The sequence below is a fragment of the Dioscorea cayenensis genome, chromosome 14, assembly GCF_009730915.1.
Source record: "Dioscorea cayenensis subsp. rotundata cultivar TDr96_F1 chromosome 14, TDr96_F1_v2_PseudoChromosome.rev07_lg8_w22 25.fasta, whole genome shotgun sequence".
Lineage (NCBI taxonomy): Eukaryota > Viridiplantae > Streptophyta > Magnoliopsida > Dioscoreales > Dioscoreaceae > Dioscorea > Dioscorea cayenensis.
The window spans coordinates 11881587-11953675 of NC_052484.1; the positions used below are offsets into that span (position 1 = coordinate 11881587).

The following is a 72089-nucleotide window of genomic DNA, read 5'->3' on the forward strand; positions in this document are numbered from 1 at the left end:
AAAATGAATTTAGTGATCGTACCTTCTCATGTGTTCCACATTGATAAGTGCTAAACTGACCATATTTTCTATATCATTTACACTGCATTTAGCATAAAATTTTACTTGTTTAGCACCTCATTAGTATGAAATTTATTCTTTTTTTCACAATGACTTTTATTTTTGGTTTAGGGGGAAAAAAGAAGTGAATTCAGGGGTGTTTTGAAGCAACATGAACCAAGTTGCTAAATCAAGGCTACACCACGACTCACAATGGGCATTATGGAAACTTACCGCCCCCGTTGTCTATACTTACCACTGCCATGATCAAGCCGTGGCAACATGGAACCACTAGAGGCAACACAAAAGTCACAACGGCCATTGTTAATACCATCACGATTGTTATCAAGACACATAATGCCCAAAGACCGTGCCAGGACGAAACTTGGAGCTCAAGCAACAATTTACTCACCACGGGCATCACAAAACCCGTGGTGAGACCGTGGCAGACCTGATATTATAAATACCCTAGGTTTCTCTAAAATTGGGGAGACTCTTTTGCCGAATAAGGTAAGGCGGCTAGATTTTTGGAGATCTAAGTGGTGGGAGATGGGGTTCCTTCCATATTCCAGCAGATTCTGGTCGATTTCTCAAGAGTACATCAACTAGCATCATCGGAGAAGATTGCACATGACAGGCATTTTCAAGGATCATCATCAGAGGGGCGCCAGTGACACACGTCATCCAGACAATCTTAGGATCCTCTAATCCCCAACCTTCAGAGAACTATTGGAGGGAGTTAGTCTAGGAATACATTGAATGCTTATTTATTCTTTATTTGGTCTTGTGGCTCTCTTATGCTTTGATTCTTTGCTTTTTATGATCCATAAGAACCTAATTCAAGGAGAATTATATGTATAGGCCCCTTGGTTATTATTTATGAATCTTGACTGATTAGTATATATTATTCTAGTTTTTGTAATCATTGCATGTCCTTAATTGATTATTACTATTGATGTGGATGAGGAGGTTATGCCCCCATGTTGATGACGCCCATGCCATGATAGATCTATGCATGTTTTAAGAGATTAGGCATCGATAGGTTTCCGGATTAGGGATTGATTGCCACTTAGGGTTCGATTGGTCTCTTCTCCTGGGATTCCCGCACTTAAGGCAAACATAGGAGGCTGGGGTGGAAGAGATTCCATCTTAAGTTCCTAGTGATTTAGACCTAGTCGCCATGGGTTTTTGGGGCTAGTAGGCCTTTGAATTATCCCTGTTTGATCCTAGAACACGATTGACACTTAACACCTATCATAATTAATAATTAAGATAACTATTGATAGGCTCCGACTTGGTGAATAAGAAGGAGGTCTAGATGATGGCCCGATCTTCACGCCGTAGGATCTAGGTTGAGGAATAACTAGCTGCGAACAGCTGGGGATGGATGCAGGAGTGTACGTTGGGGAGAGCTAAACCGAAGCTTCAAGAACTCCGACCCACTTTTGCATAATTGTAACTTTTCCTTACAAGTCATTCATCTTGGTCGGGGAATCCACACAAAACGCCTGAAAGCGTAGAGCACGAATTAGGAGAAAGCCAAAACTTTCCTCTCGCGAATCCGGGAGAACTCACAAGAACAATGGTAGTAAGACAACTCTTATTTCATGAATAATAATTAAAGTTCTTCCTTTTAAAAGAGAAGGTACAACTATTTATAGCTGACCTAAACTTGGGATACACGAAAACTATCTTATTAAAATTAGCTAGGGAACCAATCTAAAAATAGAAAATAAAAATTTACTAGAAAAAAAAATCTAAAAATAGGAAAATAAAATTGGCTAGAAAATCAATCTAAATATAGGAATAGTATTTCGCCAGGACTGTAGCACGTGAAGATCATAGGCGAATCTCTCCACTCCTAATCTTAGAATACTCGATTTCCTGGTTGATTGGGATTTGATTTTGTTTCATTTCAGAAATTGGGTTGGTTTAGGAAAGAGATATTTTGGCCTGATTTTTCGTAAAAAGAAACCACATCTCCCTTTGTTTCCGTAGGGCCAGCGAAGATAAACACAATTTTCTTCTTGGACATGCATGTGAGTGTGAGACCCATATGTGGTGTGTTGTGTTATTTGTTTATTAAATTTCCTTGTGAACTCCCTTTTGTTTATTTGGACTATCTTCTTTTGTTGATTGCTATTGATGTTTGTATGTTCCAAAACTTAACATGGGGATTGTCGCTATCTGTGAGAGCATTGATGTGCCGTATAGTGTTTCCTGTAATTACAATTGTAGTCAATAGTTCATGTTAACTCCAGAATGATTTCTTCCTGTCTAGAGGATAAGCTTTATTCATCTATCTTGGGCACATATTAGGGAAGGGGTTGAGTCCGCTCCGAGCCTTGAGTGAGGACGCACGCTATCAAACCCTCTATAGGTGGTCACCATAGTCTAAAGAGATGTCCATGTAATCAATAGCACAGTTAATGCATTTATCAAGGGGATTAGTCCGGGACACTATTTTTCCCATTGTTATCTTTGTAACCCTAAACCTTGTCTCTTTCTCTTTTCTTCTTTTCTTCTTCTTCTTCTTCTTCTTCTTCTTCTTCTTCTTCTTCTTCTTCTTCTTCTTCTTCTTCTTCTTCTTCAGTAGTTTTAATTAGTGGAATTCCAATCTTTTGAACCAGCTAGATATTAAGAAATGAATGAGTATTAAGAGCTTTTACCAGTCCCTGTGGATTCGATTACTCAATCCCATTGGGCACACTTTACTACTTGTACGATGAGTGCACTTGCGGTTACGCAAGGGGCGTATCAAGTTTTGGTGCCGTTGTAGGGGACTGGCAACTCTTGAGAAAGTTTTACTTTCTAGTAATTTAGCCATTTATTTTATCTAAGATTATTTTGCATTTTTCTTTTGTTTTTGATTTGTGGTTTACTGAATTGGTCTACAGGTGTTCTTGCATGACTAGAGAAAGGTCCTCTTCTCCACTTGAGAGTTTTGATCTGGAGTTAGAGAGAGCATTGCATAGAAGGTTAAGACAAGTAAATGTCAGAGAAACAAGTTCAGTAGAAATCAGTATTGAGATAGATCAGAATGAACGATTGGTCAAGAATCAACAAAGAAGTATTTCAGATTATGCTAGGCCAAATTTGGAGGGAGCCTGGTCCATCATTATTCACCTTCCTGTGGTGGTGAATAACTTTGAGCTGAAACTTAGTTTCATACAGATAGTACAGCAGATGTCCTAGTTTGATGGATTTTAGGATGATGACTCGTATGAACATTTGAAGAACTTCTTGGAGATTTGTGACACATTTAAGGCAAACAATGTGTCTGAGGATGGAGTTCACCTTCGACTCTTTCCATTCTTAGCATGAGGAAGTGCCAAGCAATGGCTAAGTTCCTTGCCACAGGGGTTGATCACTATGTGGGCATAATTGGCTGAGAATTTTCTTACTCGATATTTCCCTCCGGCAAAGATTACGAAGCTCAGAAATGACATATCTTCTTTCTAACATAAGCAGTCTGAAACTTTGTACTAGGCATGGAAAAGGTATAAGGAATTGTTGAGGAAGTTTCCTCAACATGGGATAGTGGAGTGGATGCAGATTCAAATTTTCTACAATGGTTTGAACTTGGCTACCAAGCAAATGTTGGATACAGCAGCCGAGGGTTCTTTTTGCAGTAAACAACCAACTGAAGCCTATACCCTTTGATGATGTAACATCGAATGACTATCAGTAGAGCTCAGAAAGGAGTAAGAAAGTGAAGGCTTTTAGAATTTATAAGGTTGATGCACTGACTACCCTAGCAACATAGGTGGAAGGCATTGCAAAGAGGTTGGATGCCATGCAAGTTCAACCCCAATGGCCTAATCCTTCTTCTTCATCTTCTTCTTCTTCTTCTTATAGGAATGTTAGCACTGAGCAGGTTGATTGTGTGGGTTAGAACAACAGGTTTTAGAACAATCCCTACAGTGGTACATATAATCCGAGGTGGCGAAACCACCAAATTTCTCTTGGAGCCAAAATGGGCAAGGATCACAAGGGCAGTTTAGACCATCATAACCTCAACCTGCACCTCCTCTATAACTAGTTCAAGAAGGAAAAGGGCCAACTCTTGAAACCTTGTTAGCAAGATATATCCAAGCAAATGATGTCCGTCTCACGGGACACGAAGAATTGCTAAGGAACCAACAAGCATCCTTGTAGAACATGGAACATTAAGTGGTACAAATCACCAAGACTCTTGTTGAACATCCTCTAGGCTCACTCCTAAGCAATACAAAGGTCAACCCCCATGAGTTCCTAAAGGTAGTCACTTTGAGGAGTGGAAGGGAATTGATATCTACAACTGCCCAAGTGTGCGAGAACGCATCTCCTGAACCTAAAGTTGTGATTGTGAAGGATACATCCATTGGTAATCATGTTGAGAAAAATGAGAAGGAAAAAAAAATCAAGGATGAGACGAAGATTCCTAGCTTCCAATCTAAGCTACCTTATCCGACTAAGGTGAAGAAAGATCAACAGGATGAGCAGTTTAAGAAATTCCTTGAAATGTTCAAGACCTTGCACATTAATGTTCCATTTGTTGAGGCCCTCACTCAAATGCCTCGCTATGCAAAGTTCCTCAAGGAATTGTTGACTAACAAGAGGAAGCTAGAAAAGGTAGCCACTGTTACATTGAGTGAAGAATGCTCCACCATTATCTCGAATAAAATCCCTAAGAAGGAGAAATGCCCAGGAGGTTTCATCATCCTATGTACTATTGGGGGATGCTGGATGAAAAACCACTTGCCGATAATGGGACAAGTATCAATTTGATGCCTTATACGGTTTTATAGAAGTTGGGGCTTCGTGAGCTTAAGCCAACAAAGATGACTTTGTAACTTACTGATTGGTCAGTTCGTCACCCCATAGGCATTATTGAAAATGTTCTAGTCAAGGTGGACCGATTCATCTTCCTGTTGGATTTTGTTGTTCTAGATTTAGATGACAAGGCTGAGGTTCCTTTGATACTTGAGCATCCAATTTTATCCACTTCACAAGTGCTGTTTGATGGTAAAGATGGTCGTATGGTGTTACGAGTGGGTGATGAAGAAGTAGTATTCAAGTTGAGGGATGCTATGTGCCACTCTATGGATTTTGATGACACGTCTTATGCTTTAGATATTATTGATGATTGGCTTCAGATTTTTATGCAGGACACATGGGTGAAGGATGTCTTATCTGATTTACTAGATGATGAAGAGCCGCCTGATGAATTAGTGGAGGAGCTCTACCCCTAATGTAACATTGAGGAGTATGAGAGTGAATTAGATTTGGTCAACCATAGGATCTCCCTGACTTACAAGAGGTGGAAGCCATTCACCACAAACAAGAAGAGCATTAGTCCACTAACCTCCCCTAGGGCTTGCATATATTTTGGTTTTCGGTGAGGGGGAAATTTGCTTGATTGAAACATTAACCCTTATTTGATTACTAAGGATGCAAGGAATATTGGGGAATTCGATTTTATGACACCCCCTCCCCCATAAGTGCTACAAGGTACATCAATTTAGTGACGTTAAACAAGTGCTTCTTGGGAGCCAACTCAAGTGTTTTTGTGTGTTTTTCTTATCTTAGTCACATTTTTTGTTTTCTTTATTTTGTTTTTCTTTGTTTGGTTGTTTACTGCTATCGGACTCAGTTATTTTTTAGTTCAAGTCATTTTGGGGGGCTCTTGAGTGTTCATGTTTCCGTTCCAGAGCTTTATTTTCAAGCTAGTGGTTGTTCAGTAGTTTATTTATTATGTTTGTAGTTTCTCTATTTTTGTAGGTCAAGCACAGTCATGCTTGTGGCTGTGCATTTTGCAGGAGTTGTAGACATTTTGTTTTTAAGAGCAAGCACGAGCTTGCTCTTGCCTGTGCTGGTGACCGTGCTTGTATAAGCATGGCTCGGCTGCCCCTTGCAAGGCCGTGCTTGGTTTTATGAGTTTTTTAGAATTTTCCAATAAGAAGCACAATCCTAAGCATGGTCTCTCAAGCATGACCATGCACTTTCAGGGCTTAATTTTCTTTTAAGGGGTTCAACATGGTCTCAAGAACGACTGTGCTATTCGGGTATACTTAGGCACAACCGTTCCCCTTCAGTTTTTCCCTTTTTATTTCCATCCACACCATGGTTGCCATCTCCATTCCTCCTCCTCCCCCCCGGCCCCCACCCCAGAACCTCCGGTTTTGTGTTTTGGTCAGTTTTTGGTCTTCTCACCGAGATTTTGGGCCTTTCTATTGCGGTTTCTCTCTCGCCCTTCTTTCTTTCTTCTTTGAGCAAAAGGTATGCACTCTTTGCCATTTCTAAGCCTTAATCTGTGTTATTTGCTTTGATAAATTCTTACATTTCATTATATTTATGTTTTGTATGTTATGAGATGCTCAAATCATGTGTTAGGCTAGAAACCATTCTGCTATGACCTTTTTGTTGTTCGGGAAAATGACTCAGCACGGGAGTGCTTCTTGTGAAGCACGACTGTGCTCTCTTTTGTGCCCTAGGCTATTTCCAAGCAAACATGATTGTGTTTTGATCACTCAGCACGAGCGTGCTCTTGTGCTTGCATGGGCTTGCTTGTACTTTTCATTACTTATTCTGCAGCACACTAGTGGTCTTTTTTAGTCATCACACCCATGTTGTTTGCGCAGCATGGCCGTGCTGCAGTCTTTTATCTAATGCATTGAATTGTTTGTTAAATTCCTATGTAGGATTATGCCGTGGCTAAAGACACGTACAGCTGGGCTTATGCCCAAGAGAGCAAGGGGCTAGAGCAGTTCTCAGGCTCCCCCTGCGGGATCCACTTTTGGTGTATAGGCACATCAGGTGCGGTATGATTTCTTGAGTGTTAGATATATCAGCGAGTCCCGGGAGATCGATTAGGACATTTTACATGATGTGGGCCTCACCAAGAAGGTCTGAGGATTGTTGCATGTGGGGGCTAGCGTCGGCTGTTCTCTATCACACATACCACCTACAAAGAGCTAACATTAGAGTTCCTAGGGACTTTCGAGCTCCAGTGGGGGATGATCAGTTTCCATAGGGCTAATATAGTTCAGTTCTGGGTGTTCTAGGTTATGTATTATATGAGCTTGATAGAGTTTTCAGTCCATCTGGAACTATATGATAAGGCATTTACTCGAACCCTAGAGTACGATGCCCTTTTAATTAAGTGGCCAGCAGGGTAGTATTTAGAGTCTTGTTGGCATCGTTTGAGCATCACAGTGGCTATGGCCCTCACCGGTTGAAGGCCACCAGCCTCCGTACTCCCGCCCTCAGGTACATTCATCACTTGCTTAGCCATTCCTTGGCAAGGCGGGGAGATAGCACCGGAGTGGTGAGTTGGAGGGACTTTGAATACCTTCTCAGTATGGTCGATGGGTTCTATCTTCATCTAGGATATGAGATCACCCTCGTTATGCAGCATCAAGCTATTGATCCTAGGATTGGGGTCATATTCGATAGCCCCTACATCTCCCGACCTATCTAGGGGATAGGTCTTAGAAGTGGGGTTAGCCATATGAGGATTGAGGCTGCCAACGCCTAGATCACCCTCGATAATCTCCGGGACATGAGGATGATCTAGCCAATTCATATTGCACACAGGACCCGTTTCCATGTTCTAAGAGCTCCTACACCCCTTGTTGTGCCAAATTCTGCTCCTACACACCGAAGTTGGATGGGCAGGAGCACGATGAGTATTACTGCCCATCATGGTGTCCAGTTGTCTCCCTCACCATCTTCTTTGACCCCCGCACTGCATCACGTGGGGGTTAATACTGCAGATTTAGAGGTTGAGGGATCTGAGGCCTTTACCTCTGATGAGGGAGATGATTCTAGGAGCGAGGGATGATCACCGCCCTGATATGAGCCTGCCGCTGTTCCGATGAGTCTAGTTTTGATGACCCTGATGCCACAAAGTCTATGTCCGACTGAGCAGCATTTGACCGACTATCCTTTCAGTTTTTATTTTTAGTATTAAACTTTGTATTTTATTTTTGTATGTGGACTTGTATTTTTTGTACAAATAGCATGGGGAGTCCCCTGCTAAACTGTATATCTTGCTGCTTTCTATTTTTCATTTCAATACTTTATTTTACTTTTTCTTATTTTGTGTTTGAGCTTCACGTTGTACCCTTCTTGCTTTACAGGATGTATGCCGTATTTGGATTTTTGAACTGTTCACGTTGAGAGGCATCATCACTCTTCGTGTCCAGGGAAGCCCTTATAACTCTCCTCAATCTTCATTATTGTCTTATTTCCTTTATTTGTGTGCTTGTATGCTATACTGACACACCCCTTACAAGTGTGTACCACAATTGTACAGGTTGTCGAAGTAATAAAATACCCTGGTGAGTAGGTGATAAGTGCTTGAGTAGACATATTTTTATATATGTTTTACATGCATTGAGCATCATTTTTACTGTGGTTTATGTCTCATATTGTGTATTTGGTGTTCTTTTATGCATATAGGTTGTGAATGCCTTGAAGAGTAAAAAGGAAGCAAAGATAGGCTATAAAGACACAATGTTGGGAGCTCTTGTTCAATTCAAGGATCAAGACACGAGAGCAGTTCATAAACGTGGAGATGTGTGCCAACTTCCAAGAAGATTCAAGTCAATTCACTATTTGGAAGGGCACAAAGGCAGCCACATCTTCATATTCCTTCTCTTTGTGAAGATTGCAAGACCTCTCAAAGATACGTCGATGAAGAAAAGTTTTATAGCCTACCACATGGACGTGTGCCCGGACATGTGGCCTTAAGAGAAGAGTGTTCGGATCGCGTTTTGTGAAAAGTACTGTAGTAATTTCATTGTAGCAAAATTACTGTTCACGCGGCCGCTTGGAAATTCCACGCGCCCGCGTGGAAATTTCTGCAGCCCACGCGGCCGCGTGGAAAATCCACACGGGCGCGTGAGGGCACGTGACAGACGCGATCTAAGGCCTATAAATAGCCGTTTTGCCCTATTCTTTCTCATCTTTTGTGCGTCTCTTGAGGGGTGAGACGGCTAGGGTTTGGAGAGGAGGTCTTTGCGGCTTTGGAGGCGCTTCGTCACCAACTTTGATCAATTCCTCCTCCGTCATAGCATCAAGGAAGCCACCGGTGAACCTAGCTTCGGAATGGGTCCTTCAAGACGTCGAAGCTCTCCATCAAGGCCATCAATTCATATATAAGGGGGTTTATTTCTATGGTTTTAATGTATTTTCATTCATTGATGGTGTGTTTTGTATGTTGCTCCATGGAGAGCTAAAACCCTAGAGGGTATTTGGGCTTGTGAACCCTAGGATTCTCATCTTTTGTGGATTTGCTTAGTGTTTCTATTTAATCCGAGTTTGAATAAGTTTTAATCTTGTATTCTCATTGCTTGCTTGTTTAATTAATCCTTGTGGTTGATTGGATTTGCATGATTTGTTACTTTGATGTGAGAGAGGTCTCCATTTGAGTTAGAACTTTAAGGTTAAAGAGGGTTGAGAGGGTGAGTCATGAGATAGTGGAGTGTCCCCTCTCCCTTCCGATTGAGTGTATTCTATCTCCGTTCCTTAGGCTCTATGCAACCATATTTGGTGTGAGGCGTGAGATTGAGAGATTTCTCCGCCGGGACCTTGTAGGGGGTTAGGATCCTTCGTCGGGAATTAGGGTTGGATCAATCTTTAGAAATCGGATACACCTCTTGGAATCCCTAGAGTGCTTTGCAGTCATATGTGGTGTGGGGTGTTGAGATTGAGCGATTTCTCCACTGGGACCTCGTAGGGGACTAGTATCGGTGATCTAGAGATAGACCCGATTAGGTTTGGATTTCCACGACTTAACTTACTCATCATAGAAACACTTTGCTTATTCGGTACCTAATACCTGAATCCTAGGGGGAGCATTGCCCGAATACCCCACTTTTACTGATTGAGATCTCCATCCATTTAACCCTTGCATATTTGTCTCCGGTATTCATTTCTTCGGACATTAGATCACCACACCTTTCCATTTATCATTAGGTTAGAAAGCAGAGAAGAAGTTAGTACTAGTAGCCCTGTTCCCTGTGGATTCGACTACCCACTCACCGGGGTAATTATTACTTCGACACCCGTGCACTTGCGGTACATACACGCATATTCGGGCATGTCAGTAGGTAATCATATCCACAGGGAATAGTGATCAGAAACACAAGAACTGCTATTTAACTATAATGAAGATGATTCAAAGTGGTGTGAACAATATCAATGCAAATAGAAATAAGAAGAACAAGAAGGAGACGCAATAAAATGATAGGAGAGATAATCGATAGAAAGTGGGGCACCCGGACATTGCTCACCCTAGGACTATTGGTTCAAGTGCAAGACTGATCATTATATCTCCTAAATGATGTTTAATGAGTTATGAAAATCCTTAAACACACGATCCCAAACCTAAGGTCAATTGTGACTAACTCTACACTATGCCCCAGCGGAAATGAATGCTCTCGACGCCTCATACTATGTAGGATTGCAAGAAGCTCTAGGGGGTCCAAGTGATAAACCATATTCTCTAATCTAGATTTAACCTTTTGGTCAAGGTGAAAGACCCCTAGTCACAATTAAGCCCTAACACTAAGGATTACTTCAATGCTTTACTCTGTTGCTTGCGCAACTAAACCCTAGTGGAGTTCCTCACTTAAGCACTTTATTATATTGTGACCACAAAGAACTCTTAGAACAAGGAAGTAGGATAAATCACACTGGAAGAAAAAAGGGACGTTCCGCTACCTCTTGACTCACCCTCTCTACCTTCTCCAACCTTGTTTTGTCTAACCCTCATGGTGTGTCACTCATCCACAAAGATTACCAAGATGGATTCTCAACCTTAGTGTCACTCTAAGGGAAAATCAACTCAACAAGCATTCAATATTGGAGCTCAATTAAAAACATCTATGAAAGAAACAAAATAAAAAGGTCAATAAAACAATATCATCCTAGGGTTTACAAGTCCAAGCATCCACTAGGGGTTTAGCTCTCCATGGAGCAAGATACAATCAATAATGAAATTGAATGTAAAAGCATGCAATCCATAAGCAAAACCCCCTTGTAGTCAGTATCGATGGTCTTGTGGAGTAGCCTCGTCTTCTCCAAAGGTTTTCTCGTCAAGCCTAGGGCACACCTCGCTAAGTTGATGCTGATGAAAGCTCCCCCAATAACTATCTTCCGAAGGAACATGGTGTTGAAGGTCATAAAACCATTCCAAAAACCTTGCCAAAGCCTCTCCAAACCCTAGCCGAGAGTGCCTCCAAAGTTGGGGAAAAGATGGGAAAAAGGTTGGAAAAATATTATTCAAAACGTCTCAAATCGCGACTTAAATAGGGCTAGAATCGGGCATCCACACGGGCTGTGAACAGTAACCACTACAGTGATTTGTGAACAGTAACCACTACAGTGATTTGTTGCAGTACTTTGCTGCTGTAAAACTGCTACATTACTTCACCAAAATGCTCCCGAATCTACACTTTTCATCGAGACCACATGAATGGGCACACATCCATGTAGTAGATCGTGTTGCGTCTTCAATAAAATCACATTTGACAAAGATCTTGCTAGCATTGCACAAGTCAGAACACATGAGTGTGACTGCCTTTGTGTCTCTCCAATTTGCATGTTCACTCGAGCACAACGGAGGTTGGCACACACTAGCATGTCTTTAAGCACAACTTGTGTCTTCACTTTTGTTCACTCTAAGATTTCATCAATAAATTGCATCCACGATCTACTTTTGGTTTCTTTCTTTCATACTTGTCTCCACAACCCTACATGCGCAAAAGAATACAAATACACATGCATAATCGATAAAACTTGAGAAAAACAATGCTCAATGTAAGAATAGAATACTTCGTATTACTATTACACAAGCACTTATCATGTACATTGAGGACAATCTAAAGTTTAAGTATGGGGGAGGATTATCTTTGTATTTATTGTGATGCGCATGATCGAGGATGATCTATCACATTTTGTTAGGGAATCTTAGGACTAAGGGTGACATTAGAGCTGGTGTACTTTGTTGTTTTAATTGTTGATTCACCCGTGCTGCGCAAACCATTTCTAGTTCACTATTTACCCTAGTTGTGGGCATACTTGTCTCGTAGGGAGGATTGTAGCTTGTGGACAAATTCCTTCTTTTGTTTTGAAAAAAAATGTTAAATAACTTGCATTTCTTTTTAGTTGTCAGAAAGTCAGATTCCAATGAATGCTCTACCGATGATGTGTAAATAATTTGTGCAAAAGATGGTAGAAAGAGCTATCTCTTTTTGAAGTGTGAAAGCCCCCTTGATTAGTCGGATCTTGGGTATTACCGATGTTCACTTGATGACCTACTGAGGGAAACACTACCTATAGGGAGTATAAAGTTACTCCCACTTAGTTTTTGTGAAAATAAGGTCTATAGAGCAATATTTCTTCTTTTGAGGAACATGGTGCACATTCCTAGGGTGAACATACGCACACACAAGGGGAGTATGGAGTTTGGGTGAATTTATTTCCTGAGGAATCAACTATTTACATACTAGTCTCTAACGTTCTCTTGTTGTCTTTGAACTCCCTATCTTTTATGAGTTTCGAAGTTATGCACTCATCTTCTTTTCTATGAGCCAAGTGTTGTTGCTTAAGGGCAAGCAAAGGTTTAAGTGTGTGGCCATTTGATGAGTACATTTTATATAGATATTTTATATACCCTATTGTGTGATTCACTTATCATTTTAGCATGTTTTTATTATAAATTGATCCTACTTGAGGTATGTTTGCTAATTGGTGCAAATAACTACATTTTGGACCAAAATGAACTAATTAAGGATGAATTCTGACACAAAGCAGCATTGGAATGCAATTTTCAAAACAAGCATGGTCTAAAGCACACCTGTGCTTGGAATCATGGTCGGAAGGACAGGCGTATTGAGCCCCGTGCATTTACTGGAGTCTACACAAATTTAGGAAGCATAGTTTTGCCTTTTCTAGCACTAGTGTACTGAGGGAGTACGGTTGGTAAGCATGGGCGTGCTTATGCCCATGCGTTTTACTGGAAATCTCTGGGAAACATTAGCACAGTCACAGTGCTCCTTACACTATCGTGCTCAATAAGCACGGGCAATAAGCACCGGCGTGGTGAGCCCCTTTTGGTTATTGGTTTAGCACTGAAATCACTTCCCAACATCTGGAGCCCAGCACAGTCATTAGCATGGCCATCAGCATGGTTGTGCTTGCATCGAGAAAAATTATTTAAGCCTAAATTTAGATTTGAGGGGGATCTTCTTCTTTCTTTCTGGAGGTGAAGGTTAGGGTAGCAGTCAACATCATTTAGGGCCAGATTCAGAATGGAGATAAGCGCAGGATAAGAGAATTGCCGGCAACGATCATCATCAAGCCTTCTCCGATTTGATTGTGAAGCAAGAAGGGAGTCTAATGAGTCATCTTTGTTTCTCTTATTGCTTTTCTATGACTGATTATAGAACCATGAGGGACCAACCGTCTTTCAATGTCCCGGATTATGAACCTTGACATTATGATGTATTGACTTGTGTTATTTGATTATTGAGTTTCCTTGTGAACTTCCTTTGTTTATTTGGATTATCTTCTTTTGTTGACTACCATTGATGTTTGTATGTTGCAAAACTCGATGTGGGGATTACCGCTATCTGCGAGAATATTAATGTGGTGTGCATTATTCCCCGTAGTTGCAATTGCAGTCAAAAGTGAATGTTAACTCCAAAATGATTTCTTGCTGTCTAGAGGATAAGCTTTATTCATCTAGCTAGGGCACACATTTGGTGATTAATGGCTCACTAGGTGGGAGTTCGCAAGGTAATCCCGATGGCATGACACCTTCAAATTCCTTCAAAACATCAAATACTACAGTAGGAATTTCACACAACAAATCTACATTTACTTCCAATAATGCAGCAACAAAAGTAGGGTCACCATGCCTGAACGCTTGTGCTACTTGATGAGCATAGAGCATGACTTCCTTTCCCTTATTCTTTTTTGAGGCACCTGCCACAAAACAAGGGTTCTTACCATCTATGTTCATCAAGATAACTAAGTGAGGAACAATAGTAGCCTTAATGAATTTCAAAAAGTTTCTGAGAATCAATTTAAATTCATCCAATGATATAGCCAACATATCATTTTTCCCACGCCACTCTCTAAGTTGAAAGGCACACCTGAAACCTTGTCCACCACAAGCAGAGCTTGTGACTTGATAGCTTTAACCCGACTAGTAGCATCCCGTTGCTAAGTCCAAGTCGAGAGGCTGTGCTTCATTGATGAAGTTGTGTGTCACATTGGTATCCACCATTCCTTGCATTACCTTACCATTTAAGGTCAATTCCAAATAGACAAGAGAAGTGGTGGCATTACCTTTAATTGCTCTAAGGGCGCCTAACAACTATATGGGATTCACCTTATTAGGGCCTTCGAATCACTTCCTACCTCAGCAACAAGCTGGGCCAACTTCTCACGCCTTAAGCAGTCCCTAGTCTAGTATATCCCATCACATATAAAACACCCCTCTTTAGTGTCCCCTAGCTCATGGCTAATTCGAGCCAAATCCAACGGGCTGCTTCTAACTTGATCCAATGATTGATCCAAAGAGCCAAGCCCATGAGCTGGGCCATGGGTTTTATATTTCAAAATTTGAGCCGCTTGGGCCGGCCAGCCTGCCCCAAACTATTCATGAGGCCTATCAGATCTTGGTTTGGGCTGGACCAAAACTTCAATTTTCTAGGTCAGGTCGGGCCAGCCCAATGATGAGAGTGACGTGTGTGTTAACATAATTAGACAGTTAGAAAATGTTTTTATTTCAAAATATTTAATTCTATTAGTTTGTCCCCCTATTTTAAACAACTTCTTTTTCTCTAATTTTCATATTATTAGTTGTAACTTTTAACCATAATTTTCTCAAATTCACAAAAATTATACCTTCTAATAAAAAATATAGCAACACTTGAACATGGTTGAATATTTCAAATTATTTATTTATTTCATAAGATTATGATTATTTGAAACAACACATAGGGGCCGTTTGGTTCATGGTAATAACATATTACCACATAATAAGATTACTATGGTAATATGAGTGGTAATGTTATATGGTTGGGAATATTGCGGTAATTTAATATAACCATGTTTGGTTGGGAGGAACTCTTGTTACCGGGAATAGTTCATTACCGTGTTTGGTTGTCATGGTAATCAATTTGTTAAAATATAAAAAGTTATAAGATTACCATGGTAATCCAAGATAGACACTAAATTTGGTAGTAATAGGATTACCACTTTCTTGATAATATTTATAAGTTGGTAATGTGATATTACCATCCACATTACCACCGGTGCAATGCTAAATATGGTAATATTTTCATATTACCACTAACACGTGGTAATCTTTCTACATTACCGCGACCCAAATGGCCCCATAATGTTCCTAGGATCTATGATATTACGGGTTTAGCATGTTTGGGATGGGACTGTTATTAGAATTTAGATACAAATTATAAACCAGTTATCTAGTAAAGGTGGTCAATTGAAATTGAGGAAGATTGATGGTAACGTGAATTCTAGAATACGTTCATAAATATGTATGATTGATTATATATATATATATATATATATTACTTCTGTTTGTTGTAATATATTAGCAATTTTTAAGTTACCAATCATCAACAATAACGCAATTCGGCATCTGTGTGTATTTCATTAGGACTAACGACAAAACAAGAATACAATAGTTTTACAAATTCAGGAAAAACCCACATTTCCCTAAGAAATTCGTAATAAGTTTATCCTAGAAGCTTCACCTAAACAAATTTCCCAATAGTCTCAACCACAGTTAATGGGACACGTCTTCCTCAAAATCTCAATAAGATCATCATATATAACAAGATCCGATTTTTAAGATAAAACCTGGATCAAATTCGTGTTGGGATAAAATGAAAATCGGTTATTCGGATCCGATCCGGTTTTTAAAATATTCTTATATATTAAGAATTTAATATTATTTTCCAAAATCCATAGGTTAGCCAATTCTTCCATTATAATTTGGCAACTTATTTATTTGAGTTGTAAAAATATAAATTCAAGTACAAGTTTATAATACAACAATTATAAAAATTGAAATATAGATAATTACTAAAAAAATGAATGAATATGACATATAAGCTATATTAAATTTCTAAGGGTGAGGAATAAATCTTAGAAAGTGAGTATTTAAAAAAAAAAAAAAAACTCTTTGATTAGATGCTATGTTACTAGGTGTTAATTTGAATAATATCGAGTGCCCTTACTTATGTGCTATTAAAAATTATTTTATTTATATCCATCAAACTAGTTAAATTACAAAAAAGAAAAAGTAGATGTATTATATTCCTTTTTCTTTTTCTTTTTTTTTTGAAACAATAACTTTGCTTGAAATAAAATAAATATTTATTGAATATGAAATAAATTACAAAAATAAATATTCCAAGTACCCGATCTTGTTTTGAAAATTGGATCGGATACTCAGTTTTGCTCGGCCCTACTTTGTTGAGCCCAAATCAAACATTGTTGAACCTCCCAATAGAGCAGTCAAAACGGGCTGGTGGGGTGGGCCGGCCCGCCATTTTGGCGGGCGGCAAAAATGGCAACCCAACCCGACCCGCTTTTGGGTTATGGGGTTAGGGCGGGCTGCCCGCTAAAAAAATTAAAAATAATTAATTTATTTTTATTTTTTTATAAATGTTTTTAATATATGAAACATTCATTATAAATTCATAAAAAAAACTAAATTAAAAAAATTAAAAACATACAATAATTAACAAAAATAAAAACATCCATTATAATATTTAAAACCCTAACAAAATCAACAATAATTACAAAAATCTCTAAATAAAAACATCTATTACAAATTTACAATCAACAAAAATTAAAAAAACAACAAAGCACAAGATAAAAACATCTATTATAATTATAACATTCATCCATTACTAATCAACAAAAATTTAGAGAAAATTAATGAAAAGACAAAAATAAAAACATCCATTACAATCACAATATTCAATATTTTATATATTATGTCAATATCAATATATATATATATTATATAAATTATAGGCGGGCGCTGGCCCGCCCAACTCCAGCTGCCCAGCGGGTTGGCTCATTTAGGCCCCGCCTCAGGGCGGGCCTATAAATGACTCAACCCGACCCGCCCAATTTTATTGGCAGGGGCGGGCCAGCCCAGGGGCCAAAACCCGAATCGATGACTCTACCTCCCAACAATCTCATGTGACCAACAATGATCTTCAATTATTCCAAAATAGCTTCTAATTACATTCCCTGTAATCTTCAATAATCAAACATTTGATTTTGGCAATCTTCTAATAAAACAAATTTGGCTCTCAATCAATTAAAAATGGGCTCTAATTAATTTAGCTCCAAATCAATCAATCAATATGACAATCTCTTAATTTCGCCCTAATCAATCAATATGAACAAAGTATATAAAAATGAAAACCGAATTGAATAATTGAGTAACATTGTATGTACATATATATATAAGTTGGGGTAAATTTTTTAGTAGGTCACTAAACTTTGGCTCATTTTCATTTTGATCACCGAACTTAAATTTGTATCAATTTGATCACTCAACTTTAATTTAATTTCAACCGGTAATAAATCAAAGATTTCATTCAACCCCCAATTGATTATATGACTATCTAAAAATCTAAGTCAGTCCTCTCATTAACACATTATTAAGTTTATTAGAGGTGTCCACGTCATCGAAAAAGAGCTACATCATTCATTTGAAGTTTGAAATCTCTTGATTTATTATCAAGTGAAATGAAATTAAAATTAAGTGACTAAATTGATACAAATTGAAGTTTAGTGATTAAAGTGAGAATGAGCCAAAGTTTAGTGACTTACTAAAAAATTTACCTTATAAGTTGAATGTTTGCTTAATTTTTATTATTATTTGAAATTTTAATTATGTTATCATAATTTTAACAACTGCCTTGTCTTAATTTCCATACTATTACTTAAAAGTATTTAACCTTAATTTTATCAAAATTAAAATTAAGAAGAAAAAAAATCCACTTGTCGGACATGAATTCGTTGAATCTTGTTTTTTTATTTAATTTTTCTATTATTTCTTTACTAGTTTATCAAAAATATTTCATTGCAATATCTGGTTTAATATTTAACTTTCCCGCACTATTAATTAATTGAGATTGGTTTATTTACTTGAAATTAGTTTGTTTGCTCTTCTTTTACCTATTAAATCGATCGAATAACTTCAATTAATTTTTTAATGTCCTATAAATCTTTTAAAATATAACATAGTTCTTCAATAAACATTAAATAATGTTTTACATTTTTCTTTTAAAATATATACATCATAAAAAAAGTGCATAATCATGTGCATCGATCTAAAAATATATAATCTTTTTTTTTTCAAACATCATTATTTTGTTTTAACATATTTATGAAAGCTGAATAATATTTCTAAAGGTTAACAAGGAAACCTGTGATCATTTCTTGGAATTATGATAAATCCTGATTAATAAGATAGCTAAGATAATATTGCTGGTGATACAAACATATGAAGAGCATTCCGATCCTTCTAAGAAGTATGCTTTAATTAAATCGCGGCACAAGAGACAATTAGTGTTCTAACTTTTCCTATGCTTTCTTGGACCATCTAAGGGTAGTCAGGGACGTACACGAGAGCGCCGCTCACCAAACCGTGCACTCATCTTGTGCGAAGGGGGATTCGAACCCGGATCTCTCCAAAATGAAAGTCCTACACAAGGAACGGGTGCCAATTAACCTAGCGGCCATTGGCAGCTTTATAGTTTGAACAAAACATTTATGGGGATGAGCACGGCCTCATTGAAAATGCAATTCTAAGTGAAATCACAATATTTTTTTTTTAAATTATTTTTATTAAATAATAAATTACATAATAAAATAAAAAATATAAATCGTAATCAATAATTACATGAGATAAAATATTACACATATAGAAAATGTAGAGATTTTATATCTTCCTTTAATCATTTTTTTTTTATCAATTTACCTGCAATTCATCCAAAAAGTCAATTAAAACTCTTTTTTTTATTTCTGAAATACAATATTATTTATTAAATTTTCATATTTAAGTTGAGATAACAAATATTTTTCAATAGAAATAATTGTCAATCTATTTAATTTTTTTCTGTGTCATAATTGATCCTAAAAATTATTTCATATTAACTTTAATTTCGAGAACTTCTTTCTGTTGAAGTCAAAAGAGTCTATTTTTTTTGTACAAAATTAAGAAATTATAGTGGTGCTTTTTGTGTTTGAAAATTTCTTTTAAAATTTTTAACTCACAAAATAAATTCAAATCATTAAAAGATGTATCTTGTTTTAAAAACTTTCGAGATTAATACAACATATTTTTAGTGGATTATCATATAAAAACTTTAATTTTTTAAAGGGAAAATTATTTAAAAGTCCCTATGAAGTTTCATTTTTCCTCTGCAGTCCCTCTGACATTTGCACTTCCCATGTAGTCCCTCCTTTTTAAACATATTCCTTATAAGTCCCTGGTATTATAGCCGTTAGTCATTATTTTCTGAAATACCAGAAATGCCCTCGTTCCCACCCAATCACATCACCTTTTTGGGTAGGTAATGGCAGGTGCACTTCATCTTCTTCATCTCCATTCTTTGTGTCTTGTTCTTCTTCTTTGCAGTCTTGTTTCATCTGGTCGGTGTTCTTCTTCTCCATGTTTTTGTTCTTCTTCTTTGCGGCATTGTTTCTGAACGGTCGGTGTTCTTCTTCTCCTTGTTCTTATTCTTCTTCTTTGCGGCATTGTTTCTGTCGTTCACGTAAGCAACGTCTTCATTTAGTTTCGCTTACTTCATCCTTCGGGGCTTTTTTTTAAGCTATGGATTTGTCCAATGTTTGCGCAGGTGTTAGTCATCATGGAGACATTTTGTGTTGTGGCTCGTTTCAAAGGCGAAGGATGACTACTCCAATTCACGATCCTCATTGCATGGGAGGTTGTCGTGGCCGAGATATGTGAGCGTTGGTTACTTCAGGCTTCTCAAGTCATTGTGAAGTTTGTGACACTTGACTCATATGGCACGGTTTGCCCAATTGAGTCAGATGCTGATTTCCAACGCATGTGCCACATACACCACACTTACAAGAAGAGTGTGGTGGACATCATCGTTGAAGAAGTCAGTGGGGCACCGGAAGCAATCATTAACAGCTTTTTACCAACATTGTAATTCAGCGACATACACCACACTTATTATATCGTTGTGTATTATCTCTAATTTTTCGTGTAATTGTATATGTTTCTATGTATTAGAGTAGCTTCATGTGTATTATACGCATTTCATGTGTATTATATGCATGTCATGTGTAATATACGTATGTTCTGTGTAATATTTTGATTTCGTGTGTATTTATTTGTGTTTCCTGTGTATTGTTCGTGACTTGTTTCCTACCTTATGCCTGGCATCCGTAGGGAGTCAATCTCAGAAAGCCTGAATGCGGACATGGGGTCGTTTCTGTCCGAACATCCTCATGCAGGTGCGCTCAGTATTGATTCATGTTCATAAACATCTGATATACCGACATTGCAAGTAGGACAACGGTTCAAGAGTGTGGATAAGTTCAAAGATGCCTTGCCCAGCCATGCCATATGGCATAATTTTGATTTCACATTCATTAAAAATGACAGACTTCCCTTGACTGTGAGGTGTGCTTCTCTGGATTGTCAGTGGCGTGTCCACGCATCTAAAGATAGGAACAATAAGACGTTCCGCGTGAAGATAATGCAAGTGACGCACACTTGTGGTGGGGGCATAGGTACGACAGCCCACCCAAAAGCTAGTAAGAAATGGATCGGTGACCGTATTATGCAGAGACTGAAGGAGCGACCATTGTATCAAGCCATGGATATACAGAAAGACAACATTCGAGAACACGGAGTGTGATTACCATACAAGCGTTCATGGATGGGTAGGGAGGTCACTCGGTCCGCTATTCATGGTAGTGAGGTGAACAACTATGATTTGTTGTTGTGGTACACCGATAAGGTAGCGGAGACAGATCCCGAAAGCATTGTGGCAGTTGAGAAGGACCGGAAGTGATTCAAACATGCTTTCTTCTCTTTTCGCGTGTCTTTGGTTGGCTTCAAAAATGCGTGCATACCATTGCTATTTGTTGATAGAACTCATTTGCTCGGTATGTATAGCGAGATTCTATTGGGGGTAACTGGCAAAGACAGGAATTAAGGTATCTTCCATGTGGCATTTGCTATTGTCGACAACGAAACTGACGATAATTGGACCTGGTTTCTCGCCACACTCGGTGAAACAATATATGGTGAAGAAGACTATTGTGAAATTATTACCTTCGTCTCAGATTAGTCAAAGGGCCTTTATAAACTCGGTCGCGAGAGTGTTCCAGTCATCGCTGCATGGTTATTGCCTCCGACATTTGGAGGAAAACTTCATGAAAGAGAATGCTAAACTTGGCAAAGCATTGTGCGAGAAATGTTGGGCTATAATTGTAAGAATTTCATACGCTTACATAGGCAAAGAGTTTGATGACGCCATTACCGAACTTGCAATGACATCGCCAGAGGCACATAATTGGTTACTATACAAGTCGGACGTCGATCACTAGGACAATTATTTATTTAAGGGTATGCATTGGTGTGAGATGTACTCCAACATTGCGGAGTCATTCAACACTTGGATCAATAAGGCGCGACATCTACGAGTGACAAGCCTTGTTGACTCAATAAGGTATGTTTTGTCTGTAAAATCATGGCATTTATGTGTATTAATTTTCAATAACCATGTAATATCATTTTTTACGGTGTATTATTCTTTGTTATTGTGTAATATACTTGATTTGTGTGTAAAACCATGTTATTTATGTGTATTAGTTTTCAATAAACATGTAATATCATTTTTGGTCTGTGTATTATTCTTTCTTTTTGTGTAATATACTTGATTTGTGTGTAACATCATGCAAGAACTGTGCAGTATATGTATTTCTGCACACATGGATTTTACTAAGTGAGAGTGCATGTTTACAGGTTCAAACTTATGAATATGATGGCTGATAGATGCGCACAAGCAAACAGGTGAGATACGCATCTTTGTCCAGAGATACACAAAAAGGTTGAACTGATTATTAAAGATAACAGGTTCTTGAGGATGAGTCGTTCAACAACTGACACTTATGAAATATTTGACAATGACACCAATACTGTCAATCTACGAAATCGGAAGTGTTCTTGTAGAAAATGGGAAGTCCATGGGCTCCCATGCAAACATGCATGTATGACGATCATGTAAACAGATAAGAATGTGCACAATTACGTGGCCGATTACTTCACAGGCGAAGAGTTTGATGATGCCATTACCGAACTTGCAATGACATCGCCGGAGGCACATAATTAGTTACTGTACAAGTCGGACGTCGATCATTGGGATAATTATTTATTTAAGGGTATGCGTTAGTGTGAGATGTACTCCAACGTTGCGAAGTCATTTAACACTTGGATCAATGAGGCACGGCATCTGCCGGTGACAAGCCTGGTTAACTCAATAAGGTATGTTTTGTCTGTAAAATCATGGCATTTATGTGTATTAATTTTCAATAACCATGTAATATCATTTTTTTCGGTGTATTATTCTTTGTTATTCTTCGTATGCTGAACCTATATATCCAATCCCTGACACCGACAAACCAAGCAATGATCACCGTGAACTTCGAATCTGGCCACCGATCACCAAAAAATGACCCGGCCGTCCAAGAAGGAACAGAATCGAGTCACAAGGATTCGAAGTTTTTGAGTTACGTTGTAGTCGGTGCTATGAAACTGGCCATAACCGTCGATCATAGTTTGGTGTTTATTACTCATACGTACGTGTGTAATATATTAGGTTTATGTGTGTTGTTAGTCCTTTTTGTGTATTATATGTCGTTTCTGTGTATTATATGTGTGTATGTGTGTATTATACATTTTTATTTTTTGCTTTTTGTTTCTGTGTAATACATTAGGTAAGAAAGAAGCTAACTTCACATTAGCATTTTCAAAATCCTACAAATATCCGAAAAGTTTGACAGAACACAAATAAATCCAAACAAGTCCAAAATTTGATAGTGCACAAGTAATTCCAATATACTTAAACTTGGACAGGACACACATATCATTGGGGTACGGCAAAATCAGGTGTAACCTCGTCTTTCGATTGCACGGTGTCAACTACATTGCCCGGCTTCTTTGCATCTCCCTCTGCTTAATTCAACCCTTCCATCTCGGTAGCGCCGATCGCTTCCACTTCTACAGGTTTGTAATCCACTTGGGCTTTACATTCCGCAGAATCAATCCATGTTTCGGTTTTCTGGACAGCGTCAATGTTATTTTCACCCCTGGCCTGGGTCATCACCCCCTTGGTCGTTCACTACGGCATCATCTTGGGGTTTCTGTTCAAGAGTAACGTCCTTAGCGGTATCTGCCGTTGCAATGACCTTCTTCCGAATGCCGTCTGCTGGTATCCACGCGACATATTAAAGCCGTAGAAATGGGACTTCCGTTAGCGGAACGTCGAGCATTTCGTTGTCTAGGATTTGCTCTATGAAAAGCATAAGGAAGACAGGGTAGTCTACACTGTCGGGTGCTTGTTGCGGGTAAGACTATACATGCATCATTGGTAGGTTCTTGAACAGGTTTGCATCTGTGTTAACCTCAATGATGAACTCGAATAAATCCCGCTGTAAGTCAAGAAAAACAGACGTTCTTAGCATTAATTTACCAATATTTTATATTAAACAACTAAATTTCAAGCGCCAACGGCAAAGTGACAACTGCATGCCTCTTGTACGTGTTCGGATTCAACAGTAACTCCTCACGCAGCATTAGGACCAGGACGGTGACAATATCGTTGGGCACCTATTCCTTCCCTTCAAGCAGGATGAAGAGATTGTGACGGGTTGTGAACCCATACTCATCCCTCCATATGACAGAACTGCGACATAAACAATAACAATAACGTCAAAATTGATCTCTATACATTACACAAGAAATAAAAACAATTACATAAAAACTACAATTATTACATAGAAACCTAAATAGTTTACACATGACGAACATTTTTATACACATGACGAACATTTTTTTTACACAGAAATATATATATGGAAACAACATATCTAAATTATGTACTTAAGATGGAGGAAGTTACCTATCGACGCGAGTGTTTAAGTAGAGATCAAGCGCCGACTTTTCAAGTTGTTTCAGCCTTGCGAAGCCGGGGTATGTCTTTTTCCTCGGCATTAAATCTTCCCTGGTTGGGATTTGTAATTCAGTGTACGGCAGCATATTGGACTTGGGCTCATACAGTACGATCGCATATTGTTCTTTGTTAGCCTTTCTAACACTCTTCCCTACTGAAAGTGTGTGAAGGAGATTGTCAATGGCGTGCATGGCCGCAGGAAATATGTCATCCGATTCATCAGACGACTGATCCATTGGGGGAGGGGGGGTCGTCAATGACCGCCCTCTCCTTGTGGCCTTTTTTTTATGCATTGGGAGTATATCGTCCGATTCCTTGAACAACTGTGACCAAGGTTGGGCAGGCTTCTGGGCGGCGTCCTCTTCAATGGCTTCTTCACCCTCTAACGCGGCTGCCGGCTCCTGCACCTGGGATTTTGGTGGACCTTATGTTGGCACGGCAGGATCAGGATACTCGGCCTCAGTTGCTGCCGCATGGGTTGACTTGTCGGTGTACTTGTTGGCGCTGTGCTGTGCAACAGTCTTCCGCGCCACCCTTTTGGAAGGCATACACGACCAAGGATGGGTACATGGAGGAGGCGGACGGAACTCGTCTTCATGCAGTTTCACAACATCTTCAGCTGGCGAGGTCCGCTCATCGGGCTCATCACACCGAGCATCTTTTGCGTCACGCTCATCCATACGGGCACAAAGCACATGGAACTCGGCAAGTAGGTGGTGAAATAAACCATGCACATCATCATCACCGCTCGAAGCATTAGCAGCTCTGTTAGGCCTATCGATCACTGACTGCGGCCGAGACCTTTTTGGGAGATTGACTTCGGGGGAATGGTCCCCAGCCCTTTTTTCGACACCTCGTCGGCTCCTCTTCTTTGGATCCTCTTCTCCTTTTCCCACAGCTGGGCCTGTTTTTTTCCTTGTTGACCTCCTTGGAGGGGAATGCTGTCGGGCCCCTCTTCTTTGAGTCGCCCGATTGGGATGACCTCACATAAGTATCCTTGGTCATTCCTCCTCCACGACCAACAAGTACAATTTTCTCATCATTGGCTAGGACAAGAGGATAGAACTGTAAAAGAAGTAAGAGATAAGATGTCAGCTTAACAATATATTACAAATCAATCTAGTATGTTAGCCACTGCTAGAGTTTATTACACCGGAATAAAGTATATTACATAGTAATAAAGTATATTACAGATAAATGCATGATATTACATATACATATAGTATATTACACAGGAAAAGAGTATATTACACAGAACGGGCCATATCTAGAACAAGAAGGTAAATGTATTACACAGTAAATGAGATATTACACAGTAATTACAATAACAAAATAGACAGACAGTAAATGGGGTGTCTGACCAATAAATTAGGCAGCTTCAACATTACACAATATTAAAAGAAAATCTCACCTCTTTCCCGTTGAATGATTTTAAAACAGGATCGATTGATGATACCTTGATTAATGTGCTCTCCCCATAACACACAATATGGGGTATCTGACCAACGCGTTGCTTCTTCACGCTTCCGGTCACCTCGTAGAACCAGATAATGAGGGCGATTGTGAACCCTTTCAGGTATCTGGCGCTGTGGTACTTCCCTTGGCAGCGCAGCTGCACCCGTGTGCCCATTTTGGGAAGATCTTCCATGAGCCACCTGTGGATGGCATACACCCAGGCATAGTTGCCGATAGTCTCCAGGTTGTCCGCATACCTGGCCACGAAGGTGAACACATTGAGGGATGTGTTGGGGAAGAAGACAGTGGTCATGAAGAACACGACGAGGAGCTTCATGAAAGTCTCCTCCGTTCCGGACATCCCTCGAACAAGTCTGAACAAGTTATCCTTGATGGCATCGCGATGCCGGTTGTGCATTTTGTTCAGATAGGTAATCTCAAATTCAAGTGAGACCCCTTCCCCTTGGTGTCTGAAAGAGACAATCTCTCCCACGCATGGGACGCCAATAATGATGCTGACGTCCTCGGGCCTGAACGCCAACATGCTGTCACCAATCTTGAACCTTTCTCATCGGCCATCATATATACGAAGAAATGCATCCAGCACCCCCTTTTCTTAGACCACGGTTGCCAAGTCCATCATGTGCGCAAAAGGGGTCTGGCGGAGGATCTGCTAGTGGGTTTTGTTCATCGCTTTCTTCAATCACATACATTATGTCCTAGCATTCACAGAAGAAGAATATGTTACACAGGACATAATGTATATTACACAGAAAAAATCCAAAAACCCACAATAATACACACGAAAGCATGAAATCCACCCTGCCGAATGTCAGATTCTAGATATTAAATCCACAAAAACATACACGAAAAGCACACGAAAGTCGGCCGACTTCTCCTTACCTCTTCGCTTGTGTTTTTGTTTCTAGGAAGGCTCACGATTTTCTGGGAAGCCGACAATGAGAAGAGAAGATCAAGCTCGTTGGCGAACGAACAAGGAGAACTCAGTCCTAGGCGCAAGAAGAAGAACAAGAATAAGAAGAAGAAACGTTTCCACTAAACATTTCCACTGCGATCACGCGTATAAAAAGAACACGAAGAGTCGCCTACTCGGTTAGGGATGTCGGTTCCCAACCATTTTGTGGTTTCTAACGCTTGTCATAGGGCATTTTTGGCATTTCCCCTCAAAATTTTGGAACTTGCACAAGGGGCAAAATGGACATTTTAATGCCCATTTAATAGCCCATTAATGACCGTTAGAACCATGTGGATTTAAAGGGAATTAATTTGAAAAAGAGGGATCTATGAGAAATAAGCAAACTTCAAGGGATTTTTAAAGATTATGCAAAATATGGAGGGACTTATAAGGCATTACCTGTTTTCTAAATCATGTAGAAACCAGTCAATTATACTGGATATTGTTTAAAACAAAGAAAAAAAAATGAATTTTAATTAAAAAAATTAAAAAAATAAAATTGAAGCTATGCCTCTTCCTTATTAGTACACGAGAAAGATTGATTGCAATTAATGAAATCTATTGATTGAATTTAAAATAATTCTAAGAAAATTTAAGAATTTTGTCAACAAGAGAAAAGAAGATAATTTTTTGTAAAAAATATAAAAGGCATGTTCAGAGTCTTCAGACCTTAAATAAAAGTATAAAAGCCCCTTTATATATATATATATATATCATCTTTAGATTGTAGCATTAAAATGTTAATATTAAAATTATAACGTTAGAATCATGATATTAATTTCATTTATCAATAGATATTAATGTTGTCATAATATTTATTTTATTTTAATATTATGAGATAATTAATAAATGAATATTTTAACCATGTTTTTTTTTTAAAAAAAAGGAATTTTGGGCTCAAAAAATAAAAATAAAGTTAAGATTTTAAGATTTTGATTATTTGAATAAGATAACTAATGAAAATTTTAAATATTTTTTTAAATGAATTTTGAGGCCTAAAAAATCATGGGGCCAGTGCCTAAACCGGTGCCCCTTCTATAATAATTCCAACAGCAACGTCATTTACCGATATAATTAATATTGTCATAAATATTATAAACAAAATTATTATATTTTAATGGTATCATAAATCAATTACATGAAATAAGTTTTATGTTAAAAAAAAACTAAGAATTTTAAAATTGGGTAAGATAACGGTAAATAAAAATTTTAAATTTTATTTTTCAAAAAAATTGTCACATGAATTATGGGTTTTAAAAAAATCATAGTGATATAGAATGGACACAAGGTTGGGACGGATAGCCCCTTCTCACTCACTCCCCCATACCAGGGAGGATGCCACGTCCCCACCTCCGTTTTGCAAGCTAGGAGGGGAAGCCCCCACTTCCCACCCAAGCCCCTCCCAATTTTTTTAAAAAAATTATGATTTATGAGTTTAATATTTGTTTGTTCTAAATTTATTATTTTTGTGTCAATATGTCATCCATGCATTGCATGAAGAATTATATAAACACAATTATAGAAAATCAAGTACTATAGGCAAGTTTGTTTCTTTGTTTTAGTTTTTTTTCTTTAACCCGATGTATTGTATATATATATATTATAAATTTACGTAAATATATAAATATAATTTTATTTTAGGGTTGGGACCTAGTAAGGCGGGAAGAGCACTCCGGACCCCCACCATGTTGAGGTAGTTTTTCCCGATTTTTCTTCCCGCGGGAGGGAACCTGGGATTCCCAACCCTATGCTCATCTCTAAGCCCTATGCATAGGCAACTATGACCTAGGGTGGGCCCTGATCGGGATTATCGGTGCAATAATCAGATGACACTACAAGAAAACAGTTAAATACCGATAGAGCTTTTCCTATGGAATTTAATCCATCAGTAATATTTTCTTTTACCGATGTAATACTAATAGATTACCAACAGATTTACATAAAGGTGACAATTTATAATGCCATCCACTTTACCAACGACTATGCCGACGCACTACTGTTGGTATGTTACACGCCATCCAAATTTTTTGGTGATAAATACTTACTGAAAATATTTTATGTTAACACCAACGGAATCCCTCTATATAAGTCTTGTATATTACCTATGTACTATTACTGACGGAATTCCTTTGGTATGCCATGAGACATCCAACTTTTGTAGGGTTGAAGAATTACAGACTAATATGTTCATGTTATTCCCGATGGAACCCTATCAGTATAATTATTCAATAATACCAACGTATTAGTACCTACAAAATTCCATCGGTATGATAAGCACCATCCTATTTTATTGGGCCCGAGACTTACCAACAAATGTGAACCCGGTCCAAATTTGGGAGCTCGGGTCTTGTTAGGCATTCATGTTTGTTCTAAAGGTAGAATAGTCATTTTGTATTAGTGGCCTTTTTACATGTTGGCATAATGGTCTTCATGTAAAATTTGGCCGAAATCATGGGTCATTTGGTTTTTTTCCTATTCATCCTCTGAGTTGGGGACAAAATACTAATTTTGCCAATTTTCTTTTTTTTCAAAAAAAAAAGAGAGATAAAGAAAGAGAAAACTAGTTCCCCCTTTTTTTCCTCTTTCTCTTGTTCACCTGCGTTATTGTACCATTGTATCGCCGAACTTCTAGCCGCCGAGTTGAGAAATTGTTTCTTGAGCAAGGTAGAATACTTTTACCTTGATCTTTTTTTTTTTAATTTCTAATAATTTTCTTCGTTTGATTCGTTTTTAGGGCTTGAACCCAAATCATTCATATCTTTTTTTTATTTGGGCTTGTTTGTATCCAAAATGACCCCTATGTGTTTGTGATCTTCGTATCTTCATTTCTTGTTAGAAATCTTTGCTTTCAGTGTTGTAAAACTCAGTGTAAATTGATGTTTTTTGGTGGAAGTACTGTTGCATTTCGATTGTTACTAAAGCAACTTTGGTGGCACTGTAGATGTTACCTTTTCGTTTCTTCCCAATTTTTTGGTAGAAAAATAGATTTTAGTGTCGGGAACCCATTGGTTCTTGTTTTAGGCAACTTGGGTGTTGTTTAAGTCTAATTTGGCCCAAATCATGTGGATTAGGGGAGACACGTGCATCCTTTTCTGTCCTTTTGTTTTCATCATTTTCATGTGTTATGTTCTTGCTTGTCAGGCGGAACAATCTCCGAGTATGGCGAGGAGCTCGCAAAGTAGTGGAACTGACTTTTTGGGAGCGTTTGTCTATAAGTGGATAATAGCATTTGCATAGTAGTATTAGGGGTTTTAAGGTTCATTTGCAAATTCATTTATGCTCTTTGTCACTATAATATGATTATGATGCTATCGTGGTTTCTCACAAGTGTTTGCATGCTTTACTTATATTTTTGGTATAATGATGTGGATCTTTAAATTAGATATTTCATCGTATACATGATCAATATTATAGAAGTTTCTATATTGATATCTATCTGTTGATTCTATTTTGTTTTACACACTCATGTATATGTATTGTTACATTTTTTCGTGTATTGCCTATTTTAACTTACTAGGGATGTATTGTGAGAATGGTGTTAATTTAGTTTCTAAAGGCTACATTTAGGATGAGAATGACTTTTTACACGTTGTCTTAAATTCTTCGGAATTCTTGGTGTGACTTTGATTTGAAATGGTCGAATATTGTAATGACTAGAATGAGCTTATTTGGTATAATTGAGGTTGATCTTGTGTTTGGATGAGTTATATTGTCATGTCAGCAAGTCACCGTAAGGCTATAAATCGTGAAGTTAATAACTAGGAATAATGAGTGTAAATGATACATGTATTGAGTAGTTTTATGAGATTGATGTTAGAACTTGTTTAGCACTACCTGTGAGCTAGGGAAGATCTAATTACTCTTGTATTGTGGGATTGTTAAAGTTTTGTGGTATGATGTGATGAACAAGGCACATGGATCTTGAATGTAGTTGGTTTGATGTTATAATTAATCTAAAGGATGTATGTTAGTGAATATAATTATTGCTGAGATGAAGTTCATAAATTTGATGTGTGTATTTGATATTAGTGGAAATTTGGGGAATATTGTCAGTGTGGGGGAAGGTTAGATAGAATAACACTAGGAGAATAATACATCTCTTCATTGGTCAGGAAGTGATTTTAGACAGATGTTTTACTGTTGTAAAGTACAATACTGTAGCAAAATAGTGGAGATCATATTCTTTTCTTGATGATATATCCATTGAACTTGTGAGGTTTACATTTGGGAAATTAATCAATTCTTTTTTATGATTGATGAAAAAGGAATTAACTTAGTTTAGTTGATAATGGAATTTTATGGTGTTCAAGATCTTAAAAGCAATGTTATCTACAGAAGAAATTTATGTTTCGACTGGGTGTGCGGTTGATTTCTAGTTGCATAGTTTTAACAAGAGTATAATAGTATTTCTTATATGTTTTAAAATTTATTTATTATACCAAATCATGTTTAACTTTATTTGCAAAAGATGAATTTATTTGAGTATTTGAAATCTATGTATGTGAAAAACTAAAACCTAGAATATTTATACGTGTTATGTTGAAAGAAATATACTTGTATACCTATGTATTTACACTCAAAGTGAATCATGGTTTTCTTGAGATGCAAATTGAAACATGAGATTCTTATGCATAAGTTTGGCCTTAGTGGTGACTACGGTCCACGGCCCGACCTCAAACTTCAGTTTGACACTGCCCTGTAAGGGTCTCCATGATCCAGCCTATGTAGAGGTAGCATGGCTGATGCTGGGTTTTCCCATGGAAGAGGCGTTGTAGAGCACTTGATGGGTGTAAGGTTGAGATACCCAAGGTCACTACACGGGTTGATCAGCGGCCAATGCCAAGGTAGGGCTTTTTTTAAAAAAAATCTGAAAACCCTTGGAGAGACCTAACTGTGGTCATGGCTCAATCAGATACGTTTTGGCTAGCTTCATGTTTTAGTATCCGGAAAGCCTGAGACCAATGCCAAGTGGAGAACTTTTCATTATTTGATAAAACCCTTGGCGGGACTTTGTGCATAGTCACTCATCGGTCAATATTGGTTTGATCAACTTCTATTAAATGTTTATGTACTTAAAAAATATAATTTCATAAACTTTGTTGGATTACATTGGAATATTTTTATATGGGCCACATGTTAGGATTTGACATTTACATTACGACTATCTTTGAATTACCAGATTTTGAAAACTTTTTTGCATAGAAAATGAGAAATCTACCTTTTTATATTTAAGTTATTATTATTATTACTATCCCTATTACCTGGGTATGAGCATCGATTTTTTATATTCTCCTATGACTTTATTACTCTAATGTGTTCATTGTCCCTCGCCAAGTAACATCATTACTCACCCACTCCCCTCTTTTCTCAAGTCTAGCATAACACAACGGTGGTGTGTTAGGAGCTATGCAAGGCAATCTGCATCTAATAATAATTCTGTTGGGCCTTACTATTTTCTTATAGATATTTAGTGGATCCACTAGAATATCATAGAGTTTTAATTGTTATTTATTTTATATTGTTTTTATACTTGTATTTGAGGGCTTCATGGGATATGTTTGTATACTTTCTTGTATACTCCTTCTTTCCTTGTATTTGTTTGACTGAATCTTTATTGAATCATTTGTGTGATATTTTACTTTCTTTGATGATGGTGAACCGGAATGAACAAGTCCTCTCCTTGACGCTTTGGTGTAGATCGAGGTTAGGGTGCTACGTACACCTTTCCTCTGGTTGTCGCAATGGTTATCGCATGCTTCGCTTGTGATTCGGGGAGTGACAATAAATATCTTCATATTATTATTGCCAATAGAATTGTGTTGGTATTCTTTTTAGTATTGCGGACTTATTATTACCTATGAAATTGCATCGGTACGTTATGGGTAATCCTAATTTTTTAGAGTTGAACACTCTAACCAATATGTTCATGCATTACCAACAGAACTCCATTGGTACGTATAATTTTTAATAATAATGACATACTAGTATGGACGAACTTCCATCGGTATGGTATCCTCCATCCTAATTTTTTTTTGGTGCAGACTTACAAACAAATATTTTCATATTATTGCCAATAGAATTCTGACAATATAATCTTTTTGTATTATGAGGTAGTAACACTGATGGAATTCTGACACATTTGAATATGCGTGTAAACCACAAGTGCACGGGTGTCAAAGTAATAATTACCTGGTGAGTTGGGTAGTTGAATCCATATTGAAAAGGGCTACTAATACTAACCTCTCCTCTGCTCTCTAGCCTAATGATAATGGGATAGTGTGGTGATCTAATGTGCGAAGAAATGAATACCAGAGACGAATATGCAAGGGTAAAATAGAGGAAGATCTCAATTGGTAAAATTGGGGTATTCGGGCAATAATCCCCCTAGGATTCAGGTATTAGGTACTAGATATGCAAAGTGTTTCTATGATGAGTAAGTTAAGTGGCGAAAATCCAAAAATAATCAGATCTGTCTCCATATCACCGATACTAGCCCCATACGAGGTCCCGGTGGAGAAATCGCTCAATCTCAACACTTCACACCACATATGACAGCAAATCACTCTAGGGATTCCGAAAGGTGTAACCGATTCCTAAAGATTGATCCAACCCTAATTCCCGGTGAAGGATCCTAACCCCCTACAAGGTCCCGGCGGAGAAATCGAGCAATCTCACACCTCCCATCAAATATGGTTGCATAGAGTCTAAGGAATGGAGATAGAATACACCAATCGGAGAGGAAAGGGGATACTTCACTATCTCATGACTCACCCTCTCAATCCTCTTCAATCTGTAGGTTCTAACCATAATGGAGATCTCTCTCCCACCAAGGCAACAAATCATGCAAACCAAATAACCACAAGATCAATAAGGCAAGCAAGCATTAAACAATCAAGAATGAAACTTAATCAAACTCGGATTAAATAGAAACACAAAGCAAATCCACACAAGATGAGAATCCTAGGGTTCACAAGCCCAAATACCCTCTAGGGTTTTAGTTCTCTATGGAGCAACATACAAAACACACCATCAATGAATGAAAGTACATTAAAACCAAAGAAATAAATCCCCTTTTATATGAACTGATGGCCTTGATGGAGAGCTTCGACTTCTTGAAGGACCCTCTCCGAAGCTAGGTTCACCAGTGGCTTCCTTGATGCTATGATGGAGGAGAAATCGATCAAAGTTGGTGACAAAGCGCCTCCCAAGCCGCAAAGACCTTCTCTCCAAACCCTAGCAGCCTCACCCCTCAAGAGCCGCACAAAAGATGAGAAAGAATAGGGCAAAATGGCTATTTATAAGCCTTAGACCGCGTCTGTCATGTGGCCCCACGCGCCCATGTGGATTTTCCACTCGCCCGTGTGGGCTGCAGGAATTTCCACGCGGGCACATGAATAGTAATTATGCTACATTACTTAACTACAGTAAAATGCTACAGTGCTTAGCTACAGTACTCTCCATAATCGCGGTCCAAACACTCTTCTCTTGAGGCCACATGGCCGGGCACACGTCCATGTGGTAGACTATAAGACTTTTCTTCATCGACGTATCTTTGAGAGGTCTTGCAATCTTCACAAAAAGAAGGAACATGAAGATGTGGCTGCCTTTGTGCCCTTCCAACTAGTGAATTGACTTGAATCTTCTTGGAAGTTGGCACACATCTCCACGTTCATGAACTCCTCTCGTGTCTTGGTCCTTGAATTGAACAAGAACTCCCAACATTGTGTCTTTATAGCCTATCTTTGCTTCCTTTTTACTCTTCAAGGCATTCACAACCTATATGCATAAAAGAACACCAAATACACAATATGAGACATAAACCATGGTAAAAATGATGCTCAATGCATGTAAAACATATATAGAAATATGTCTACTCAAGCACTTATCAAATTTCGTCTGTATAGTACGCTCTAGTATAATTTTTTAATATTACCGATGTCTATTGGTCTATTTTTTCCTTTCTTATTTTTTCATTAATGTGGATTGCCCAATAATATTCTTTTGCAAAACTAGAAAAATCAAACTAAAACCAAGATCCTGGCTAGGTTATAATTTCACCAGTTCAATTAGTCGAGTCACATGTTCACTACTGAGATTTTCTAAATGTGGGCTTTTCAGTCGGATAGGACAGGTCTTAAGATCAGTCATGCTTAATCCGGTTAGACTAGCTAGCTAGATTGGCCTAAAAAACATTGATAAATAATGCCTTCACGTCAACGAGTTAGCAGCTTGACTCGCCTTGTCATTGTTCTGCTAGGGTAATTTCATTAAGAGGTTCTTGTCATTTTTTTATTTTTTTATTTTTGGTTGTGCATATGCCCCATCTACTTATGGCCATGCAATATAGTTATTTTCTAGCAATGGGCTTTAATTAAGTTTATAATTTTTTATGTCCAAAAATTTTATACTTTGTTTAAAAAAATATAATAATTTTAAATATTTTTACATGATAAATAAGAAATAGTTGATAATTATATTAATTATTAATATTAAATTTAAATTTAAATTATAAAAAATTAACAATATTTTCTTTTATGAATTTTTGAATGGAGATATGTAATGGTCCTATATTTATTTAGGTATTACATTGTTAAAATATATATTCTATAATTGCTTATTATTGAGGATTAATCTGAACCACTGATCAATGTGTTGGGGAAGGTTTACTCAAGTGGGGGGCAACAAAACCCTACCGCCCATTCTTGCCTCTTTTATTAACCCTTAGGGGATGTACAGTTAATGACATATTACCACGTAACAAAATTACCAAGATAATATGGGTGGGAATGTTATATGGTTGAGAATATTGTGGTAATTTGATATAACCATGTTTGGTTGGGAACTCTTATTACCAGGAATAGTTCATTACCATGTTTTGTTCGTCGTGATAATCAGTTTGGTAAAATATAAAAAAATCCCAAAATATCCTCATTTGACATGGTATGAGCGACCCATCGGCTAGCTTCGTCTCGGGGCACTCTGCCGACTAAAGCTCCCACCTTTTCAATCCATTTTCTTGCAAGCTCCCTCTTTTTGATCAGGGCCTAGATGAGAGTTTGATTTCCCATGGCTTTTTGATGGGAAGCGGGAGAAGGATTATGATTTGGAGCTGTGAATTTTATTGAAAATCCCTCTTTTTCCTTTTTATTTTTGTTGGTTTTTGTTGGATTTTGATTTGTGAGAGATGGGGTGTTTTCCGTGCTTGGAATCGAAGGAGGAGGAGGAGTTTAATGGCATGCGCGTCAAGACTGAGAAGTGGGAAAGGAGAAACCCTAGTTTAATGGCATGCTTTAATAGTGTTTTCCTCTTTTTTGAAACCCTAGCATGAGAGAGAAAGGAGGAGATAAAAGATTTTTTTTATTTTGCACCCTATGTTCTTTTTAAATTATTTTAAATAAAAGTGTATAATTGACCCAAAAAAGTTATGAGATTATCACATATTTGGTAATCCAAGATAGATATCAAATTTGGTGGTAATAGGATTAATTTTTTTAGTAATGTTCTTAGGTTGGTAATGCGATCTTACCATCCAAATTACCACTGGTGCAATGCCAAAAGTTGTAATTTTTTAATGTTACCATGTAACACGTGGTAATCTTTCTACATTACCGTGAACTAAACGATTCATTATTGACAAAGACTAGTGGTGACTTGAACCTCCCTCCACCCTCTTGAGCTCTGGCATCATCCTCGTCTCCCTCGATTTGTTTTATGAAAACCTACTCCTTGACATAAGAATCACAATTATGGTTGTCTCTCACTTGCCAAGACTAAAACCCTAATCTTGAGAGAAAAAGATATACCAATTTCCTCAAATTGCAACCATTTTTCTTTCAAACTTTTTCGAATCTAGTCTTGCAGTGTTCTTCCCATCTCCAACGAACTAATCATTCGATTTGGCAAGATTTAGTAGCATTTGGCCATCCCGTGCTTCACGCTAATTAGCCACTAATTTCCCTAATTTTCTTTTCCATGATTGATTATTTTTTATGTCGATGTGTTTTCTTGCTTTAAAAATAGGCAAATTCTCTCTTTATTTGGATCTGCAGTCATTTTCACTTCTTAATTTTTAGTTCCTTTTGATTTTTTAATTAAGAATTATTTTTTAAAAAAAAATTGGTTGTAGAGTAAAAGAAAATTCTTTGTTTCTTTGAAAGCTTACTTTCAGTCCTAGAATTTTATAGAGCTCCTACATAATTCTTGATGGTAACCACTTCCAAGGAGGGGCCAAATTAATTCTGCTTTTCTCAAGTTTGTTGAAAACAGTACTGGATGCTAATTTTTTTTTTATCTAATGTTTTTTCATTTTTTTTCAGCTTTAATTTGCTGCCATTGACGTGTTTTTAGTTCATCTCGTGGGTCTACCAACACCTTTTGGTAATTTTGTGAAGGTGTAATATTCTAACATCTGTTCTTTGCAGTAATTCATGATTATCTTGCTTTATAATTTTTCAGCCATTATAATTATCATCATGTGACAAGCATACAATCTAAATACATTAACTAACATCCAGCTGAGTGCTATTAAAGACCTGGCAAACCTTGGATTGTAAATTTTCAGTAGGTGAGTATGATGTTTTACTCTATCTTTGGTTGATTGTCATATTGCATAATTTAATGGTTTGAAGTAATGGCTTTTGTATATAGCAAGTTAGGAAAGAGAGTTAGTTCATACCTACGAAATTGGCATTTAGTCAGCTTGTCAGATTCATCTTCCTTTCTAGTCCTTAACTATTCCTTATCTTTTTGCATAAAAATTACATGTATATAGCTTCTATATATGTGAATCATGCTAAAACTTTGAGTATTGCACAAAATTAAATTGCTACCAAGCCTAGAGCTTCTATAATTGTATGGGCTACAGTGGCTACAAAGTGAATTACAACCATTATTCAAAAATTATTAGACGGAATTTTTATGGTTGCAGTGGATGGCCTACAGTGGCTACAGAGACATTGTTAGAAACATTATTAGAACACAATGTGGACAAATGAGGACACATTATTAGAAATAAAAAATTGGGAAATATTAGACAGAACATATAATTAGATTTGTGATTTGTGAATGCATTTGCAATGATGATGAAATAAAAGAGAGGAGAGAAGAAGGGATGATGTAATGGGGAGCACATGAGAGGTGTTGGGGTGAAGAGCAGACAGAGTGTTGTCCATTTTGTATTCAGATAGCAATTAAAAAGCTACCAAATCTTAAAAAGGAATAGGCTTGGAAAGCACAAATCTTGTGGTGTAATTGACTAGCAAATTCCTAATTAGTAAATAGACACTTAGTAAAATCTAATTTCCCAAAAAACAATGGCAAGCATTTCTAACGTATGATTGCGACAATCAAATTATGTCCGTCAAATAGAAATTTAGTAATGTAATCAATGTTTTCTTTTATGATTACAAGTATATAGCTTCTATTCAGTTATGTCTTGGGCTATATTTATGATTACATGTATACTTTATTTATGCCGTAACTTTGGAGTAAATAATAATTCTTAATCTGATTTAAGATCCATTAATTATGTATCTAATTATTTTGCTTTGCTTGTCATACACTATACTTGTTAGTTTTAATTCTCTGAAGACTTTTCGCATTGGTTACAACATATTCAGTTAGTGTGTTTTTTCTTATTAATTACTTCTATCCTTTTGTGAAGAATTTTGTAACATTTCTAACTTTATTATGTATCTAATTATTTTGCTTTGCTTGTCATACACTATACTTGTTAGTTTTAATTCTTTGAAGACTTTTCTTATTGGTTACAACATCTTGAGTTAGTGCGTTTTTTCTTATTGGTTACTTCTATCCTTTTGTGAAGAATATTGTAATATTTCTGACTTTATTATTTTATAATTGGCAACATGTATGTAGGATTTATACTCTTCAACATGAGGTCCTGCACCAATGACAAATGTAAAGCTAAGGGTAGAGGTAAAGGGCATGCTTAATTAAATCATGAAGTGCCATAATGAACTACCAGGGCATCATCTACATTGCCCCCCACTGCTCATTTATCTACTGAGACACCTTTTTCAGCTATTGAGGCATTGATAGATTTGCCATCAGCTTATGATCCTAGCCCTATCCCTTCCTCCGCTCTTGTTTCTAGTGGATTTTTGTTGAGCGGAAATGATGGAGTACAAGGTCAAATAGTAGAGGGTCTAATGTGGGATTACCCTACCCTCTAAATCTAAATGATAGAGTGCATTTGGCTCCAATAAATGCAGAGTAAGATTTAATATATTTAACATGGTTTTTTAATATTCATATTTGTAATAACAGGGATGTATTTAGTTTAGTATGTAATATATTTCTTTGATTATGTGTTAATGTTTTTCTTGAGAGGAGGGTTACACCAACAGTTACATATATTATAAAAAAAAGTCATTTTAAAGGTCCATAGCCGACTTGCAGAAAAGTTCCTAGTGATGTGAAGGAACCGATGTGGAAGACATTTCAGGCATAAGTTTTATTATATGATTGTGTTTGTTTAGATGTTATTATTTGTTTAAAGTATGAATTTTTTTTTTTTTAACAATTTTCTTCTCAGGAGTATCATAAATGGAACCAGGAACATAATAATAAAAATAAAAAAAATGTCTTTGATAAGACCGTCAAAACATGATAAAGGGACATTCTAGTAGATGATAGGATGAAAGCAATGAAAGAGGTAGGTGTCACTAACATTAAAGAATGCAAATGAATGTAAAGGGATCGACAAGGATGTATGGGATACCCTCATTGGTATTATAAATGGGGTACATATGTATAACAATCCAAATCAGGAGGTAAGCATTACAAAGCACACAAGTGGTTAACGTCCTTTTGTTGTTCATGGTATCAAGCTGGCATGCACTTCTATTTCAGTAATATCAAACTAGTTACTTTATCTCTGAAAACAAAGTAGTTCATTTGATATTCATGTGAACTTTTTGTTTTGCTTCATTTATTTGGATAGTTTCTAAGAAGTTCTATTTAAAGTCTATTGATTATGGATGCATTTCCCTAATGAATGTTTTTTATTCATTTAAAGAAATGGCTTCTGAATCTTTATTCTTCTCAACTACTGCTGAAAACACAAGGAATTGTTTTCTAAAAGTGTGAGATTGATAGATCCATGCTTAACCAGTAAATTGATTACAATTTAATTATTTCTGCCCTAATGTTGTGATTTAGCTCCATAAAGTATTCTAAATTCTCTTGCATGGTTTGCATGATGGATGGAATCAGCCTAGCATTTAAGACAGTGAAATGGAAATATGAATACATGGTTGTCAAGGAAATTGATTCCAATAATAAGTATTGTGCCTTGGTCTTGTGATTTAGCTCCTGGAATTTTGATGATGAAATTTTTGCATGGTTTGTGTGTGGATGGAATCAATAAAGTGCACTTAGAATTTGGAAATGATGGGGAAATACTCTCATGTCTTCCAAGTGAATTGATTTGGTTTTAATCATTTTATGCCCTAATTTTGTAATATAGCTATCAGAATATCAATGAATTCTTGCATATGAATAAGTTTGGTTTTGCTTTAGAATACTCCTGTTTATTTTGCATTTAGCTTCATTTTTTTAAAAATGTTTTTTATAGAGAAAAGTAAAAAACATTCAAATAGGGCTTTGTTACCATTTGGTGAAGAACATTCAACTAACCTTACTGACTGTTTTGTCATTTATTTGTTTTATCTTATAACAACCATACTGACTTCTTATTTATTTATTTATTTATTTATTTATTTATTTATTTATTTATTGTATATATATTTCTAATTTTTCACTGGTTGGTTTATGCAAAACTCATATATGTATATATATATATATATGGAATCTTTTTATCTTGAGATTAGATTGGTCTTTCGTAAAACTTCAGCATATTGGCCATTTTCAAACATAAAATTTGTATTGGGAAATAGAGGATATATATTATATTGGCCAAATCACTCATCTCATGTTCGAAGGTTTGTTTGTGTTACTTTTTAAGTATTTAAAAACTAATATTACTAAATCTCGAATTATATGAACTAATGACTAGCAGTTTTTATAAAATCATGAACTAAATGACAATTATGTTATTATATGCTGATGTTATCTTTTATTTATGGGTTGTTTTACTTGGAATATAGGCTGAGAAGTTGGGTAGGCAGACAGGATATTTCGAAATTTTTTAGTTTATAACAAGCGCAAGGAGGCGAGGACAAAGTTGTGAACAAGTCAAGAGTTGTCAATGTATGTCAAATTGAGCTATTTATATTTTTTTAATTGCAATTTATATAAATTTTCATTCATAATAGATGTTATCTCAATTATAAATGATAAGTTTTGTTTTTAAACATGTTACAGGAAAAGTATAATGCTGCATTGGTTGACAAATATGGAGATGATATATTCTTCAATCCAAGTTTCGATGGTCAATTATGGTATGATGCAATTGGAGGATTACCCGCACAAGTATTCATAGGTTTGGGAGTAGGGTAGACTCGAGGCAATTGTTTAGTGCAGCATCTATCGGCCCTTCCACATTTGATTCAGCTTGTGGACCATCCACCTGTCAACCTTTTTCAACAAATGAAGCTATGTTACAAAGCCAACTTGTGGAGAAAGTTGAAAATTTAGAAAGTACAGATCATAGTATTCATGAGGATTAAGCAGATCTACAAAGTAAGTTGGACAAAATCTAAGAGTTTGTGGAGCACAGTCATCCAATGTTATTTTACCAAATGAGCCAATCGGGAATTAATTCAAGGGATACCGCTCTAGAAGGCACTAAACAAAGTAGAGAAGGAGAAAATGCATAAGTAGATGGAGATGACACTTAGTTTGGTAATCTTACTTTCAAAAAAAATTCATTAAAGTTCATTTGAATGTCTTAATTTTTAGGTTGAGTGTTTAAAACTTTACAACTTGTGAGATTTTGTCATGTATGGTTGGATTGTATTATGAATTTAAGATTTTATGGTTGAGATAAACAAGTGATTGTATTATGTTTTATTGGATTGTTGAATGTATTTGATATTATGTTTGTATTATGCACAATACAGGTTTAATATCTAAAATTTGTAGACATAATAAATAAGTAATATTTTACCGAAGGAAAACATAATCTTTAAAGATGGAATTTTAGTTTTTACCGACAGAAAACGTAATCTTTGGTGACAAAAAATACTTTTACCGACAGACTCATACATTAATAACTTTTCCCAACGAACAAAAATACTTTTACAATCAAAATTTTTACTAATGAATACTATTTATAGACATAATTTATTATTAACTATGGAAGGGCATTACTGACATGATATTTAGCAACAGATTATTCCTACCAGGCTTTATGTTGGTAAGAAGTATCACGGACCAAATTTCCATTAGTACCCACGGAAAATTTTATAAGTGATGAATTATTTTGTTGTAGTGTGATAATGAGTTTATTTTCTATATGAAAGATTTAAAATTTGACTCCTTCCCAAACTATAATTAAGTATTCAGTGGATGTGAGTGGTGGTAACTCATTCACATTGTCAAAATAAATAAATACATAAATAAATATACCTTATCATGATGAAGATTTGCTTTTGTGGAGATTTATAATCTTTTTTTAAAATTGATTGTTCCGGTGGGTGTATGTTGGGCTATGACACTCAAATTCTCACTCAAGAATTAAACAAACACACCCAATCAAAACAAGAGAAAGGAGACAAGCAAATTGGTAACCCAGTTCGGCACAACCTTGCCTACATCTGGGGGGCCAGGCCCGGAGAAACAATCCACTAAAAGAGGTATAGGAACAAGGAGTACAACGCTCACTCACTCTCACAATACAAAGAATATCCTCTCTAGATTGCCCGACGACCACACACTCAACTCTCACCGAAGAGTCTTTCACTGGTTGGCTTATCCTAAATCTTCGAGCTGGATCTCTTATATAAATGCACCGACGTCTAATAAAGTTATCTCTTTTAGAATTCTCCACGGCTTCCTAACTTAGACACATTCCAAAGTTAGATGTTGTAACACCCAGTTGCAACATGACCCACCTTACTGAACATGACTGAGTTCTAGCCATATCCACCCGAATCTGCGACTTTCAACCTCTCATTTCCTTCAGTCCGCCTCATAGCAGTTTGACTTGACCCGAGCTCCTCCTGCCTGCAGCTGCTTCCTTCCTCATGTCACTTTAGAAGGTCTCCCTCTCCCGAGGGACGTGCCCACCAAGGCACATGCGACCATCTCACCAAAGATAGCTACCGAAGATCTCCCGATCTTCTTTCCAAACTTGGGCCAAGTTTGGTCTTCCCAAATGGTCTTCGTTTGACTCATGGAAATATTGTTACTAAACTTGATCTCATCTTCATCCAAGTTTAGCCTTTAATATCTTCAAGCATGATCTTCAATCATCCATGCTTGGATCTCCAAATCTTCAATCATATCTCATGCAATCTTCAAACAATCTCCTCACATGATATGTCTCCATGAATAGTTCTGCCCATAGATAGCTCTTGGATCTTTCTTCAAATTGTGTTTGCTAAATATGGTCTTTGATAATCTCCTTGGCATGTCTTCTTACCTTATTTAGTTTGTGTCTTCAAATAGCTTCACACCAAACTAAACCTTGTGTCTTCTAATAGCTTCATACCAAGTTTAACTTTTGTCTTCTAATAGCTTCATACAATCTTCATGATCTTGAATTCTTGCCAATGATAGAATATTTCTCTCTCTTCAAATAGATATTTCTAAAAAGGAGTTCTATCAAATATATGAATTGTCATCCTGGATCTTACGAAGGATAGATAATCATACCTAAAATAAAAGTTACTTTTTTGAAGAGATCCTATAGACTTGATGTACTTTTTTAAAATAGTTGAACATCACATGATTCCATTGAGAAAAATATCTACTAAATAAATTCTCCACCTTAATCTTCATAATCCTTGAAGCTTCATTAATATTTCGCCACATCATCATCATCATAGTCACATTTTGCTTTGATGAGTCATCACATGCCACGTCACCATCATCTTGCCATGTCACACGTTAACTTGTTATATAATACCAATCCACGTTATCAGACTTGACAAAAATTTGCATCCCATTATATAAAATTGATCATTTACATCTATTATAATTTCTATTTTACCATATGGCTATCTGCATATTGATGATAAATGGCTTAGATTATGCCATCATCCACAAAAATATTTGAATTTATTTTACTAAATTTTTTTATGTTCAAATTGACAGTTTAAATTATATAATTTCATCAAATTCCATGATTTTAACATGAATAAATATTTGATATTTAATGATTTATTCTGTTTATTAATTTTTAACTTATTATATTTTTAATATTAGATTTATTAAAATATATTAATCTTATGAAAATATAGATTCATTTTTTTATTAGTATTAATTATAAACATTAATTAAGGTTTAACTGTTTGAAATTTATATAGAAATTGTGAAAATTTACATAAAAATGGTGAATAGACTAAAGTTAAAAACAAGCAATGGTGCTAGAAATCCCAAACCTCGTATCACCGATCACAGTGAACTGTATAAATAATCCCAACTACAAAAGAAAATTTACAACACAATCTTCTTGTCATAGTGATATAAAAAATCTCAACTATCACTACAAAAAATAAGACTTATAGCGGCAGAAAAAATTTGCCGCTACAAACCATATTTTAGCCCCAACACCTCTATAGCGGCGGATATCTAATTAGCCACTAAATCCTTGATCGCTATATGTTTTTTACAACAAATGTACTCTTTTGCCGCTATTCCATCTATTATGGTTGGAACTGTACAATTATCTGTAGTGGTGAAAAATTTTGCCGCTATAAATTTTATAGCGTCCGAATACTTCAACCGCTATAAATCCTATAGATTTGTTTAGTATTCATATAGCGATTAAAAATTTTACGCTATAAATTCTATAGTGACCAAACATTTTCACCGCTATAAATCCAATAAATTAGTTAAATATCTTATAACAGCACAACAATTTGCCACTACATACCTTGTAAATTGAGTAGATGCTCTAATAATTAATATTAAATCTGCCAAAATAACAAACACACAAGCATACATTTAGATGATGTCTTATTATTTATTTGAAGCCTAGATAGAAGCATTACATCATTAGCATACATCATTATTGTCCTCGATTAGCTTTGTGTGATGGAGATAACAGTAACACTTTCCTTATTCATACATAGATAGATAGGCAGATGGATAGAGCTTGTTGTCTCCACAATTTACAAACTGATAGTTGACAATCAAATGACCTTGAGCACAGCTACTACCATCAGTGTCAACCTGCTGAAACAAACTCTAATCTAAGTCCAGGCCCTCCATAAGCACGCCAGTCCACTATTCTCACTGTTACTTGATCATTAGTTTTAGTATTAGTCACCTGCATCAACAAGAAAAGAATTCAACGTCATCTCTACGATATATGTAATCATTACAAGTAGAGATTATCAGAGTGTATGTATATATACTTACCAACAAACACTTGCCACAAGCAGCCTGTCCTGTAGGCCCTGCAGGGCCACAAAAAGCAATCCATCCATACTTCTACCTCCAAGCAAGAGACTTCTCAGCATCCCATATTGCACAATATGCACTCACTGCATTTAAATCCCAGTAGTTCTGTGATGGATTGTAGTAGTGGTATGTGGCTCTTACATTGCTTGCTTGTTGTGCTCTCACACCATCACCCAACAACCCAAACACCACAACCATCTTCTTAGCAATCTCCATTGTTGTGGGTTAAACTCTAGCATACCAGACTGTTTTCATCTCTACAGCTTAGCAAATTATTTTCTTGGCTCCTTATAAAGAAAAGGATGAAGGTTGATCTGAAGTAAAAAAATTATGCAAATGTCTTAACTGATATCCCAACTCTTATCTCCCCAGCACATTCCACTTTCTTGTTTCACAATTTGGTTGGCTGCATTCTCCGAAAGAAAGAAATTAGATGTCAACAGACCACAAGTGCAATGGACAACATATTACAAAAAGTTCATTTGGAAGAAAAAGGCAAGCTTGCAATAGCAAATATATATATATATATATACAAATATAAGAGAGAGATTGAAATTAAAGAGTGATGAAGTGTCATGAATACTTCAGAGAATAAAATAATAAGGTATAAATTTATAACTAAGAAACTCACCATGAATGATTAATCGAGCTAGGCTTCCTTTACTAGTGGCGTTAATAGATTCATATGCATCCAGAGAGATAATAAATGCATCTTTTAAACCTGAAAAAACAAAATATAAGTGGCTTAACAAATTTTAAGAGACTGGGGAAATGGTATTCACAGACTTGCTCTTCAATTCTACCTTCAACTTCATATCTTTGGGCTCTCCATTTTGCCTCCTGACAAGATATGACCTCACCACAGTATCCAAGGAAATTTCCTGGCCAGGAGTAACGTTGCTTTCACTCGGGCAACTGGATATTTTACTGACAATGCAGACCAATCCGGTGAGAGATTCTTTTGGGAAACCTCCACATTTCTCATAGTAAGTCAAGAAATTCTCTGGATGTTTACACAAACTCTCTAATAAGACCATAAGTTCCATGGATGCTGCCATTGGATCTTGGAGCATAAATATAGGATCAGTACCAGTCTCACATCTGTACGCCTGTATGAAACGTTCGATAAGAGTATTGTTTGAAGATGTTAAAATTAAATATTAATTCTATACCAAGAATAATATAGAGCTTTGAGCCGAGTGTTGATCTTTGTAATCAAAGAGAAGGGCCAAACACATGCAGCAGATCTATGATGCCAAGGCAAATGGGGTAAAATGATATTTAATAATGAGGGGTGACCCTCAAAACATTTTTGCAATGAACATGACACAAATCTGATATTGCACGCAAAGCCTGTAAACTAAAAGAGTCTTAGTTTGATGCTTTTGTATCTGTTCTTTTATCAATAATAAATTCAGCAGAGTATCATGTGATTCCACACAGTGATCCTTTAAAGAATCTCACCAATATTATATTATTTATGGCTCCTCCAAATACATGCAAGAGATTTACACTAATTAAATGATCCATGTAAGAATGTCAATGAATATTACCCGAATACGATAAGGGTTCTACTTAGTATGAGTGTTTGTGTTTTTTTTAATGAAAAGCTTGGAATAGTAGTGTGTATATTATGTGATATTGACAAGAGATACTGAACTTTAAATAATATCATTTTCCACCTTTAAATTTAAATATAATATATATAGTGACTAATATTCATAAATAACTCAAATAATATGGACAAACAAATATATATATATATATATATATACTTTAATTAAAGTAATACATAATTAATAACAACTAAATATGGCTTATAAGTTCTAACTATTTTCATAAAGTTTTTTGATATAACTAAAAAAAATTGAAGGATTTCACAAAATTATATTAAGAAAAACAGTTACAAAATTCCTCACATGAGATGGAATACACATAATTGTACCTCACATAATAAAAAAGTTGATCTTTCTAACCGCATGCAGCAATGGTCAAGTGATTAGACATAATGAGAGAAAATGTACTGATGATCTTACCAAATTTAATAAATAAAATTATTAAATCCAACAAAACAATAATAAGCAAATATATTAATAAAACTGATAATTTATAATACAAATGCAAACCGCCAATCTCAACAATAAAATCCTGTGGTAATCATTGTACTTTGACAAATAATTGAAATATATATATATATATATATATCTGTTTTCATGTCAATAATTATATCAAGATGCTTAATCACATTGGACCCAAATGAAATAAAAGTTTGGCCATTCAATTTGTCACCCACTTAATTAGCTAAATTTCACATCTCTTGTCACCAAACAAAACCTTCCAACTAAATGAAAATTTTGATAAATTTTTTTGTTCAGATTACAAACATTTTCAGATACTTATCAAATTATTTTTAATACTCCCTTCTAGTTGGCATCCAACTAAAATTACCTTGGTGTGTGTGTATATACACTATTTAAATGATCTATGCAAGAATGTCAATTTTTCTATTAAAGATGGAACTTTATGAGGCTAATATCAAAATTTTAGTGGACGCATACATATAAAAAGAAACCTACTTCAGACAACCAATATAATCAACATTGCACGTTTGATTAAATAAAACTTAAAAAAAGAGAGCAAACCAAAACCAAAAGCATAAACAATTACAAGTAGGTGAAATACAACCAAAGCTCACTCCACCCTATCAATGTCTGTTCACTTCCCTAGAACCTGAGACCAACAGGCCCAAACCTGAAGCCTTAATTCTCGAATTGAAAAACATTTAACCAAATCAGTGTGACAACAAGTGGTCTATAAACCTCCAATTTCTTCAATGCCAAAACACTCAAGCAAACATCAAACAATACTTAATTACTTTAATCCCTCTTGATCTTTTTATTCTTAATAAAGAACAAACTAGAGTAGTTGAGAGTAACTAACAATACTTAATTACTTTAATCCCTCTTGATCTTTTTATTCTTAATAAAGAACAAACTAGAGTAGTTGAGAGTAACTTGAGTAGGAAGACAGCAACAATACTTGTAACCAATCTTTGAAAAGCAAAAATCAGAAGAAAAAAGAATCGTAAACCGTGGCATGGACTGATGAGAATTGGAATATTATCACTCGTGCATTCACATTTCCCATTTGTCTCTTCAAATGCCAACCAATCTCAACGTAAAAACTTCTATATCCTATTTCTATACATATCTACATCCACACATTTTAGTTCTTCCTACCTTTATCTATACATATCTACATCCACACTTTTTAAAAACAAAATTATATGTTTAAGATAAATGAATAACTTACCTCAAAACACAACCAAAACCAAAACCAAACCGAAAATTAGAAACTCACAGAAAGAAAGAGAAAAAAAAAAAAACAAAGCTTACCTCGCAAGCATGGTGGCCGGATTCCCTCGCTGTTGCCAGATCCCACCCTTGCAAACACAACCTGCAAAGATTCTCAAGAAACAAATACAGGTACAGCACTAGACTTGATTAAAGCAACCTGAACCTCAAAGATTCAATTACAACAGACACTCACACCACCACATTAAGAACTCAAGCTTTAAAGTAACAGATAAAGAGAGATCAGAGGCTAGATGCCCGGAGATCTCCAAAACACCTCACTCACACAAGGAGGAAGATGAACAGGGAAAAAGGAATCAAAGAGTTTCAATAATTGCCTCCATTCCCCAGATTGAGCTGTATAAGTTTAGAAATTAATTGAAGAGGGACCCTCGCTGTCGCCCTAACGATAGAGAGCTTTTGAATTAATTCTTCCGCGACCGAATGACGAAAAGAACCCTTACCTCTCCGAGTGTACCCAACTTAACGATCGGAGGGCACTTAATGTAAATTCACATCTCACCGCTTTTACCCTCCATTCGGATTAACTAAAAGACAATACAACCCTTATCCCCTCGATCAAACAACATGAACGGTCCGAGGGTAACTAATGTAATTTCACTCTTTTTGAATCCCCCGCTTTTATGAAAATGCCCTTCCTTGCCCCGAGTAACCACCTTAACTCGTCGGGGTTATCCGATGATATTTCTCCGAGTACTCTAGCTTCCCAATCTCGACTCTTCTTACTCTTTCATTGTTGCAGCAATTTGAGATATCCTGCAACAATTATCTTCCCCTCCAGAGAAGCCTTGTCCTCAAGGATTCAAAGAACAAAATTTCGGATACTCGGGCTCGCAGAGACATCATAGAATTCCCTGGGTAGCTTCTTCCGGAATAGAATCGGACCATTGCACCGATACCTTTCACTCCAGACTTTTATTAAACCTCTTCACCAATTGCCGATCTAGGATGGCCACCGGAATCTTCTGTTTTTCTGGAAGGGTGCTCAGAAAGTTGGGCCATTTCGCTGTGGATTGTTGGTCACCTATCTTCTTTTTTAATTGGGAGATATGAAAAACATTATGGATTTTAGCCTCAGTGGGAAGCTGCAATCTATAGGCAACAGTACCCACTCTCTCTGTGACTTCATATGGGCCAAAATATTTTGGAGATAACTTGTGATTCACCCTTTGGGCTACGGACATCTGGCTATAAGGTTTGAGTCTGATGTAAACCATATCCCCCACCTTCAATTCCCTATCAGTCCTCCTTTTATCAGCCATTTGTTTCATTCTATTCCGGGCCTTTTGCAGATTCTCCCTCAGTAACTTCAACATGCTCTCTCTAGCTAGCAAGCTCCTATCCAGCACCTCCAGTTTTGAAGTGGTGGTCTTATATGGTAAATGCATTGGAGGAGCCTTACCATAAACTGCTTCAAAAGGTGAGATCTTAATGGATGAATGATAACTGCTGTTGTACCACCACTCAGCCAATGGAAGCCACCTGCTCCAGTCCTTGGGTTTTTCTCCTGACATGCATCGCAAGTACTGTTCTAAGCATCGATTCACTACCTCTGTCTGACCATCTGATTGGGGATGGTATGTTGTGGAATACTTGAGTTTCACTCCTTGAAGCTTAAACAGCTCCTTCCAAAATTGACTCAAAAATATTGGATCCCAGTCACTGATAATTGACTTCGGCAATCCATGTAGCTTGTAAAATTGATCCAAGAAGAGTTGAGCCACAGAAACTGCAGTGTAAGGATGAGAGAGGGCAATAAAATGAGCATACTTACTCATCCTGTCCACAATCACTAGAATGGCATCCTTCCCATGTGAATTGGTTAGACCAGTTATAAAGTCCATGCTAATCTCCTCCCATATGCCCTCGGGTATTGGTAATGGTTGTAGAAGCCCAGCAGGAGAAGTGTTGTCTGCTTTATTCTTCTGGCAAACCTCACAATTCTGCACATATTTCTTAATGTCCCCCTTCATCCCCTTCCAATAAAATTGGTCACTGATCCTCTTCCAAGTCACTTCAATTCCTGAATGTCCACCAGCGAAACTATCATGAAACTCCTGCAAAATAAGTTGTTTAATAGATTCATTTTCACCTATAACCAGCTTTCCCTTCCTTTTAAGTTGATCCTGTGCCCATTCATAGTGTGTGTCACCTTGATCCCCTTGCTGCAGACGTTGGATAATTTGCTTCAACTTTGGATCTTCCTTCCACTGCATCTGAATTTTCTCCCATAGTATCTATTTCACTGAAGAGAGAGCAGCCAAACTGGGTCTTCTAGACAGTGCATCAGCCACTATGTTTTCCTTTCCTTTCTTGTAGATAATTTCAAAGTCATATCCCATGAGCTTGGCTAACCATTTTTGCTGCATAGGGGTAGAGATTCTTTGTTCGATGAGGAATTTGAGACTTTGGTGGTCTGTTTTAATTTTGAAATGCCTTCCTAAAAGATATGGTCTCCACTTTTGCAAAGCTAGCACTATGGCCAACATCTCCTTCTCATAGATGGAAAGGGATCTATGTCTTTCTGCCAGTGCCTTGCTCAAATAGGCAATAGGATTGCCTTGCTGCATGAGAACAGCACCTATCCCTTCATCACAAGCATCAGTTTCCACCACAAATTCTTCCTTGAAATTGGGTAAGACTAGTAAAGGTTTGGTTGTCATTATACTCTTGAGTTTCTTGAAAGTTGCCGTGCTGCTCTCATTCCAGTTGAAGCTGTTCTTCTTCAGTAATTCAGTTAGAGGTCTAGATAGTATGCCATACCCCTTGATAAACCTTCTATAGTAGCCTGTCAATCCTAGGAATCCACTCAGCTCCTTGATGTTCCTGGGAATGGGCCAATTGTCAATAGCTTCTATCTTGGCTGTATCCATCTCTACCCCTTGCCTAGTAATTACATGACCCAAATAATCAATCTTAGTGGCAGCAAATGTGCATTTACTCCTCTTGGCAAAGAGTTGGTTGTTCTCGAGAGTTTCCAGTACTGTTTTCAGATGCTGCAGATGATTTTCCCAGCTGTTACTGTATACCAAGATGTCATCAAAAAACACTAGCACAAATTTCCTCAAAAATTCTCTGAAGACCTTGTTCATGAGACTCTGAATGGTCGATGGAGCATTAGTAAGTCCAAAGGGCATCACTAAAAATTCATAATGACCCTCATGTGTGCGGAATGCTGTCTTGGTAATGTCTTTCTCCTCCATTCTGATTTGGTGATAACCTGACCTAAGGTCCAATTTAGAGAAATATTCAGCACCATGTAGTTCATCCAAAAGCTCTCCGATGAGAGGTATAAGAAATTTGTCCTTGATGGTCTTCTCATTAATGGCTCGGTAGTCAATGCAAAGTCTCCAACTGTTGTTTTTCTTCCTGACTAACACAATGGGTGCTGAGAAAGGGCTTGAGCTGGGCCTAATAATTCCCTTGTTCAGCATTTCCTTGACCATCTCTTCAATGATATTTTTTTGGAAAGCTGGGTACCTGTAGGGCCTGACACTGATAGGATCAGTCCCTTCCTTCAAGGTGATCTTATGATCATGGCATCTCACTGGAGGTAGCTGCTCAACTTCTCTAAAAACATCCTCATAAGATTGCAACAATTGATCCAATTGGGCCTGATTACTTGAAAGTAATTGTGTCTGCCCTTGATTGGACCCTTCCTTCTCACCCTGATCTTCCTGAATCATGACTAGGGAGCACAGTTTTGCATGGCATAATTCAGAGGGAAGACGTAGTGATTTTACCAGTGACTTGCATTGCATCATCTGCATCCGAGGTTGAGGAGATCCTCTTAGGACCACCTTCTTATGGTTCACCTTGAACTCCATCCTTAGTTCACTGAAATTCCACAGTATAGATCCTAATAAGATCAGCCACTGAATTCCCAGCACTACCTGACAACCCTCCAGTGGTAGTATCATGAAATCTGATGTGAACTCCACCCCTTGCATTCTCCATCTCAGTCCAGAACATATTTGATCACATTTAATCTTCTCCCCGTTTGCCACCACCACAGTCATGGGAGAATGATCAGTCATCTCACATCCCAGTTGTTGAGCTGTGAACTGGTCAATGAAGTTGTGTGTGCTCCCTGAATCAATTAAGATGTGCACCTTTTGCCCCTTTACTGATCCACTGACCCTCATTGTGTTATAATCTGCTAGAGTCTGTATACCTGATAAGGCCTTCATGGAAATGATAGCTGATGTCTCTTCACTGGATTCAATATCCCCTTCTGGTTCCTTGATTTCCATTTCTTCATCCTCTTCAACTTCCTCATCTCCTATTACTTCAAAGCTGTATAATTTCTTCATTTTACAAGTATGGCCTGTAGTGTATTTCTCATCACACCAGTAACACAACCCCTAACTCCTCTTCTCCTCTAGTTCCCCACTAGACATCTTCTTGAATGGCCTGAATCTCGAGCTCTTGGAGTTCCTGTTAGTATTTTCTACTGAAGTGGACTCAATAGGCTTCTTGGAATTGGATAACAAGGGTACATTTCCTACTCTTGCCATAGACTTCCCTCTTCTCAGAGCATTCTCTATAGCTGTTTCTTGTATCTTTGCCAGACTGATAGCTTCTTGTAGGTTTGCAGGTCTGAGCAATTTGATAGTGTCTTTGATTTCCCCCTTGAGTCCACCCATGAACAAGCTCAAGATGTGGCCATCCGAGATTTCAATTATGTTAAGAAGTTCTTCGAACTTGATCAAGTAGCTGTGGACTGACCCCACTTGCCTCAGGTCCTTCAATTCCTCCATAAGGTCGTAATGCAACTCATTACCAAACCTTGTATTTAGCTGTGTTACATAATCTTTCCAACTGGGAGGATTATCTCCCCCTCTGCTCCTCAAGTAACCCTGATGCCACTGCAGTGCAGCTCCCTCCAAGTGTAAGGAAGCTATTTTAACCTTGATACCATCTGGAGTTTCATCAAACTCGAAGAATTGCTTGCATTTGAACAGCCAATCATAGATGTGATCACAATTGAATCTGGGAAATTCTAGCTTTGTTAACTTGGGCCTGATGTATTTGAGATACGACAGCTCTTTCTCAGTCCTGACAGGACCTACAACAGCACTGGACACAGGTTCACTCCCTCCAGGTTGTAGGTTCAGTAATAGGGTCCGTAACCCATTGATATCTCTGTCTTGCTTCTCCCTCATTTCTTGCATATCCTTGTCATGTTTCTCTGCTTGCTTCTCTACCGTCTCCCTTATTAGGCCCTTCAAACTTTCTTCCAGTTTCTTCAACTCTTGATTTCTGGTCTCCATCAAGGTTTCTGGACAAAGCCTTCTCCTTATACAGCGATCTTGCTTCTCTGATACCAGTTGTTGCCAGATCCCACCCTTGCAAACACAACCTGCAAAGATTCTCAAGAAACAAATACAGGTACAACACTAGACTTGATTAAAGCAACCTGAACCTCAAAGATTCAATTATAACAGACACTCACACCACCACATTAAGAACTCAAGCTTTAAAGTAACAGATAAAGAGAGATCAGAGGCTAGATGCCCGGAGATCTCCAAAACACCTCACTCACACAAGGAGGAAGATGAACAGGGAAAAAGGAATCAAAGAGTTTCAATAATTGCCTCCATTCCCCAGATTGAGCTGTATAAGTTTAGAAATTAATTGAAGAGGGACCCTGCTGTCTGCCCAACAGTAGAAAGCTTTGAATTAATTCTTCTGCAGCCGAATGACGAAAGAACCCTTACCTCTCCAGTGTACCCAACTTAACAGTCAGAGGGCACTTAATGTAAATTCACATCTCACCGTTTTTCCCTCCATTCAGATTAACTAAAAAGACAATACAACCCTTATCCCCTCAGTCAAACAACAGTAACGGTCTGAGGGTAACTAATGTAATTTCACTCTTTTTGAATCCCCTGCTTTTATGAAAATGCCCTTCCTTGCCTGAGTAACCACCTTAACTGTCAGGGTTATCTGATGACATTTCTCCAGTACTCTAGCTTCCCAATCTCAGCCCTTCTTACTCTTTCATTGTTGCAGCAATTTGAGATATCCTGCAACACTCGCTCTCTCTCCCTCCCCGGAACCCTCGCTGGAAAACCCCGCTCATCAGAGAAATCCCTCCATGTTCGCTCCACCAGCCTACCCTCCCCATCCAACCCCCTGATCTCTCATCTTGGTGACGAGATCCACGCTCTCCGCACCTCTCTCTCCCACCCCACCTCCATCTCCTCCACCCTCCTCCTCTCCTCCCTCCACGACCTCGTCCTACTCCCCCAATCCCAAGACTCTATCCACCGCCCCAGATCCACATCCTTGACCGATCATCTTCTAGACGACTCCCCAATTCTTTTTAATCCGAGATCATCACCCTCAGAGACCATCAATCCGCCGCCCAGACCGTGATCCGGAGGCACGATGAGCCACGCCTCGCATCCACGCCTCGCATCAACCATCAGAGAAACCACCCGATCCGCGTCAAATCTCGCCGACGCGGAGCTCGCAAGGGTTGTTAGGGATGCGATGTTGGTAGTGGCTTCAGCGTTGAAGTCAGTTTTATTGGGGGTGTCTTCAGTGTCGTCAGCTTCGTCTGCGATGATGTCACTGTGGCGGTTGGGGTCTATGCCGACGGTGCCAGCAGCGAAGAAGAGGGAGATGGAGGATGAGGAGTGGAGGAGAAGTGAGATGGAGAGGATGGAGAAGATGGAGTGGATGTGATGCAGATAAAGGGGTTCCTGGAGAGGAGAATATGAATACCAATACCTGGGGAAATGGCCGAATGAATAAAGGAGTTACTGGTACCAAGTATGGTGAGTTCTTGATGAATTAGCACAGCTGGAGATTCATAGAATATTATTAATTCCTAATTGGGTGATTAGTGAATGGAATGTTGTAATTAGGAAGACGAATTTGTTAGGCAATCGGTTAGAAGAATTGAGTCAAGTCACGCACGTGAGCTGTTTGTTATTATGCCATAGAGGCAAATCTGTTACAATGATTGTAACTCTTATATAGGAATGATGGAATGAGAATAGCAGCAAGGAATATTTGCTTAATCTTCTCTCTTCTTCCTCTTTTCTCCTTCCTCTTCTCCTCCTTCTTCTCTTCTTCTCCTCTTCCTCATCATCTATCCTCAGCCTTGCAACAGGATAGCGGAGCTGGAGACCAAGAGTGAAGGAGTGTTTAAGGGTTTGGTTTAATAATTTAATTTATTTAGTTATATTTTGGGTTAGTTTGGACCTAGGATCAATTATGGCATTTCGTGCTCGTTCGTCGTTCGATATATATATTTTATTAACAAAAAGAATATTGAGCCAATATAAAAAAAATTAAGAAAAATACCTAAAAAAATCACTTTCATCAACTAGTTCTCGCCGGGAGCCCACATTAGCATTCTTTTCATCCTTTAATCGACGCGTAGTGATGCTCACATCTATGCAAAACATGATCATACCCTACAGATAATTAAAAAATTTAGATTAAGCTAATTGATTTTATTAAAAATTGGTAAATAGGTCTATTACAGTGTTATAATTTTTGTATAAATAAATAAATAAATAAATAAATAATATTTATTTAGTGATTTGTTTTTGAAGTGTTATGGTTGTACAACATCACAAAATTTTCAAAATAAAAAATTATCCATAAAATTTGGAATAATAGAATATCTAATATAAATAAATAAAATTTAAAAAATATTTGATATAAAAATTATTCATAAAATTTAGATGATACATTTTTCCATAATAATTTTTATTCCAATAAATAATAAGTAATAGTGAAGATCATTTTTTTATATGACAAATTGACCGCTATAAAAATTATTATTAAAAAAATAATAAATAAATTTATATTTATAGTAACTAATTCAACAATTTACCACTAAAAACAAATCTATAACAGCTAATATAAAAAATTTGTCGCTATAGAGACTTATTAAAATTTTAAAATTTGTCGCTACTAGTGAATCTGGATTTTAGTATTGTCGTATTTTTTTGTTACTTTGGCTTTTTAATGAATATGGTTTATCTATTTTTATAAAAAAAAAAAAAGCTTATAACAACAAATTTATAAATTTGCCGCTAAAAGTGTATAAAAGAAATTGTGTCACGGAGTGAAAACACAGAAACATGCCAAAATTTACAACCCAATCCTCTACAGATTCTGAGGACGAAAGTATGCCTACCCTGACTGCACATGCGGTTCTCACATTTATAAATATATATAAATACATTTCTCTGTACCCTCCGCATTAGTATCTCTCAACAGTAATCTTGCTCCAAAGATATCGTACTAAAAAAATAGCTTATCAGAATATTTGTTACTCTTGGAATCCATCTTCAGTATTATCCAACAAAGATAAAGATAATAAAAGCAAAAAATAGTACTATAAATCAGTAGAAAAGCAGAGATACAAATGAATACTTAATATAAAATGCAAATGACAAGGGCCAGCTCAGTGAGCTACTGAATGTAAGACTGGCCGGTGATATCAAGATCGCGGTCACCCGTCGATGGAGGAGGTTGGTGCTTGGGTTCCACTGTTGCCTCTTCGGGTCCATCCGCGCACTGGGTCTCGCTTGCACGAGGTCGGAGCTGCTTCTCCGGCTTCTTCTCATCATCATCCTTACCATACATACCACCTCCGTAAGCTTCTTTAGTCACTGGCTTCATATCTGACATTCGGTGTTGCTGAGCCTGAGGCTCCTCCTGCTCCTTGTCTTTAGCTCGTTCCATGGACTTACGAATTATTCGATTTAATTAAACCGCATGTTGGTGTTAAAGTAACAAGCAACAAGAGAGAAGGCCGAGTCTCGATCACTCATAAGAAGACACGTTCATAGCATTTGCCGGGTAGGTGGACAACGGACACAGTAGCCGCGTGGACAGAAAGAACACGTGTAAAGCCAACAATAATTTTAATCGGTAAACATTACCACCGAGACCATATATGTGCATCAATTGAAAGTGGGAAGAAAGAACAGATGAGGTTGAGGTGGAAAACTGACTATATATATATTTTTATATTTTTATATGGATTATAAATTTAAAAAAAACTATATAAATTATATTATTACATTAAAAAGTAAAAATTACGGATTTAACTTGTTTAATTAAGTAGTTTTAAATTTAAATATTTATTTATGCAAATAAAATCCTATTAGAAAAGACCCACTATTTATTGAGGTCTCAATACCTCACCCAAAAAACACCCAAAAAACAGATGGATCAAAAATTAAAAAAATAAAATAAAATGACAAATAAATAAATAATTTTCCTTGCATCCTACAAAACACAAAATTTTATCAAATTTAATACAATATAGATTTTTTTAAGTATAATCCCTATCTCGAATTGTTATAGTTTTTAATATACCACATAACGACTCATTTGTAGAGGTTGGAAATCGCTGCGACTCAATAAAATTGCTGCATAAGGCTTATTGTAGCAGTTTGCCAATATTGCATCTGCTCCCATTGCAATAGGCAATTGCATTGATTCTATACACCCAACTGCAGCAGTTCAACATTGTTACATAAAACATTCTAATGATCATTGTTTTTGCAGCGGTTTTATTTTTGCAATGGATTGTGTTATACATTGCAACAATTATATATCTATTGTAGCGATTGTGTGATATTGATTGCAGCGGTTTTGTATTTTTTTTATTACAGCTGTATCTAATGTCTATTGCAGCGGTTTCATAATATGCGGTTATTCAATTAGATCTTTTGCAATGGTTTATGAGTCTATTGTAGTGGTTTTTATATCTATAGTAGCAATTCATAAACTATACTATAACGGTTTTGTAATCCTGTGAGATTTTATAAATTATCTTGCTCAACAATTTTAATAATTCAACTCGATAGGTCATAACATCATTCTAAAAGTTAACAAATACAAAGTCAAAGTAACATTAAAATCTCTTAAAAACTTAACAATATAAGAATTCAAAATGTAAATAGACAAAAATTACAATTCCAATGTTATGAAAATAGTCTTAAACAAAGTTAATACAAAATCTGCTGTCTCCAATTTGGGATGAAGCCAATTGGAAATAACATCATTGCCCTGCAATTATTAAAAATGAATTTAAAAAATTATAAAAATAAAATTTACTACAACATATACAATTTATCTTATTCAAGATGATAATAAGCTTTGTCAAAATGCAACGATTTTAAAAACGGGCTCTCCAATTTATGACATCAACTAAAATAAAACTTGATTATAAATAAGCACTTGAGATTCATGGCTACTATCAGAGGAATGTACATTTCATACACGGATTGCTTGACTTAATGCACTATTAGCATCGCATGGAGAACCAAAGTTCAAATTAAATCCATAAACTTGTTAATATTCATTCTTGGAATTAAAGCTTAGAGCTGTGATATCATAGAATGAAATTGTTGTTGCATAGATAACCTGTGTGTTGTTAACTACTCTTCCATTTCTTTTCTTATTTCTTCTCTCATATGCTCCTTTATGCCTTCAACAAAGTTTTCATAAACCTTCACAAAAGTTTCACCACTAATCCCCTTTAAATTGGTTGGTGTGACACTCCTCCTATACAACATAACACGACCTGGTCATGTTTAGCCCATTACCATGGAAAAAGCATCAATTGATGGGTTTTCACTATTTTTTTGTGATTCAATAGCTTGCATTTGAGACTGCAATAGAATATAAATTTTTAAAAAAATTTAATTCTAACATTATATTGATTATCAAGTAAAAGTTTATGTCACATTTTGTACAATCATATTCTAAAAGAATATAATTAATTAACGAAAGGAAATACTCAAAATCTTGTTACTAGTATGATCAAAGGACTCCTTGTAACTCTTATTCGGTTGTCTTTCTCGAATTTCAATAAAAAGAGCAAAATTGGTTGGAGGCTCATTGTTTTCATTTGCATATTGCTATTTTCATTCCACAACAAACAATTTTTATTAGTAAGGGCTTGCTTGATTTATGCCTAAAAAATAATTAAATGTAGCACCATCCACGGTATAATTAGAAATGTTTTCAAAAGATCAAGAAACAAAATTGATTAATTATATCAGTCATAATAGGTATTGTTAGGTTATCCAAAACAAACTCAAACTATCAATTTGAGATCAAATAAAAACTAATATATCTTTATTTCTAATATTCATCTTTCAATTATCTACACCAAAAAAATATGTTCCATTGTCATTATACGTAATTATAAGCCACGATAATTGACAAATCATTAAAAGCAAAAAAATTCTAAATATATATACACACATAAAACCAAAGCACTTAAAAGTATGATCACCAAATAAATAGATAAATAAATAAATAAATAAATAAATAATAATAATAATAATAATAATAATAATAATAATAATAATAATAATAATAATGATAATAATCAACCCAACATAAGAATAGGCATACCAGTTAAGCAGATAATATGAAGTTGCTACACCCACTTATGCCAAACAAAGGAACAATCAAAAAAACCTTTGATTAAAGAACTAAGAGCATCTTTAACGCTCATTGAGCAAAGCTCAGTGAGTGTTTAAACATTAAATGCTCCCATAAGGAGCGTATGGTGGTCACCAAGCGTATGGTGGCCACCATACGTTTAACCATGGGACCCATTGTGTTTAAAAAAAAAACATATGGGCCCTCCCAATTTTAAAAATAATTATGAACTTTTTATTAGAAAGTGATTTTTATTGAATAAATATGTATTATGAAATTTTTTTATTAAAGTGATTTTTAATAAATTAACTAATTATTTTTATTAAATAATAAAATATTTTTGAAATAAATATATTTAAAATAAAATATTTTGAAATAAACTACTATGGAGATGATTTAATAGATAGGAGTTAAATGGGTTGATTGTGAGTCCTATTTTATAGTATAACTATTATGGGAAATAGTTTAATTGATAAGAGTTTAATGGTTTGATGATGTGGCATGGACATCAAACTTTAAGATAGTATAACGATTAAAGTTGCCCTAAAGTAGTTGCAGACAAAAACAAAACCAAAAATAATTTTATATGATCATGATTATATATTGCAGAGCCAACTTTGTGGAATCGAAAGACCTATGTGTGTGATAAAAAATACAATATTTAATTTTCAAGAATGAACAAATGATAAAATAATTTTTTTTTAGTATTCATGTTTTTTTAATTGTATTGAGGAATTAAAATAAAAACTAAAATACAAATCAGTTGCCTTCCTACACACATCTTCAATTTGCTGATAAAATATTCAAATTTATTGAATTCCTAAGCAATTATGCACTTTCACTTCTATATGTATATATAGGGAAAATTATTTAAAAATCCTTATGAAGTTTCATTTTTTCTTTGCAGTCCCTCTGACATTTGCACTTCCCATATAGTCCCTCCTTTTTACACATCTTTTTTTTAGTCCCTGTCGTAACACCCATTAATGGGTTTTCTCTCAAATGGCAGAATTAATCCTCTCTTTTGCCTCCCGCCCAATCACATCAAACTTTTGGTAGGTAGGTAATGGCAGAAGCCTTCATCTTCATCCTCTTTTAGTATACTTCATCTTCATCTTCATTCTCTGTCTCTTGTTCTTCTTCTCCTTATTGTTGTTCTTCTTCTTTGCCTCCTTCTTTCTGTCGTTCAAATAAGCAACATCTTCATTCCTATCGTTCAGTTTTGTCGGGGTGTAGTTCAGTTTCGGTTATTTCCTCTTTGTGTGGTTTTTTAACCTATGGGTTTCTCCAATGTTTACACAAGTGTTAGTTATCATGGAGACATTTTGTGTTGTGGCTCATTTAAAAGGTGAAGGATGGCGACTACAATTCATGGTCCTCACCACATGGGAGATTGTTGTGGCCGAGATATGTGAGAGGTGGTCCCTGGACGCTTCTCAGGTCACTGTGAAGTTTGTGACACCTGACTCATATGGCACGGTTTGCCCAATTGATTTAGATGCAGATTTTGAATGCATGTGCCACATAGACCACACTTTTAAGAAGAGTGTAATGGACATCATTGTTGAAGAAGTCAGTGGGGTAGAGGAAGCAATCATTAACAGCTCCTTACCGCCATCATAAATCAGCAACAAAGATAGTTCTTATTATGTCGTGTGTCGTCTTGTGTATTATCACTACTTTTCCATGTAGTTATATATGTTTTTGTGTATTACAATATCTTTCATGTGTGTTATATGCATTTCATGTGTATTATACGCGTGTTCTGTATGTTATATTGATTTCCTGTGTATTAATTTGTATTTTCAGTGTATTGTTCGTGACTTGTTCTCTACCTTATGTGTTGCCATCCACAGGGAGTCAATCTCATAAAGCATGAATGTTGATATGGAGGTGTTTCTGTCCCAACATCCTCCTACAGGTACGCTCAGTATTGCTTCATGCTCACAAACATCTGATGGATCAACATTACAAGTAGGATAATGGTTCGAAAGTGTAAATAAGTTCAAAGATGCCTTGTGCAGCCAAGCCATATGGCACAATTTCGACTTCACATTCATTAAAAATGACAGAATTCGCTCGACTGTGAGGTGTGCTTCTCCGGATTGCCAGTGGCATGCCCATGCATCCAAAGAGATGAACGATTAGACGTTCCAAGTGAAGACAATGCAAGTGACGTACAGTTGCGGTGGGGGCATCGGTATAAAAATCCACCCGAAAGCAATAAGAAGTGGATCAGTTACCGTATTATGCAGAGACTGAAGGAACGGCCATTGTAATGAGCCATCGACATACAAAAAGACATCATGCGGGAACACGGCATGTGATTACCATACAAGCATACATGGATGGGTATGGAGGTCGCTCGGTCTGCCATTCATGGTAGTGAGGTGAGTTGCTACGATTTGTTCTTGTGGTACGTCGATAAGGTGAAGGAGACGAATCCCGGAAGCATTATCACAGTTGAGAAGGACGGGGAGCGATTGAAACACGCTTTCTTCTCTTTTCGTGCTTCTTTGGTTGGTTTCAAAAAGTTGTGCATATAATTGCTATTTATTGACGGAACTCATTTGCTCGGCAACTACGGCGGGATTCTATTGGGAGTCACCGGTAAAGACGGGAACGAGGGTATCTTCTATGTGACATTTGCTATTGTGGACAACAAAACAGATGATAATTGGACCTAGTTTCTCTCTACACTCACTGAGGCAATATACGGTGAAGACGACTACTATGAGAGTGTTCCCATCATCGCCGCATGGTTACTGCCTACGACATTTGGAGCCAAACTTCATGAAAGCAAACACTAAACTTGGCAAAACATTGTATGAGCAATGTTGGGCTATAGTTGTCAAAATTGCATACGCTTACACATCCAAAGAGTTTGATGATGCCATTATTGATTTTGCGATGACATCACCGGAGGCACACGATTGGTTACTGCTCAAGTCGGACATTAATCATTGGGCTAATTATGTATTTAAGGGTATACGCTAGTGTGAGATGTACTCTACCGTGGTGGACTCATTCAACACTTGGATCAAAGAGGCGAGCCATCTATCGGTGACAAGCCTGGTTGATCCAATAAGGTGAGCTTCCATGTGTAATACTCCCTACTTTCCATGTATTACTCGCCATTTCTGTGTAAAATCATGCCATTTATGTGTATTTTTTTATTTCCCATGTAATATTTTCTTTTACCTTGTAATATCATTCAATTGCTGTGTATTATACTTATTATTGGTGTAATATCGGGCCATTTTCTGTGTAATCCTTTCTGCACACATGGATTGTATTTAGTAAAAGTGTATGTTCACAGGTTCAAACTTATAAATATGATGCCTGATAGATGCACACAATCAAACAAGTGGAATACGCATCTTTGTTCGGAGATACACAAAAAGGTTGAACTGATTATTGAAGATGGCAGGTTCTTGAGGGTGGGTCGTTCAACGTCTGACACTTACAAAATAGTTGACAATGAAAACAATTCTGTCAGTCTATGCAACCGAAAGTGTTCTTACAGAAAATGGGAAGAACATGGCCTCCCATGCAAGCATACATGTATGGTAATCATGCAAACAGCAAGAACGTGCACAATTATGTGTCTGATTACTTCACAGTGGAATGGTGTCACCGTGTGTATGCTAAACCTATATACCCAATCCCTAACACCGACAAACTATGTGATGAACACCAAGAACTGTGAATTCGACCCTCGATCGCCAAAAAATGACTCAGCCGTCTATGAAGGAAGAGAATCGAGTCACAAAGATTCGAAGTCCGCGAGTTACATTGTAGTCGGTGCCATGAACCTAGCTATAACCGTCGATCATGCAAAGGATGAAGGAGATAAGATGTTAGCTTAACAATATAGTGCATTAAACATTGATATTACACAGAACAGAATGACATGATATTACACATAAAGCTAGTATATTACACAGAATGGAAAATATCTTACACAGGATATTAGTATATTATGCAGTAAACAAGAATACTACACAGTAATAACAACAAATTAGACAGACAGCTTGAACATTACACAAGATTAAAAGTAACTCACCTCTTTCCCTTCCAAGGATTTTAAAAGCGGACCGATTGATGATGCCTTGATGAATGTACTCTCCCCATAACACAGTATACGGGGTGTCGGACCAACACATTGCTTCTTCACGCTTGCAGACACCTCGTACAACCAAATAATGAAGGTAATTGAGCACCCTTTCAGGAATCCAACAGTGTGGTACTTCCCTTGACAGCGAAGCTGTACCCGTGCATCCATTTTGGGAAGATCGTCCATCAGCCACCTGTGGATGGCATAAGCTCAGGCATAATTGCCAATAGTCTTCAGGTTATTGACATACTAGGCCACGAAGGTGGGTGCATTCAGGGAGGTATTCGGGAAGAAGATGGTGATCATGAAAAACATGATGAGGAGCTTCACAAAAGTCTCCTCCATTCCGGACTTCTCTCGAACAAGTCTGAACAGGTTATTCTTGATGGCATCGTGATGCCAGTTATGCATTATGTTCATGTAGGCAAGCTCAAAGTCAAATGTCACCCCCTCGTGCCTGAAGGAGATAATCTCTCCCACGCAGGGAATGCCCATAACGACCGCGATGTCCTCGGGCCTAAACTCCAGCATGCTATCTCCAATCTTGAACTGTTTGGTTCGGTCATCGTATATACAGAGTAACGCGTCTAGCATCTTCTTTCTTGGACCACAACCGCCAAGTCCGTCAGGTGCGCAAAACGAGTCCGACCGAGGATCTGCTAGTGCATATTTTTCATCTCTTTTTTTCAATCCCTCTGCCGTCTTCATGACAGGGGCCAGGTAACACCTAGCATTGACCAGAGTGGTAGCCATTTCTGTATTCAATTGAAATTACACAAAAAAAATCCAAAAACCCAAAATAATACACACAAAAGCCTGAAATCCACACCACTGTAAGTCAGATTCTACACAGGAAATCCAAAAAAATACACACGAAAAGCATACAATACCAATATGTAGAAAATCGACCGACTTCTCCTTACCTTTTCGCTTGTGTTTTGGTTTGCAGGAAGGCTCACGAGTTTGTGAAAAGCTGAGAGTGTGAAGAGAAGAACAAGGTCGTCGGCGAATGAACAAGGAAAAGACAGTCGCAAGGGCAAGAAGAAGAAGAAGAAAGGTATCCACTGTGGCCACGCATATAAGTATAAGATCAAGAGGCGCCTAGGCAGATACGGGTGGTGGGTTCCCAACCTTTGGGCGGTTTCCAACGCCAGTTGAGGGTATTTTCGCTATATCTCTGCCTTTTGATTTTGGAACTTGAACAAGGGACAAAGATGACATTTCCATGGTCAGTTAACAACACATTAAACACCGTTAGTGCCATTAGGATTTGATGGGAATTATTTTGAAAAGGAGGGACCTCTGAGGAATAAGCAAACTTCAAGGGTTTTTTAAGGAATATGTAACCTCTAGAGGGACTTATAGGTAATTACCTAATATTTATATGTTTAACTTAATGTATTATCAAATTATTTTTATATAAATAAAAGGACAAATAGAAATGTTTTAATCAAAGTCAAAACATTTTGAAAAATTATGAACAAAATAAAGTTAGATGAAGAGTTGGTATTTCTAAAAGCAACGGGTGGCAATTACGAAGTGATAACGCAGAATTCCAACAAGCTACTTTTATTTTTATTTTTTTTAATTCAAATTTCAATGTAGCATGTTATGGATTGTCTTTGTTCCTCCGTTCTTTTTTACTTGCCACATTTTAAAGTTTTTCTTTGTTTTTTTAATTATTTATTTATAAATTTTGTAATATTATTTTTTTCAAATTTACCCTTTCTATTTAATATACTCTATAACTTTCAATAAATAATATCCAACTATATATTTTTCAAAGCATATTTTAAATAAAGGTAATATTGAAAAGTTAATATAATTTTTATAAATTGTAAGTTATCAACTAGGAACGGAGGGAGTACTTTGTATTAATAAATTATCAATAAATGATGAATGGTTGACTAACACAATTTAATTAATTAATTCTATTCTAAAACAAATTCATAATTTATAATTACCTTAATTGAAAATATTAGAATTCGGTCATACTATTCTCTTGTCACTTCCTATGACATGCATCCACCTGGAAGACTGCACATCCGAAGAATATTAATATAATGTACACAAGATAAGTTATTAATAGGAGGAAATATAAACATTAGCACAGATTTGGATGCAAGAAATTTTAATAGATTAAATCTATTATACAAGTGCAACAATAGGGCATCAATATAGAATATTAAGTATACACACAAAATATTTAATTGGAGCTATTTCTTTTGCATAGGTTTACTGAATTCAGAAACATATATGTGGACATTGTGCATTCAAACACCAAACAAATATCAATCAACAATGTAGAACAAAAAGAAAGGGTTTCGCAAAAAATTGGATCTCACATTGGTCGTCTCTAGGATATTGGTGAGGACACGAATGACCTAATCCTGGTTGGCAACATCTATCACCTGCTTCAATTGGATGCAAGGAAGAAGAGGAGGAAGTAAGCAAAGAGAAACAATAGAGAGAGAGACAGAGACAGAGAGAGAGAAAGAGAGAGAGAGAGAGATTCTGAGAAGGAGGATGAGAAACGAGTACTATTTCTTCTTCGACACCTACACCTACTCCAATTGCTGATCGCTATGCGAAAGAGGATGCGGTTATGCAAGAGAGAAGAGAGAATGCAGCTATGCAAGAAACCATTTTATTCGAGAGAGAAAAGAGAAAGAGAGAGGGAGAGAGAGGGAGAGAGCATAGGTAAAGGGAAAGATTAGATTTGTTAGGGTTTTGTCTTTTTCATTTTTGTTTTTAAATATTGTTTTTTATAAAATTTATATTTATTTATAGGTATAATACCCGAATTGGTCCCTCTACTTTTCTCTCTCTTCCCTTTTGGTTCCTCTACTTAGAAATTCTCCCAACTAGTCCCAGACTAATTTGGAGCATTTCTGACTAAAGGGACCAAAAGAGAAGAGAGAGATAAGTAGAGGGACCAATTTGGGTATTATCATAAGTTTATCTAAAAATTAGAATTAGTTTCCTGTGGTAAATGAGAAATTTTTTTATCCAAATAAAAACCTTGTTTTGGTTAAATTTCTATTTTTTTTCATATATCATTAATTACCTCGTTGTAAATATTATTGTTTTAAAAAGCAATATATATATACAAACATATACATATCAATAGCATATTAAACAATTTTAATAACTAAAAGCTTTTTGTTTGAGTTTCAATTTTATAAAAGATTAAGGATTTGAAATTGTTTATATGGAAAAAAGGAGAATTTAAGTTTAAATAGAATTTCAATTAAATCTGAGTTTAAATAAAATTTTTATGAATAATGATCCCTGTTTAGAAATGAAAAAATATTAGGGCTTATCCATACTCGGATTAAAATAAATAAAAATAGGGAAAAAAGAAAAAAAAATTAAATTAAATTAAATTAAATTACATTCAAATTTCAAATAAAAAAATTCTAATTAAATAATGATAAAAAAAAATAAAATTAAATGAAAAAAATTATAAAGTATAAAATAATGAGAAAGAATGTGCACCATATGAGATAAGGATTAAATAATTCAAAATTTTAAAATCCGGGAAATTTTTTTTAAAAAAAAATCAAGGTTGTTGGCAAAAGGTAGAATACCCTAATTGATCCTTATATTATTTTAAACGTGCCCCTTTAGTCCCTCTCGTTTTATTTGTCCTTGGATGGTCCTTTTATTATTTCAATGGGTAAAATCAAGTCCCAGCCGTTACGGGAATTCGATTTTTCGTCTGGGTTTACATGTCATTTATATATATATATATAATATATTGTTAAAATATTATTTTTTAACCTTAAAAAAGCGGATCCAGGTCCTATTCAGACCCGGATCCGTAAACAAAACATTAACCAACTTTACTCTTTCACCCGCCATTGTCATCCCAACCACCGATTCTCGCCTGATCATCTCACCGGAGTGTCAACGCCACACACACCAAACCGGCACCATTGTAGACACCGGTGAAGGATACACGATCCTTGCTGCTCCTTTGTACAAGGAGATGACTGAGGATCCGCGCCCCGGCTAGGCATTCATCCGGAAGACTACTGAGGATCCTACGCCATCATTGCATTTGCAGTTGATGGCACAGACCTTTCTGTAAGAGCTTACATACATCATCACTGTTTGTAGAACATTCCTCTAGTGTAAATCTTATTTGACTTCATTATAATGTACACCTTTTGTTTTTGTCTTATTGTTTAGATGTTTCTCATGAGGTGAGCTTTCTTTGATCTTGATTCCATCCATTTACTTTTAAAGTTCAATGTTTTTAAGGATTTCTTATGGATCTTCATGGCATTTTCAATGGATTGTTTTTGTTTCAAATGGGTTTTAAGTCTAAGAATCATATAGAAATTTTATTTTTGAAATTTTTTATTCAGTTCTAGTTTATTGGTGATAGAATTTAGTTTTGAATTCAATGAAAAACACTAGTCGAGATTTTTTTTATGTAGAGTTTGTGATCTCAGTGTATGCCTTTTAACATGTCTTATATGTGTTAGACAAAGCTTAAGTTAGAGAATTATTGAAAATAGAAAGGTTTTTGGTTTTCTGATTTGTTCTTATATTTCAGTTTCTGAAGTGCTATTATTTATATGTTAGATATTTTTATTTGTTTAAACTAATCATCTACTAAATACTTCTTTTATTGGCACAGGGACACTGTGAATTGCCAATATTGCGATGGTATGTTTGCTGATTTTCCCTTACATTCTATTTATATTTTTATAATTATGCCAAACTTTTGTAAACATTAGTTTTTGGATTGCTTGATGTATTTTTCCATGTTAATAAAGGTCTTGTTACAACTATTTGCTTATTTGATATGGCTTCATATAATTTTGGTAATTGCTTTGAAATCTTGAGATCTTTTGTGTATGGTTGCCATGACTGCAAGTTGCCATGATTGCAAATTTATTATGTGATATCTATAAATGCAATGTTGTGCAGTATTACTTTTCGTCATATTCTTTTGCTTGTGTTCATCATTGTAATAACAATGCTATAATTGAAGTCAAGTGAGATTGGTTTGGTGGTGATACATGGTTGAGTAAATGCATAGCATTTTGTCTTGTTAAGTGTTTATAGTAAGACTTCAACAGAAAAATTTTAATGGCTAATCATATTTAGAACTACATGCTATCATTCTTATATTGGTTTATTGTTCTTTATCATGGAAATAAGCCTTCTAAAAATATTAATTTTAAACTAAATTTGGCATCTTGTAGATGGTGTGGAGTTATACTCAATGCCATGTGTTAAACAGCTTCTATTTAAAATTAAATTTATGATCTTTTGGATAACATTGAACTAAATATACCCAGCATGGCACTGTGGCTTTCTAGTTTGGGCAGAAATTAAGCCATTTCATTCTTTTTGAATGTATGTTATAGTTTTGAAAAATTAAAGTATGAATGATGCAGAATATGGGCTGCTATTATTTTTTACATGGTTTAAGTTTAGAAGTTGTCCAAGAATTAAAATCACATGTTTCTTTTTCCACTCATGATGGGTTTGTTTTAAATTTTATTATAAGTTGAGGTCATCAATTAATAAGCCTAGAAGTCTAGATTTATCATATTTGGAATCAAACTTTATTCAGACAAGATCTCCAGTCTAGATTTATTCTCAGCTTTCTTAGAGTAATTCTAATTTTTGAAGTGCTGGTTTTCTTATACTGATGATGCTAAGAGATTAGAACTCAATCCACATTTTTATCTGACATGGTTTATGTTTAATATGTTCCCATTTTGGATTTCTATGATGTGCAGCATGAGATGTCTAACTCAAAGGAGTACACTATTAAATATCATCATGGAGGATCATTAGTAAGAGAAAGGAAAATTAGGTATGCCAATGGGGAGATTAATGAATTTGCTGTTGATCCAGATAGGTTATGTTACTGGGATTTGTTAGGCGATGTTAATGAGTTAGGATACAATATTGAGAGGTTTGTGAATCTATTTTATGTGGATGAGGGTGGGGCTTTGAAAACAATATGTAATGATGAAGACACTGCAGATTTTTGTGATCAATTAATTAAATCTTGGACAGCATATATTTTTGTGGAATCATCAAATGCTAAAGAGGACAAGTTATTGCCAAAAGTGTTACTCACTGATGTTGGTGATGATGTTGGCATTGATCTAAGACAAAAAAAATATTGTTCAGTTGGATGTGGATCAAGTCCATGAGGGTGTCAGTGAAATTGGCAATGAAGCTGGCAATAAGAATGGCAATGTAATTGGAGATGTGCAGGAAAATGAGAATGGCAGTGATAGTGACTCAATGGAAGATGATATAGAATGTAATACCCTGAACCTGTGGATAACTGTTGGAAAATATATTCATGGTATTACTACAGTTGTAGTAAAATTTTTCTACAGAGTAATCTTGTTGAGAAACACCAAGTGGAAAAAATAAGGACCTAAATGTGAAAGTGTATAAAAAATTTTGGGTAAAGAGTAATAGAAAAAGGATTGATATGAAATGTTTATGGAAACCAAGGACTGAACGGTAAGATGGAAGGGATCTTTTTTGAAATATTGTGTTATAATCTAGGGACCATTGGATAGTTTGAAAGGACCTTTTGAGAATACTATTTCATAATTCAGGGGCCATTGGTGAGTTTTTCAGAGACTGTTTTGTAAGAAATTATATTTTTAGGGATTAAAAGCGAATTTCGGCTGAAAACTTAAGTTACAGAAAAATCTAGAGTTTGAGGGTTTGTTCATCTTCTTCTCCTTCATACTGCTACAGTAACCCAAGAAAAAAAAAAAGAAATGAGAAGAAAAATGGGAGATTTGAGGTGGAGGATTGGAGATCGCCGGAGGAAGCTTGCCGGAGAGATGTGCTTGGTAAGAGTTTTTCTTGGTGTATTTTTTATGAATGAATGTATGTATGCATGTATATATGTATATTTGGTGGATTTGATGAAGAAAAATGATGGATTTGAGTACAAAAACATGTTTAATTATTGTAGATGATGAGTGTTTGAAATTGTTTTGAGAAAACCTTGTATTCATGATGAATCTAGCTTGAATGGAGGATGAGATTTTCGGTTTTACTGTAGCACAAAGATTAGGGTTTGGTTTAGTTAATTAAGTTGATGATGATGATGATGATCAAGTGTTAATGATGATGGTTGGATTGGAATTGGTTGGATTTAGCTAAATTGATTTGGTTGGATCAAAACAAGTTGGAATTGATTTAGTTGAGTTGAATTGAATTGATTGATTTGGGTTTAATTTGGTTGAGAGGGCTTGATCAAATCAAGTGAAGAGAATTTGATTTGGTTTAGTCAAGTTCATTAAATAGATTGGAGTTGGGTTTGGATGAGAATTGGAGTGGTTGGGTTCAACGGAATTGATTTTGGTCTAAGTTTGATCAAATCAAATTGAGTGTGGTTGGACTTGAATTGTTTGGTTAAATTGAGTGGGTTAAGACTGATTTGGGCTTGGTTTGGATGTTGGGCTAAGGATTTGGGCTGAACCAATTCAAGGAAAATTTGGGTTCGGTTGAACCAAGCTGGTTCAACAGATTTTGTACAAGAATTGGAGTTGGTTCAAGGCTGGTTGGCTAGATTGAGGTTGGTTCAGTGAAATTGAGTTTGGTTCAGTGAATTTGAGCTTGGTTCAGTGGAATTGAGGTTGGTTCAGAATGGTCTAGCCTAAATTGGGTTTATTTAAATGCAATTGGAGACCGGTTTAATTATGCAAGGTCGTGTTTTAACCAATTAGAGAGTCGATTATTGATTTCTTGTATTTTCTGTTGGGTTCAATTATGTTTTTAGTTGTATTTATTTATTTTATTCTGTTATCCTGTTAGGTGTTGATTAGGCTTGGGAGAGAGTTCCAAGTCTAGCAAGAAACCCAAGGGAAACCAGG

At 36.4% G+C, this 72089-nt stretch overlaps 1 protein-coding gene, 1 non-coding gene and 1 pseudogene across 2 annotated transcripts; all 3 read right to left on the reverse strand.

Moving 5' to 3' along the window:
* Positions 1-3471: 3471 nt before the first annotated feature.
* On the reverse strand, positions 3472-3578 carry LOC120276611. Its single transcript, XR_005541324.1, has one exon. It is a non-coding gene; the product is annotated as a small nucleolar RNA R71 (small nucleolar RNA).
* Positions 3579-44888: 41310 nt separating this feature from the next.
* On the reverse strand, positions 44889-46249 carry LOC120276468 (annotated as a pseudogene).
* A 10754-nt stretch (positions 46250-57003) lies between these two features.
* Positions 57004-57398, reverse strand: LOC120276465. The gene has a single exon (XM_039283217.1). It carries the CDS (start codon positions 57372-57374, stop codon positions 57102-57104), a length of 273 nt encoding a protein of 90 aa, XP_039139151.1. The 5' UTR covers positions 57375-57398; the 3' UTR covers positions 57004-57101.
* Between the last annotated feature and the right edge of the window lie 14691 nt (positions 57399-72089).

Bases quoted from the DNA above. Each gene is read 5' to 3' on its own strand.
- LOC120276465 (XM_039283217.1), bottom strand. From the start codon at position 57,374: ATGGAACGAGCTAAAGACAAGGAGCAGGAGGAGCCTCAGGCTCAGCAA.